A 71,105-nucleotide genomic window follows, 5' to 3' on the forward strand; every position below is an offset into this window, starting at 1 on the left:
CAGAGGTATGTGGTATGTTAAGAGAGTCATGGGAGCATGACCCGAGCGCTGGGCGAAGGGATGCGGTGAGCCAGGGGGCCTGTAGATGGGGCACATGGGACGCCTGGGGTCCTGCGGACAAGGCATACTCGTCCTCATCCGGGCTCCTGGGTTCCGCCTGTGCGGAAAGAGAGGAGGAGGTCAGGGGAAGGAGTGGCGGGCATAGCCTGGGTGTGCGTGCGGGGCAAGGCGAGTGTCTATGTTTCGGATCACCGGCTAGTAAATTTGTATCTACACGTCTCGCATGTATGATGTGCTCGGAGGATACAATGATTTATACTGATTCGGATAGAATGTCCCTACGTTCAGTCTGCTGCTGCTCGTGTTACCGGCACTGGTTTGTAGTAGGAGTTATAAACGAGCGAGAGAGTGAGAAGTTCCCAAGTCTTTGGTGAAAAGATCGAATAGAGTTGAGTCTTGCTGAGCTTGTTCAGTCGTGTGCTCGTTAGCTGTCTCCCTCCCAGTTGTGTGCTCCTGCTTCTCCTTTTATAGGTGAAGAGGAAGGCGCAGGTTATAGAGAGAGAGAAAAGGAGAAAAGAGAGGGAGAAGAAGGCCTCCAGGTCCGCCACATCCTTCTTCTCCTACACACGGGGTCTCACCGACGCTGTAGATGGTGACATGGATGGCTCTATGTTGGGCTCCTATTCACCACTGGTGCCATGCCTCGACGTCATTAGCTGGTCGTGGCGTCCCATCCCGTCCCGACGGATGGCGCGGTGAACCGACGTGCCCGTCAGTGGCCGTACGGGGAGTAGGCAGCACAACGACCACGCACCTATCACTGTTGGCTATGTGAACGCCGGGGCGTGGCCAGACGTGGCCATGGGTCACGTCGAGACGTGTCTGCTTCTCGCCCGGTGTTAGAAGTTTGACCCTGGGCTCGTATCTTCTGACGTTGGAGGCGGTATGGGTCCCCGTCGGGCGAGATGTAGCCTGTGCCCCAGGGGTCGGGTGAGACGGGGCCCATGCCCTTAGGGTCGGGTGAGATAGCTCCTGTACCCTTGGGGTCGGGCGACACAGGGCCCATGCTTGGCTTGGACGAGACGGAGCTCATGCCCGTGGGGTTGGGCGACACGGGGCCCGTGTCCCTCAGGGTCGAGTGAGATAGCTCCTGTACCCTTGGGGTCGAGCGACATGGGGCCTGTGCCCAAGGGGTCAGGCGAGACGGAGCCCGTGCCCTCGGGGTCGGGCGACACGGGCCCGTGCCCTCAGGGTCGGGCGAGATGGCTCCCATACCCTCGGGGTCAGTCGAGACTAAAATATGTCCTTGATTGTCTAGGCGAGTTGTCATCCGCGGTCCTCAGATCCCTTCTTTGGGTATCCCTAATACTGATACCCAACAGCGAGGCAAACGGGGGTGGGGCGAGGCAGACGGGGGACGAACGTGCACCTGCAGCGGCAATACGGCGCAGCAGTAGGCACGGATGGACGAGCTAGGGCAGCAGCATGCGCAGGTCATCTGGACACGCTCATCTGCTTTGGATGTTTGGGCGCTAATAAGCCCCTCAAAAAAATCTCCTTAAGCTCTATGTAACACCCTCGGTGTTACCCCGTTAATCATCTACTAAAACATGTCATGAGCATCATACTTGTGTGTTAATGCATGTGGTGAAGTGAGTAGATAATGCATTGCAACTAAAATGATCAACAAAAATACTAAAAGAAAGTTGCTCCATGATTTGTACAGTTAACAAGTAGGGGTGTAAACTAATTTTTATTGAACAAAAATGCTATAGAATATGTATGTGACACTTAAATGAAAGTTTGAAATGTGAACTTTATAGATGACAATGAAATACTTGATATTGAAAAAGAATATTGCTAAGTAATATTTTTAGTAGCTTAGAAATACAATCTGAAATTAAGATTAGCTCAAACACTTAGAAAATTTCTAAGCTTGTGGACAACTAGACGTTGCTATGTTTAGCAATTTATTTGGAGAGATTGGGTTGAGGAGTGGTGTAGTTATATGATTCGATTTAGTAGTTCCATATGCCATCTTCAGTGTAGTGAAGCCGGTTTAGATTTAGGAGCAATGGTTTGGTCGTGATCAGCGCTTTAAAATTCGTGCACGTCACAGTTTTGTGCTGTCTGGCGCAGTGCGCGTGGTCACCACGCGTGGCCGACCCGTGTCGTCGTGCGGTTGTGCCATGCGCATGTGGCCACGTACCGGTTTGTCGTGGTCGCCATGGCCTTGCCATGGCTTGGTCGCTCTAGCCGCACCGCTAGGTCGTCTTGCCATTGATGGCACTGCGGTGCGCAAGCCACGCCGGTCACGATTGTGCGTGTTTGTCGGCTAGTGTCTGGCCACGGGCTATGCCGATCATGCCAACCGTGTCCTGCTAAGGCACACCCTTGCGGAGTCGCTGTCTGCCCCTCCCCCACCACTCCCTCGCTCTCTCTCTCTGTTCTCGTCCCCCTGTCGCCGTCGAATCGCACCGGCGTCGCAGCTACGAGGGGTCACCTCTAATCAACCCCTCTTGTTCGCGCCTCCACCCTCGCGTCCCATCTCCTGCCAACCCCACCCTGCTTTGATTGCGGCTCAGTCGAGCCTCAACTTTGGAGCTTCACCCCGTCGTTAAGACCCGTCACCGCCCGCGCCATGGCTAGCCCCCAGCACTTCATCCCCGAGCAAATTCCTCTTCATCACTATCTTGCCTTGGCTCCCTCTCCACTGTGCCCACTCTAGTGGGAGCGCTACTGCCTCCCTGCCACCGCAGACGTGGTCGTGTCCATCGTGGCTCGTCGCCATGCTCATTGCGCGCACGTGGCCAGCCCTGCTCAGGTAGTCACCGGTCGAACCATCACTTCGGCCGGGTTTGTAGTGTGCCCCTGGTGCTTATTGTAACACCCTTAGTATTACGAGCTCGTTTAAAACCGCGATTTAGGCCTAAGTAAAATTTCTAAAACGAGTTTCTCGGGTTTTTAATTTAAAACGTACTTGAGGCGATAAGCGAATCATGTGTGACTTAGTTTCGTGGACTCAAATAAACGTTCAAGTTAAATTACTCAGTGCGTAAAGATATTTAGGGATGTCGAACGATGATTCTAGCGAAATGTTTGTTATATTAGATTAAGCATGAAAAGCAACTATTATACATAAAATAAAATCCATTAATAAATAAAACGATATATATATATATACTACTATGTAGCTGGCTACAAAATAACTTATTCTATAGCTACTTTGAGTTACGATAATTACTATGTTAATTTACAAGATTATAGTAACTCTATACTAAGTGGTTTACTATAACGTTATGGTAAATATCTCTATATGCTATAGTAACCTAACTATCGTAAATATGTATTGATACTATCGTAAATTAGTATATAAAATTATCGTAAATGGAGGTGGCTACAGAATAACTTATTTTGTAGCTGGCTACTAAATATACTCTCCATATATATATATATATGCTCACATGTTTATTTTGATAAGCACGCTCAGTTGAAAAGTTTTGGTCTAGCGACATATTTATGTTTTTACGTATAGACTCATTTTAGTTCCTATGTTAAATTGGTAATGTACCCGTGACGTAGCTGTCCGTCTGGCCGCTTCATAAATTCATATGAGTGGTGTGAAAGCACGTAGTAGACGAGAGGTAGCGTAGCAGCTCTGCATGCTTCATTTACTTTTCTAACGCGGCGTGCAGCGTACTCGCCTGTCATTGCTATTGATCACTGCCTCGTTCTCGTCGTGGCGCTGCATTTCTCTGCCGTGCAAAGCCTCCCATCCAATCGCATCTGAACTGGCCCACTGTGCTGGGCGTCTGAAATTGGTGCACGTGGTTCTACCCCTGCCACCCAAGGTCCTTTCACTTCCCTATGCAAGCGCAGGTGCGCTGCTGCCGGCTACGCTACGCCGTCCGATCCTGCCTCTACATCGATGCTCTGGCATGTGTACAACGTGTCCCTCCCTCGTGTTGTTGTCCCCTTCTTTGTTCTATTTCTGCTGCCGTACTCCTGCCCACCATCGTCGGCTTCCCCCCCATCTCGCGCGAGCACGCGCAAGCTCTCAGCGCCGCCCCTCCCTTTCCCCGCTCTCTATTTCTCTGCTGGTCCCCTATGCTAGAATGTCGTTGCCGCGTCTCCCTCCATCGTTGCGTGTGCGCGCGAGCGCGCATGCCCCATAGTCGCGCTGGGCCTTCGTCTCCTCGGCGTTGCCCCATTTCTGAGCGCCTCCTCCGTGGTCCATGCATTGCGGCTGTGCCGGTGCTCCATCGTCTCCGCACCGCATTTCTATCCGGCCGCGCTCATGGCCGCTGCTCTGGCCCTTCCCTGCGCACGAGCCACGGTCCGCTCTGGACCGTTGTTCCTCCCGTGCGCCCGTGCCATAGTTGTCGCCGCTCCTCCTATAGCGCCCGCTATGGCCACGTGCCGCCGCCTGTGCCGCAGCGCCCGACCAGACCGTGACCTACCGTTGCCCCGCAGCGCCATGGCCGTTTCCACCGCCCCAACCGCGCGCGAGCGCGCCAGGCCGCCAGAGCCGTGGAGCCATCTCGCCTCGCCGCACCTCCCCGCGGTCGGGCCACTGGGCGCCGTCCCCATCGTGGCCGCGTCACCGCAGCCACCCCCAGTGCACCATATCCACCCGTGCCGAGGAGTTTGCCTCGCCAGTTGTCGTGCCCCATAGCCACACGAGCCTGCGTTGTCAGTGCCGCTGCTCCTGCCGTCATTCATGCAGGGAGCAGCTGTGCCGTGTGATGAGGACATGACACCCATACATATGACCATGTTTGGCACATGGTATGGAAGGGTAGGAGGCCAGCAAGGGTGTCTAAGTCAAGAAGGAGGCCCAAGGCTAATTCGGTTCGAGTCCCCGAGGTGGAGGCCCAAAGCAACTCAAGTTCGAGTCTGCCTCGGCCTCCAGGACCAGTCTACCTTAAACTAGTCATCCAGGACGCATCCGAACTCCATTTTCGACGATTCACATATGGTTGGAAAGCTAATTTGATAAGGAAGAAAATCCAAGTGGCCTAACATCAAAAAACCTTCAGAATCAACAGGAATCATCGAAACAAGTCAGCGTCCAGAATCTGCCAGGGTGCTGCGACACCGTCTTTTGGTCCATTGGACCGTGTATCGTGTTTGGGCCCATTAGGGGGCGCGTCTAGGGTAGGTGACAACCCTAAGACCTTTATAATCATATGCCACCACCGCCATTAGGTTTTGGGTTTTGCTTAGATTAATCTGTCAAGAACAGTTTTGCCGTTCATCGGTTTATGAGACCCCAACTTTGTGAGATTAATCATTCATCTGCAATTTGGTTGCTTTCTTTCTTGTTCTTGCTTGTGTTCTTTGTTGCGTAGGCAGAGATTAGCCTTCTTGGCGAGATCAACCGGATCTGTGTCTCGGTTGATAACCAGAGGAGTTGTGGTGCTAAGATTGCAAGGTTTGATCTTTTGATCTGAAACTGGATCGATGTGTCATTCTCCGCCACAACGACAGTTACTTGTACCTGACGAAACATCAGGATCCCCGTCCCCATTATTAGGTACTCAATGTAAATTTTGTAGCACCTGAATAATTAGTTTACTAGAGTAGTTAAGGATGCCCTATTTTGAATAAAGATTAAATCGATAGAATGAAATAAAGAAACCACTTCGAATTGTATAACTAAAACAATTGTTGGGAAATAACACCTTATTCGACAACATGGATATTTAGCCTAAGTACGGTCGTAGTTAGAACTAGCTCGTTAACTTGAAAGGCGTAAATCGCATTTTTATGAGTCACGATTGTAGTTGATTAAATACATCTTTGCATTGCATCGCATTGCATATCATAATAGGGACGTCGATGGATCATGGAGTCATCAGGAGTTGCTGGAAAAATGGTGCAATTGGAAATCGTGTCGCCATGATGGAAAGCTAACTTCTGATTAAATCTTACCCAGGTAAGCCCGTGTGCATAACCCCTACTTTCTGTAGTTTAAATTATATTTGTGCATTAAGTTTTAAGGAGTTGAATGAAACCCACTTGCATAGATATATCTTTATCCTATGAGTCTTACTAGTATGACATGATCGTGTAGAATGCTATGCTACAGGACTCCAGTAGAAGTCGAGTGATTGCATGTCACTCGCGAGAGATAGAAAATATGTTACTGTATTATTATCACTTGGAAAATATAAATGGTGGAAAGGAAAAATGGTGACCAGATAGGGATATGGTTTGGGTATTGGTGGGTGTAAGAGGTTGTGTCACCGCGGACGTAGGGCATAGCTTGGTTACACTGCTTTCCCTATTTGTGTCGGTTAAGGACCGACCTGCTTGAAAGTAGCACATGTGCTTACATAGAATGGTTAGTTAATGAACTAATGCACTACTAATAAAAATCGAATATAAGGACACACTTTTAGTAATGCTCCTGCAGATGCAATAAACCCACAAGTCAGATAGCCTTGTATATCCTTGGAGTCTTTTCTTTCCTCCTGTCGGGTAAGTCTTGCTGGTTCAATTGAGTACTCAGGGTTTTATTTCCCCCTGTTGCAGGTGACATGTGGATGCTAGAGATGACTCTTGTGTGTGGATTCCTCTTGGTGGGCTCAGAGGGGATTCCTTTACGCTGCGATCATAGTTTTATTTATAACTCTTACTAAATTTTTTTATAAATGAAAGTTTATAATCTGTTGTCCTAGTTTATTTATCAATGCTTCATCGTGTCATGAATAGATATTTATTTACGCTATAATTCTGATCACATGTTTATATTCCGCTGTTAACTTAAATTGTCTATAACTCTGATAACATGTTCATACTCCGCTATTATAAATAATAAATATTATACTCTGATGTACATGGAAAGTCATGTAAGAAATGGTTAATAATGTCATAAGCTTCATTCTCTCATTTGTGATCCTGATGGAAAAATATGGATTTTCGGGTTCTCTCCTGGGGTGTGCCCGACGGACCGTGTAATTTGGTGTTCCCCTTTAGTGCTTAGTGTCTAATGGAAGACAAAAACTCCTAAGAGGCATTAGATTAGGTGGTTCTGCCATAGTAACTCTAGTGGATTGCTCATGTCATTGAGTTACCTCACTTGTGGGTAGGTTCTTGTGGTGTCCATTTGTTGGACAAGGTTCATGCAACACATCTTAGCCGCCGAACCTCCAAGTGTTGATCAACACAACGTGGACTAGCGTGCCGACAATCACGGGAAACTCGGAAGAAAAATCATGTCATTCTTGTGATTGGATTTTTTCCAGTGATTGGTTGTCTTAATATTGTGATTGGTTCATTCCTTGATACGATGGTATAATCATCCTACTCACCTCTTTATATTTTTTCCAAGCTAGTTGCTAAGCTCTTTAGTGTAGTTAGTCTTTGAGAGATTGTTAGTTTGGTTAGTGTGGCTCTTTAGTTAGTCTCTGAGAGCACAATAGCTTAGTGAGTAGTGATTTAGCTCTTGTGTGTGCCTAGTGATCATAGCAACAATAATTGTTGGGATAGGTGGCTTGTAACCCTTGTAGAGCTAGAGTAAAATTGCATTACGCCGTTTGTTGTACTAATCAATTGCTCTAGTGCTTTGTAGAGTTTTTAAATAGGCTATTCACCCCCTCTAGCCATATTAGGACCTTTCAACGTATGAAACACTTGTAAAAACACATGAAAACCATTATAAACATACACAGCATCCAGATAAAATACTTGCAACATATTTATGAAACATATGCAACATCTAGATAAACACACTTGCAACATGCATCTGAAAAAACAGATGAAATATTAGAAACAGAAGCTTGCAACATACATGTACAACCATTGCAATATATGCAACATCCCGATCTACGTTCACAACATCCATATGAAATATTTGTAACATACCTATGGAACATGTGAAACACTTGAAATATACTCTTGAAACATGTGGTGTTCGCCCTTCTTCTTCCAGACGATGCAAAGTAGATGGGGGGAACGGCTGGTTTTGGCTAGTCGGCGGCTGAGGATGGTGGCGTGACCTGGCAGCGGGCAGCTGCGCCTGCACCTAGCCTGGGCCCGGTCAACGACGGCCCCTCTCCTAGCCGCTTGGCCACATGCGGCGGCCGGCACCGGCGCCAGCACAGCGCTCAGTGAGCGCGGTGGAGAAGGACTGAAGAAGGAAGGCGACCGCTGGTGCTCGGATGCGGTGGGGATGGAGGGGGGCTGGGGGAGGTGTAGAGTACGGCGTCTACGAGCGGCGTGGAGAGAAGCAGGGTTCGGTGGACGGTGCGGACATCGCGGCGCGGCTAGCGACTAAGGCGAGGAGGAAGAAAACTACGTTCGTTATTTTTAGATGGATCGTGAGAGGAGCAGGCCGGGCTGGTCCATAGGTTTAGGGAGTCGATGTCCGAGCGGGCAGACGCCCTAACTCTAGCATTACCGATGAAAAAAGGCCCGAGGAACAAACATGTAGACAGTCGAAAGAAAAACTACTTTGTCGAATTGGATAGTGGACTGCTAAAATTTGGTTGCTATTGATGCTGATTTGTTGTGAGAGTAAAACACCGTTTCTTCGCTGAAAAGGACCACTGAGCTGAAAAAAATAGGACAATCGTCGATGTGCGTGGGAGGTGAGTAACCTAGAGCCAGAGGACAGAGACTGCAGGACCGTTTGGAAGCTCCAGGCCATGGTTTGTGGTCTCAGTCTCTGAGCAGAGTAGGCCGTAGTTCTTCTGGCCATTTTACCATCTAGACACGGCGGGCATGATCCACGGATCAACCCATGAACCTCGGGGGCCAGGTCCCCTAGTCCAACTATCGGGGACCTAATACTAGGGTACCCCAGAAGGTGGAACCAATAACCACCGAACGTGAAAAACTTCTGGACGCATAAGGGCGCCGTGTCATCCCTTGTTCGAGTGACAGGAGTTCGGTTCCGCTTCGTCCGACACCTTTGGGATGGGCTCGGTCTCGCCCGAGGACCGAGGGATAAACTCCGTCTCGCCCAACGCCTTTAGGGCGGGCTCGGTCTCGCCCAAGGGCTGAGGGATGGATTTCGCCTCGCCCGATCCTAGAGGGGCGGGGTCAGCCTCACCCGACGCCTTTGTGGGATAACCCTGCCTCGCCCAAAGGCTCAAGGTTAAACTCCGTCTCGCCCGACGCCTTTAGGGCGGGCTCGGTCTCGCCCGAGGGCTGAGGGATGGATTCCACCTCGCCCGATCCCGGAGGGGCGGGGTTAGTCTCGCCCAAGAGATAGGGATTGGTCTCCGTCTCACCCGACGGCCAAGAACGAGCCTCACCCTGATCAATATCTATCCCTCATGATGATGGGTACAGGACGAGACAAGACGTTCGGGTCAACCATGGCTCCAAGGACCATACCCTGCGCCCTGGCAGGAAAAGGACTGCCAGGGAACGACAGGACTAATGCTTTAGACCCTTCCGGGCGCCGCAGAACCCAAAAGACAATACAGGTGCATGCACCTCACCCTGTAGAGTTGTAGGCGCCGCCTTCAGCTCTGGGACATAGAACCCGACGAAGATATACGACAACCGCTACGCTCTAGGAAGGGATTTGCTATCTCCACGAACGATGGATATTCCGTCACCACGCTGTGGACCCGAGGGAGCGGCGCCCGCTTCCCGACCCCTCAGGTCCACCCAGTCAGAAGGCCTTAGCCACGGCGCTACACCGGACCCCGACCCCACGTTCCTCCAACGAGGACTCATAGGAACCAGAAGGTGTGCGGAGCAAGGCTGGGGGAGGCTCGTAAGTCAAAACCACGATACTATAGCCCATACCCTACGTAGGGCAGCATTCTGTGACTAACTTGACATCCTACAGAGACATCGACAACATTGTAAGCACTTATCTTCCTTCGCACTCATCAGAATGAAGGACCTGACCGGGTAGACGTGAGCCACAAGACTAAATAGAGTACGCGTCCTAGAGCCATCACCCTTGTAAAGCCAGCCCCTTCATCTATAAAAGGGGATGCGCTTCCTCCATCAGGGGGGACCGAAAAATAAGACCGAACAAGAAAACGCACTCATACACACAGTCAAGCGGCTACGAAGCTCTTGACCACCTTTCAACCCTTCCATCAGAGACTTGGGACTAGTACCTCTCTCGATCGTTTGTACCCCTTACTACAGACCGTTCACGGTGCTAATAACACAAGCAGCAGCAAACTGGACGTAGGGACGTTTCGCCCGAACCAGTATAAATCTTATGTCCTTTAGCGCACCATCCGAGCCTAACGCGCATTACTATAAATTTACTTGCCGGTGCTTGTACGAAACACCGACAGTTGGCACGCCAGGTAGGGGCTTGCGCGTTCCAAATCAGGCCTCGGATGGCCACCCATGCAATCACCTGGGCCCCGGGCACACACGTGCGTTTCGGCGACCTAGATTTCATCATCACACTAGGAGGAGAGCTGGCGCTGACTCACTCAGCCGCCCCATCTCCCCCTTCCATCAACCTCAGCCGTCTCAGGCTTGAGGGCCCGCCGGGCAACTCCCGGGGAGTCCCGTCACCCAAGGAGGCCTCTCACAGCGCCACCCTGTGTCCGGAAGGGTTCGTACGGAGCGCCCCGACAGCGTTTCTGTTCGGTCTCCGCAATGCTGCGGCGACCGCTGGCCGCCTTCTGGCGCTATGTATGGTTCAATCACCCACGGACATTGAGTTCGTGGGGGCGATTGAGCGGGATACGGAGACCCTCCACGAGCTCCTCAACGAGGAGCCAGTATCGCTCTCCAGCTCGGATTCTAGTAGGGGGAGCCACCACCCTTCCCGAGAATGCTTCATGATGCAGACCCCCGAGGGTCACATCGGAAGCGCCTCCAGGGAAGAGGCCACCCCTACAAACAATCCTAACAGCAGATCCGGGGAAGAGATGACAGCCCCATCGCACCTAAGGATGGAGCAGCTAAGGGCTCGTCAGCAAGAGATCGATGAGGCCGGGCAAGGGCTCGCCCGGGAATACGCGGACATCAATCGCGAGATTGAACGCCGCAAAGATGGGGGGCGCGCGCGCCACGGCCCGCACCGTACATCAAAGGATCCTCACCGACGATGGGGCCTTTCCTCACTTTGCCCGAGCTAGCCAGAACATCGCCGCAGCAACCGCCTTGCTGCATGGCCTTCCGGAGGCCGTGACGTCCGAGGATCGCCGTGCTCGCCGGGAGATTCGCACGTTGCTCGAGCGTGCAGCGGCGCAGCAGGCGGAAAGTTCGTTGTCTCGACGACGCGAACCTGGCACCAGCCAACGCGCGCCCTCAGTGCGTCCCACCAAGGACGCATCCGTACACCAAACACCGCCAGCCGGCGGGCAGCCCTTCGTCGTCCTAGTACATCAACGCCTCGGCCATGGCCGCGACGTACGCAGCATCATCGACGCTCGGAGACATGCCCATGGCGACGATGGAGAAGCAGCACGCCGCGGCTATCATCCCCGACGTGGTGGGCGCTACGACAGCAACGAGGACCGAAGCCCAAGCCCCGACCTGCCAGGCCCTCAGGCCTTCGCCCGACACATCCTCAACGCTGCGTTCCCCCTAAGGTATCGACCGCCTACCAACATCCCTAAATATTCTGGCGAAACAAATCCCGGGCTTTGGCTCGAAGACTATCGGCTTGCATGTCAGGCCGGTGGTGCGAGTGGTGACAACTTCATTATTCGCAATCTCCCGCTGTTCTTGGCCGACTCGGCGCGAGCATGGCTGGAGCACCTACTGTCCAATGCTATTCAGAGTTGGGCGGATCTGACGGAGATCTTCGTGGGTAACTTCCAGGGCACGTACAAACGCCCTGGAAACCCATGGGACCTCAAAAACTGCCGCCAGAAGGCCGATGAAACCCTTCGCGGGTACATTCGGCGCTTCTCTCGACAGTGCAATGAGCTCCCTAACGTCGCCAACGCCGACGTGATAGGAGCCTTTCTGTCTGGAACAACCTATGAATCCCTGGTCCACAAGTTAGGACGCAGGGGCCTGCAAACTACCAAGGAACTCCTGGACATCGCCACCAGTCTCGCCTCTAGAGAGGAGGCGGTCGGAGCCATATTTGATCGCTCCGATAGAAAGATGAGGCGGGACGAGGACGCCGGCGAAGGCGCCTCTAACCATCCCGCCAAAAAGAAAAATAAGAAGCAACGGCGCGACAACCCGCTCGTGTCCGCCGCCGACCGCAAAGGTGGCCGGAAGCCTGCGGAAGGCACTCTGAACCACTTCGAGAAAATGCTCGAGGGGCCATGCCCAAACCATGCCTTCCTGACCAAGCACCTATACAAGGAATGTGGCCTTATGCGCAAATACTTGGCTGGGGGCCTTAATAAGGAGGAGCAGGGGAAGGAGCCTGTTCCCACCACTAACGACACGGAGGAGAAGGACGACACCTTCCCAACGCACGTTGAACAAGTTTGGCGCACGTTGGCTCGTTGAGCTCCCGGCTGTGCTCTGGAGTCTAAGGATGACTCCTAGCTGGGCCACCGGCTACACACCTTTTTTCATGGTCTACGGTTCAGAGGCCGTTCTCCCGACGGACCTCGACTACGGAGCACCAAGAATCAGAGCATATGACGAACAGGGAGTCGAGGCATCTCACCAAGATGCCATGGACCAACTGGATGAAGCCCGCGACATTGCCCTCCTCCGTTCAGCCAAGTACCAGCAAGCGTTGCGATGGTACCACAGCCGACGGGTGCGGGGTCGAGCCTTCAACGTCGGAGACCTTGTCCTCCGTCTTGTGCAGAGCAACAAGGATCGCCACAAACTCTCCCCGCCCTGGGAAGGACCCTACGTCGTCGCGGAAATACTTTGCCCAGGCGCCTATCGGTTGAAAACCATCAAAGGCGAGGTCTTCACCAACGCCTAGAACATTGAGCAGCTACGTCGTTTCTATCCTTAAAATAAGCTTACACTTTTCTTTATCAGTTTTTGTCTTAACAGAACCCCGATCCTTAGTGACTTTCGACCCCTGCAAATCACGAGGGGTCAGACCTCACTCAGGGGCTAGCATGTGATCGTAACATACGACATGTGTAATACAAGTATTACGCTTGCAAAAAATTCCTGTGTTATACTTACAAACATTCTCTAAGTTTTCCATTCGCCTCATAAACGAGTCTCGAGGGCTAAGATCTTGGGAACCAATTCTGAATACAACTAGTAGGACTACGAGACACCCACGCCCCAGCGGCTGCGACCCCTTTGCTCACCAGTTCAATCAGAATTAGTTCGCCCACGTTCCTAGCTTCCTATGACTTAGACCATGAGAAGGGTCGGAAAGCGCTAAAGTTATTCCTACAGAAGGAAGAAAGATAAAAAATTGCTTGCCATAGGCAAAGGATGTAATTTTGTTCATTTTTTGCACAAATTCATCACTTACAAAGCGATTTCATTACAAAAAGGAACAATATACTTATAAATTCAGAGGACTGTTTACTCGGGGGGCTTCCCCACAAGGTTATTTCATTACAGTCTCTGCTCAGCTCTACCACAAGTGCTACAGCGGTCGCCGCGCCACGCTCTCCATCGGCGACATCCCGATATCCCGCCGCTTCGCTGGATCCTCGAAGGCGCCACCATCTACGACGCCTCCGCCGGAGCGTCCGGGGACTACGCCATCGTCGTCAGCCGCAACCTCGACAGCGACGCCACCGCCATGGCATCCAGGGACTATGCCATCATCCCCAGCCATAACCCTGACAACAGCGTATGAGCAGGAAACGCCTCCCGCCAAAGGAGGAGCACAGCAGACGACGGCGCAGTCGACGACGTACGATGCCCACCGGTGCCTCTTCTCCTTCGACAACAGCGACTCCTCAGCAAGGGCAGCACGCACCATCTCATCTACGTTGGATAACCTCCGGCTCGACATCACACACCAGACTCGTGAGCAAATTTGTGAGTTTTCTCTCTCTCTAGCATTACTCTTCCTCACTCAGGAAGTGCCACGACGCACGGACGCGTTCGGCGGAAAGGAAGAAGAAGGAGAGATAGCAGCTCGGAGGTAGAAGACGAGGACCACAGATGACCCGATGATAGGACCTTTCAGATCTCCTAGGCCGGCCGTTCGGCCTAGAAGACACGACGAACGAACGTCCAAAGAAAGATAAGCATCTCAGCTTTCTTACTTTATGCATTAAAATTAATTCATGAGCTTCTGACCCCGTCAAACGGTGGGGACACGAACATCACTCGGGGGATGCCGAGGATGTCAACCAGTCTAGACATCCCCCTCACCCGACCCCTCCGTACGCTTGAAACTAAGGGCACGACATACAGGCACAAAGCGTTGAGTAAAACTGGACGAACTAGCAAACCCTACGCCCCGATAGCTACGGTGTTTCTGTTCACCAGAAAAATCATACTCAACACCTCCCGCGTCTCTAGTTTCGACATCTGCCTTCTCAAAAAAGGGATCGGAGGGGTCCGCCTACAGAATCTCCCCCAAAGGAGAAGCTGTCAGGTTGCCCAAATTAATCGAACGGCTCGGATCGTCACCGAGACACGAAAACAAAGAATAGCAATTCTTATGCAGGTTATTCCAACCTCGTCACAAACGTCAGGGCCCGACCCCATCTGGTAGGAGCTTTTCCGCCACTCGTACCACCAAGGTAACGTTACCGACCCCGCCTTTATTTCGATTAAATTTTGCATTCAAAACATTACATATGCAAAACATTGCATCCCAATGATTCGTGTCGCACCACGAAACGGCTGTCGCCTCATTCGATATAGGCGACCACAGGCCAAGGTTTGAAGGTCGGCCCGCGAAGGGCTCGAGGCCGCCTCACGCCGAACAGAGCCAGGGAGAGATAACCGAGACAAGCCCCAGCGGCCCTGCCTGACCCCACTCAAAAGCGAACAGGGACGTCTCGACCTTCTCTCGTTCGATTCTAACCCCAAGCCAAACCCACAGAATCTCCATCGAGGAGAGGCCATCGGGCCCCCTGAGCTTATCAAACGACTCAGGCATCTGCCGGGAGGAGGGTTAAGAAGTTGTGGAGTGCCACCAGAGGGCTCTGCCGACCCCATCAGCAAATGATGGACCCGGATTCCACACGAATGTACCCGTTAGTGAGCTTGTTGAGCGTGACACTCGAGCCGTCGAGGTAAGTGTCGTTCACTCAGCCCCTCCAATTGTGAAAACCGAGGATGGGGTAACACGCAAACAACGGCTGACCCCTATTAGACCCTAACAAGGCTCAGGGGCTTGAGCCAAACAATACAGGGACATAGGTTCAAAGGCCCCACCTTGCCGAGCCCATAGAGTCCCCAGTTGGGGATTTCTGTTGGAAGACAGGGCGAGGAATATTGCGATGACATCCATGGACTTCGTCAACCCTGTCACCAAAACCATAGTTCCGATCTCCAGTAACCCCCGACCCCAGCAAATGCAGGGGGTCGGACCTTACTCGGGGGCTGGTTAAGGTACGGCTACCTCCTTTCTTTCTTTCGGAACAGTCTCCTCGCATTATAACTAGCGGTATAATTCAGGGGAACAGATTGGTAAGATCGTAAAAAATTCAAACAACATGAAATTACGACGCAAAATCACGAAAAGCGTCCAGACTCGAAAAATACTGACATTTGTCTACATATTACATATAAGTTGTTCTCAAAATCGTTCGACTAATTACTCCCACGGAGGGAGAACCATCTCTTTCAGATTGTCTGCCAGGTTCTTCGCAAGGGGAGCGACCATCTTCTCCATTTCCTCCAGCTCTTCATCCTCGTAGGTGGACGAAAAGCCTTCGCTCATCATCTTCAGGTTTATTTCCTTCTTGTAATGGGCGTGGGCGATGGTGAAGGCCTGGGTAATCCCGGCGTGAAAGGCACTCTCCTCAAGTTGGCCCACCCGAGCCGTGATACCTGTGACACGAGCCGCGAGCGGGCTGGTCTCCACCGGCTCCGTCACATTCAGGGCATTAAGGACCACCCCGACCGCAACTTGTAGAAGATCGTGCTCATCGCTCTCAACCTGAAGGGCCCTTCGCGTATAGGCAGCCTCTTTCTCCAGCTTGATGGAGACGTTCTCAGCACTCAACCTTCCTTTCACCGTGTCACCAAGCTCCGCCCGGAGAGAACGGACCACCTCGACGTCCTCGTCCACCTTCTGCTGAAGGGCCGCGGCCCTACTCTTGGCCTTCCACCGGAGGTCCCGCTCCATCTCTAGCTCCTTCAGGACTTCGCCGGCCTTCTCATTGGCCGCGGCATTCCTCTGCAGCAGCTCGTCTCGCTCCTTTTGGAGCCTGACAATCTCCTCCCCGTCCAGCTTGGACCTCGCCGACAAATCCTCGAACATCCCGTGGGCCTCCTCCGCGTCCTGACGCGCCTGGGCCTCCCGCTCCTGGGCGGTAGCAAGCTAGGCGGCCATGTCTGCTCGCAGCCGGGCCTCCTCAGAGAGGCGATCCCACTCCGCCTTCTGCTCGCGGAGGAATTGGGATTTATTCCGGCTACGAGCAACAAGAACCTGAAGAGGAAGAAGACTGGCATTAGAAATGCGAAAACACAAAAACATACGAAGAAAGAAGAAAGCCCAGAAAATACCTGAGTGGTAGGGATAACGATCTCACGGAGGGCTCCTCTGGCCTGGTCTAGGGCGTTCAGCATGGTCGAGATCCCGATGTCAAGACCCTCCCGCTCCATGCTCTCAGAATGATCATCGAGCGAATAAAGAGCCGACGTCGGGTCCTGAGCGGCCATCCACTGGAGCGGCGGCTCCCCCCGCGCAGGGGAGCGGCTTCCTCCCGACAAAGGGGCCGATGGCGGCTCCCTCCTGACCCTGTGCGGCACCACCGCCGCACTCGAGGACCCTCTGGCTGGACCCTCCTTCGTCTGGGCCGCTTCGAGCGTCACGGGTGGATCCACCTGGGCCCCTGGTGGCGCGGATTGCACTACGCCCTCGGGCGCCACCATGACCGCGCCCGGCTGATCCTGGCTTGGCGCGGTCATGACCACCTCCACCGGCGGTATGCGGCCCTCGACCGGCTGTTCCACATCCGCCACGGAGAAAGCCGCTCGCTCAGTAACCTCCGCGGGCGTGGGAGCCACCATGGGCGCCGTCGGTTCGGCCAACGTGGCCCCGACGTCGGCACCACTCCTGCCCAAAACAGGGGTGACTCCAGGCGACGCCGTCTATCCCGCTTGAAGGGCGAGACTCTTCTTGGGCGCCAGCCCCAGGGGGTGACCCGTCCGCAAGAACCTGCACAAAGGTAATAACCATTAAGTCAAAATAAAAATGGAAAAAGGATGAAAACAGAGGAATCAACAGCTTACGTTGACGTCCTCGGCCGGCGGAAGCATTTTGGGGATGGATCCCCAGATCCCTGCCCTAACTCATCTGGGCGGGACCGTTTCATGCCCGCCCCCTGCTCCGGGGCAGGGGGGTTCATCTCGTCGGGCGCGGCACCAGAGCCATCCCCCTCCATCGTCTCACGGGGTGCGGCACCAGAGCTGCTCCTCTCCATCGCCGCTTCGGGGATGGCGGCGGCAGGCCCACCCTCCCCCATCCATCGGTCCTCGACCGGCACGCCGTGTGAAGCGGCGGACTCGCCGGCCTCCACTGACCTCATCGATCTACTTCCCTCTGCGTGGAAAGGGAAGGGCCCCTGCACGGATGGGTGGCCACTCGTCAGCATGTCCTCGTCCTCCAGGACGCCCCAATCCACGCCGACGGCTACCTCGTCGTCGTCGTCATCATCATCGTCATCGTCGTCGTCCTCACTGCTCACGTCCTCTCCCCGATCCCGTGCCTCCTGCTTCAGTCGTTTCGCCTTCTTCATCTCTTCCCTTGCTTGCTTGTCCCGCTCGGCCGTGAGTCGATTCGCCGCTGCCACGACCTTGTCCTTCGGCAGTGGAACCGGGCTGTCCTTAAAGACCAGCACCCTCGGCTGGTCCTAACGTCATAAAGCAAGTGTTAAAAAAATGGAGATCCAGGAAAAAAGAAAAGAGCATGGGAGAGGAGGGCTTACGAATTCAAAGAACCCAGGCTCTGGCCACATTGGGGGGTGTCCGGGCACCGGATACACAATGTCGAGGACTCTGCCCGCAGAATCCTTCATCGGCTCCATCGCCTCCTTGATGCGCTACGCCACTTCCGAGTAAGGGAGCGCCTCATCAACAAGCACCGTCCCCTCGAACAATATCCCAGGCATCATCCGATGCAAGGGAAGCACACGCGCCATTAGGGGCGCCACCCTCCTAGCATGGTAGGCACCGATGATCCCTGTCCCCTTTACACCCCGGCCCTTCAGGGCTTGGAGGGTGGAAAGAAGGTCGGTGATGTGTTTCTTGTCTTTGGACTAGACGCCCCAGCCCCATGACTCCGGAACGTCCACAATAAGACGCCCAGTATACTTCGGTAGGGTGGCACTCGCATCATCCCTAACATAAAACCACTGCGAGTGCCATCCCTTGTTGGATGTCGCCAGACGCATGTATGGGTAACCCTTCGACCGGGTATGGCGTAGATGAATACTGGCACATCCCATCGGTGCGTTCACATCCTTCCCCCCAATCTTCCTCTTTGACAGACTAATGTTAAAGAAATACCGCCACAGATCAAAATGGGGATCGATCCCCAGGAAACCCTCGCACAGGGCAACAAACGCTGCCATATGCTGAATCCCATTGGGAGTTAGATGCTGCAGCTCTACCTCATAGTAATCTAACAGCCCCCGAAGGAATCTATGCGCGGGTACCCCGAATCCCCGCTCATGGAAGATAGCAAAAGAGACGACATACCCTTCAGGTGGCACCGGCTCACCCTCGTCGCCAGGAAGCAACCACTCCTGGATGGCGGACAGTGGGCGGAGAAGGCCACGGTGGACGAGGCCCTCCAGACGCCGGGAGGTGATGCTTGATCTGCCCCACAACTCCATTAAAGCAGTAGGGGGGAAGGGTAGGCGCGAGCTTGATGGCGGCTAGAACACGAACGCAGGCCGGTCGACGGTGGCGATGCGGGCGCGAGAGGCTGGGACGATTGGTGGCGGATGTTTCAGAATGCAAGGGCAGGGGAGCGAAATACGGAACCTTGGGGGCGAACCCCGTGGTTTTATAGGGGGTGACGGACGCGAGAAGGGCAACCGTCTGCCTCGATCTCTGGGCCTGCCACGCGCGCCACCACGTCACGTCGCGGGACACGCGCCCGTAGTCTCTATCCTCTCACCCCAAAAAATCTCGGCGGACGGTTCGCCTTCCCCAAGCAAATCCGGACTCTCTACCCACCGGGGAAACGCAAGCCACAAAGGCCTGTTCTTTTCTCTTTGGCCCACCTAGGGCCCAGAAGCTCGCCGGCCGGCCCAACTAAGAAGGGATCCACGAACGATCCAAAATCAAGGGCAGAAGCACCAGTTAGGTTAGCCCCGAATCAGTTCCCAGTGAACGGGATGCCACGACCCACTCGGAAAAACATCCAGCTAATAAAAAACTAAGTCCTTCAGCCTTACCCGTGAAGGGGCCGATACAACCCCCTGGGCGACTCTACTCGAATCACCCGAGGGCTCGGGGGCTACACCCATCGGGTGCGCTCGCGCGCACCCTTCGACAAAGTAACTTCGACGAAGTCAAAAACACCCTCCAGGCGGTTCTACTCGAATCACCTAGAGGCTCGGGGGCTACTGTCAGGGACCTAATACCAGGGTACCCCAGAAGGTGGAACCAATAACCACCGAACGTGAAAAACTTCTGGACGCATAAGGGCACCGTGTCATCCCTTGTTCGAGTGACAGGAGTTCGGTTCCGCTTCGCCCGACACCTTTGGGACGGGCTCGGTCTCGCTCGAGGGCCGAGGGATAAACTCCATCTCGCCCGACACCTTTAGGGTGGGCTCGGTCTCGCTCGAGGGCTGAGGGATGGATTCTGCCTCGCCCGATCCTAGAGGGGCGGGGTCAGCCTCACCCGACGCCTTTGTGGGATAACCCTGCCTCGCCCAAAGGCTCAAGGTTAAACTCCGTCTCGCCCGACGCCTTTAGGGCGGGCTCGGTCTTGCCCGAGGGCTGAGGGATGGATTCCGCCTCGCTCGATCCCGGAGGGGCGGGGTTAGTCTCGCCCAAGAGATAGGGATTGGTCTCCGTCTCACCCGATGGCCAAGAACGAGCCTCGCCCTGATCAATATCTATCCCTCATGATGATGGGTACAGGACGAGACAAGACGTTCGGGTCAACCATAGCTCCAAGGACCATACCCTGCGCCCTGGCAGGAAAAGGACTGCCAGGGAACGACAGGACTGATGCTTTAGACCCTTCTGAGCGCCGCAGAACCCAAAAGGCATTACAGGTGCGTGCACCTCGCCCTGTAGAGTTGTAGGCGCCGCCTTTAGCTCTGGGACATGGAACCCGACGAAGATATACGACAACCGCTACGCTCCAGGAAGGGATTTGCTATCTCCACGAACGACGGATATTCCGTCACCACGCTGTGGACCCGAGGGAGCGGCGCCCGCTTCCCGACCCCTTAGGTCCACCCAGTCAGAAGGCCTTAGCCATGGCGCTACACCGGACCCCGACCCCGCGTTCCTCCAACAAGGACTCATAGGAACCAGAAGGCGTGCGGAGCAAGGCTGGGGGAGGCTCGTAAGTCCAAACCACTGTACTACAGCCCATACCCTGCGTAGGGCAGAATTCTGTGACTAACCTGACATCCTACAGAGACATCGACAACATTGTAAGCACTTATCTTCCTTCACACTCATCAGAATGAAGGACCTGACCGGGTAGACGTGAGCCACAAGACTAAATAGAGTACGCGTCCTAGAGCCCTCACCCTTGTAAAGCCAGCCCCTTCATCTATAAAAGGGGATGCGCTTCCTCCATCAGGGGGACCGAAAAATAAGACCGAACAAGAAAACGCACTCATACACACAGTCAAGCGGCTACGAAGCTCTTGACCACCTTTCAACCCTTCCATCAGAGACTTGGGACCAGTCCCTCTCTCGATCGTTTGTACCCCTTACTACAGACCGTTCACGGTGCTAATAACACAAGCAGCAGCAAACTGGACGTAGGGACGTTCCGCCCGAACCAGTATAAATCTTGTGTCCTTTAGCGCACCATCCGAGCCTAACGCGCATTACTATAAATTTACTTGCCGGTGCTTGTACGAAACACCGACACCAAGCTACAGGCTATACGACCTACACTACAGGTTAGTCCTCGACCGGCAGCCACCAACCCCCAACGGAAGACACCGACCGGACCGAATTTTTTACATTTTAGCCATTTTTTTGAAAGTTTCTCACAAATAGACCCCTGACAGAAAGAATTCAGAAAAAGGACCCTTAGCTCGGCGCCATTTGTGCTAGCACCGAGCTAACACGTCTTAGCACCAGCGTCTCTGGCGCCGAGCTCCTGGGCACGGTAGATGACATGGCAGTGAGCTCGGCGCCGTAGATCTTGGCGCCGAGCTCGGCGACAGAGTGACTAGCGCCGAGCCTTTAATACCTATGCACCCCGCGCCTCTCTTCCTCTCTTCCTCTCCCTCTCTCGCCCTAGCATAGCCGAGCTCCGCTGCCACCGCCCACACCCTTGCCTCCACCGGCTGCCTTCGCTCGCGCCGCACCGCGCCACGCCCTCGCCCGCGCCTGTGCCACCGCGCCTCGAGCCCCGCGACCACCCCGAGGCCGCCCCGCGCCGTGCCCCAGCAGACAGCCCATGCCCCGCCTTGCCACCCTCCACCGCCGGCCTCGCCCCGCCTTGCCGCCCTCCACCACCATCCTCAGTCGCGGCCGTCGTGCCTCCCACGCCCATCGAGCCGTACTCGCTGCGCGGAGCCTCGAGCATCCCGCGCTCGCCGCGCGCCACCGCTGTCGTCGGTCGCGCCACCGCTGACCCCACCACCTGCAGCGCCCGGTCGTGCCACCACCGGCCCTAATCGTCGGCCTGACCCACGCCATTCATCCGCTGTGACTCCGTCGACGTCCGCGGATCAGTCGTTGGAAAGGTAAAAATTATGAATATGCAATGTACCTACTTAGTTGGCATTTGTTATTTACTAGTTAATGTGATGACTCAGGTAGTTGATTTAGTTAGTGATCTAGTGAAATATATATGTCGATAGATAGAAAAATAGATACATAGGTACATAGATATAGTTAGATAGCTACTTACATATTTAGTTACATATTTAGTTAACTACATATGATCTAGCTATTTAGTGAGTACACTGTATATATATACGTAGTTATTATCTTATTTACTTAGTTTATAGTTAGAAAGTACTTGTTAGGTACTATCTATCGTCTAATTTGGACTAAATCACACGTGTTTCGTTACGTGTTTGAACTAGATGGACAATCTAGTTATCATATATCATGGAGGCACCGTTGAAAGCGATCGCTATGGATATGTTGAGTTTGTTGACATACAAAGCGTGCCTGTGCTATTTAATGATAGGCCTTCATTTAGTGAGATGGTTGCAAGGGCTCGGGAGGAGCTGCATTTCCTTGGAGATGATGGCATTGCAGTTGATGGTGTACTGCACCTAGGTTCTCCTCCCAACATATTCAGGCGAATGATCTCAATTGATTGTGCGGATCAGTAAGAGAACTATGTGAGATCGGCTATGAAGAGCCACTGCAATGTTTGGACGTGGTTGTGCGTCGGGTGTTAGTCGATCCCATCCCTCATGGGTTTACCCCAGTAATGGATCATTAGGCACACATCGACCCTCCCATTCGGGAACCTTATCTGCATGTGCAGATTGCACCTACGGTTCCCGATGCTCAATCTGCCCCCAATGCGGTAGTTGGAGATGGTTGTCAGACTCATGTTTCCATGGTAGATCCTCCTTATGAGATCCCTTTGACATAGAATCATCCGAGTAAGTGTCTTAACTGCATGGTTTTTGGGAGCTTACCCTGTTTCTTATATCTATTTCTTTTATTCTTTCCTTATTTCTCTACTAATGTTGCAGGAGACATTCCTAAGAATGTGGATGTGCCCCCTGTTGCTGCGCAAGTGCACTTTGAAGATGGATTCCGTGGCTCTAATAGTGTTGAAATTATGCATGATTCAGAGCCATATGAGATGGCTAGGGCTCTTGATTCTAATGATGATCCTTGGCCGAAGAAAACTATGGGTTCAGTAGCTGGGTCGATCCTCGACCTATTTATTCGCATGCGGAGTACATCTACTACCTATAGGACCGTATCTTCGATCTAGAAAGGGAAGTTAGCAGCGGTTACAAGGACGACGGACAGGACGACAACAACAATGGTGCCGATTCACAGGAGGCACTCTGTAATGATCCATATTGCACCTGCCCTAACCACAAGAACAAGGGACCTCCCCCATCAACCCTGTCACCATCAACAACAACAACGGGAGGCTACTATGGAGAAGGTGCAACATAATTTGCTATGTGGCCATACTACTAGGATGACTTTATCTTTTTCACATGCCACATCTATATGTTTATTGTTTGCTTTAATTACCTAAGACATGTTAGGTTTAGTCGAAGAAAACTCTGTACCCAGGTTCGGTACATGTTCTCACATACCATTTCATGTGTTTCATGTGTTGAATTATATAATGTCGTACGTCGTTAGGTTTTATTTGCAGCACGTGTTCACATTTCAATACGTCCGTAACATTAAGCGGAATATTGAGACCATAAATAATGAAAACAACCACATAATGAAAAGTTCAATACTATGCCACATTAAACAACATAATAATACTAGAAGTACGTGCCGACAATACACATAGGGGCAAATACACTTCTAAATCCTCAGTCTGAAACATACTGAGTAAGCAACTCATCATCCAAGTACCAGTCCTCTACTATAACCCTGTTACCGTGGCTAGGCTCACCTGCGTTGCTTTGACCTGCCTATCGCCTGTAGTAAGCGGCCTCCGCTTCATCTGTGGCCGCTGCACCCTGAGTGAAGAATGCGTCGTCATCCTCCTCCGCCTGTAAGCCCATCTCTGCTAGAGCTCACTCAGTCTGCTAGTGTCTTCCTCAGCCTCCTCTACCTGTAAGCCCGCCTCTGCTAGAGCGATGAGCTCGCTCAATCTGCCAGTATCGTCCTCAGCCTCCTGTGCCTGTAAGCCCGCCTCTGCTAGAGCAATGAGCTCACTCAGTCTGCTAGTGTCGTTCTCATTCTCGTCCCCCTCATCAGACAACACAATCGGTGATAGAATGGTGCGATCAACTAGCGATCTATGCTCATCTAACTTCTTCTCCTCATACCTTGCACGAGCCAGCTCTGCGGCATGTTCCTCGCTGCAACCAATCCCTTCATGTATGAAATGCAATCAGTTAGCAACGCGATTATATTATATTTAAAATCAGGCAACGAAAAAAATACTTTCAAGCACTCACTGGCACATAATGCAACAACATGCTTGTTCAAGACTTGCATTTGTACTCTTGTCTCCTCTCTTGTCTCATTCCTTGCCCTCTCCTCCTCTAACGTCATCCGTCTCTCCAATCCCCATTTGTTAAGCTCAACATCGATCGGATTACAAATACCGCGTTGTCTAGCAAACTCACGCATCTTTTATTTGTGATGTTTAACGAATAGATTGACGTAGTCAGGTCCATATCCCCTCTTTCGTGCAATTACTTGCATCTTCTTCAGTTCATCCAAGAACTTAGCTTGACCATCATAACATTCCCACCTGCATTTCCTATTGCTCTATTCAAACAGAAAATTCTATCATATATGTCTTAGCAAAAGAAACAAAATACGATTTTATGTTTACCACAAAAATAACCAACTTCATCATACTCAACCATATGGCCGCAATAATGGCCTATTCCAAGCTCCGAAGGGACTAGATCATAGTTGGATTTAACACCACATTCGCACATGACAGGAGGTGCTTTGTAAATTACCCTTTATTTCTTCTTTTCCTTAACCTTTCGCGGTTCTTCCGATCATTAGTTCTTAGGACCATACAACCACTCCTTGAAACGACACTTCGCCATCGAAAACACCTAAATAAGTAGACATTAGTACATGAACACATATAGCTTAACATTTCAACACATACATTTTGCACTTACTTCATGCTTGTTTGGACATACAAACGCTTGTTTGGACATACAAACTCCAACGTATTCTCAAGGTTTATCATAGCTCGATCTCTACAATCATACAGAGGAGGTTCCTCGAGTCGTCTAACTGCGGCTAGGTGCTTCTCCTTAGCCGTCATTGGTGGAGGGTTAGGGGGGTGGAACCCACCGCTTGAAGTGCTCACGTGGATGTCTCCCTCTAAACCAATCGTCGAAAAAGAGGTACCTAGGATCAAACTTGTCTGCACCATCGACCCACTGAAAGAAAAAGCACCTCTCATGGTCCTACACAACGAGATTCCAACATAATATTAGTAGCATACTTATACAAATAAAGAAAAATGATAGTGGAAACAATTTCTTATATTAAAACGACTGCACGTGTAGAAGCAACGCGCCGCTGTGTTCAGATATTTCGATTGAAAATATGAGCCGGAAAACCACAGTCATAATTAGGGACAGAGAGGTCAGGAGGGACGAGGGCATCTTTGCTAGACGCGTCGGGGTATAATTCTCGAGGACGACCCTGTTTTCGCCAAAACTCCTCGTGAAATATTTCTTGCATCTAACAAAACAGATGTAATTTAACAAACATAAATCAAAACATCACAAATAAATGTCAATGAAAACCATAACTACAATACAACAAATTTTGTTCTAAGAACCCAAAGCAATTAACATTAAATCATAAACCTATGGTTTTTCATTTGATGCACAACAATGAACCCATAACAGAACTACATGCGCCTAGGTTTACTAGCTTTTCCATGCCTTGGCATCATTCTACGGTTATATAATACATATATTGATGGATACAATGAAACCCTAAGTGATGACGATTATTACGTTCAAAAATCCGACTAATACATATCGAATCGATGTGAAAAAAACTAAGAGGGGAGCGGGAATACCTTGCTCTCGAAGATCTACGGATCAAATCAAAGTTTCCAAGGTCCAATATACCGATTCGTGAGGTAGGGTGAAGTGGGAAGAGAAAAAACCCGAGAGGAAGAAAAAAGAAGAGGAAGAACGCTCGAACAGGAAAGTTGCCCGAGGTTAAATGACAGTGAGCTCGGCCCCCAGAGTGACTGGCGCCGAGCTTGACACCAGAGTGACTGGCGCCGAGCTCGGCACCAAGATCTACGACGCCGAGATCGGCGCCAATCACTCTGGCGTCGAGCTCACTGCCATGTCATCTATCGTGCCCAGGAGCTTGGCACCAGAGACGCTGGCGTAGAGATGTGTGAGCTCGGCGCCAGCACCAATAACGCTGAGCTAAGAGTTCATTTTCTAAATTCTTTTTATTGTAAGTCTATTTGTGAAACTAAAAAAAAAAGACTAAAATATAAAAAATTGGGCCGACCGGACCGCCGCGCCACCCACCCGTTCCCCACCTCGTCAGTTTCGTCAGCGGGCACGGGTGAAAACTGAAAACTGCTGTTGTTTCGAGTTTTTATTATCCGCGCATCCACCGGCACCAGCAGGCAGCACAGCCTTTTCGTCCCGCTCCAGGGGAGAGTGCGCACCTAGGCTCGTCGTCACCAAGCAGGCGAGACGAGTAGTGCTACTTTCTTTTACGTCTCCCCGCCAACGCCGCGCCGCGCTAAAGCGGACGCACACGCACCCCACCCCACTCCGGCATCCGCACGCTGCCGCTACGGACAGCGAGAGCCGAAAACCCGCAGCAGCGCTCACGGTCCCGGGCAGGACAGGACGGGACGCTCATCCCATTGCCCTTGCCCCGCTCGCCGCTCCCCACACCCCACTCCGCTACACTCATCAGCCAGCGCTCCTCGGACGGCCGCGATGGCGGAAGTGGCGGCGCATCGCGCCGTCGGCGGCGTCCCAGCAGGGGGCGGCGAGCAGGCGAACCTTGCGGCGGCGGCGGCAATGCGGGGGCGCGGCGAGGTGGACACGGCGTCGCCGTTCCAGTCCGTGCGCCAGGCCGTCGACCTGTTCGGCGGCGGGGCGGCCGCCGTCTCCCAGTGGCGCCACCCGCAGGCGCCGCCGCCCGTCCACCTCCGCCCAGAGGTCAGTCAGTCAACCGGAGCCCGCGCCCCGGGTACCTTTTGCTTGCGGCTTTAGTTTATGCAAAGCGCGGCAGTGGCCTTTCGCTTTTCAAAGCGCAGGCGCAGCGCAGGAGGGTGGCGGCGGCATGCTTGCCATCGCGCCGCTTTCTCAGCTAGTGCCCTTTTTCAACGCGCCTTCGCATTTCTTGATCAATTTAGTTTGAGATCGGCTGGATTTGAAGGATAGCAATTCATAAACGCGAGGGTTTTACTTCCAATTTGCTTTCTACTAGTAGCAATGCTGTTCGTATTAGGTTTCTGGTTTTAATTTGGGGGAGGGCTGCGCAGACGACATCCGAACTACGGAGTAGTACGCAGCATTCTTTTCGGGTTTCGGCGAAGTGGTTGGCGTCATTGCTGTGGGTGATTGTGACGGGCCACTGTGGCTGTGGGACTTTGGTATCAATCTGGAGCCGAAAGGAGCCAAATGCATGATGGCATTTACTACTACTAGCTAGCAGTTTTCAATTTTGATATTGCAAAAATTTCGGCCACCACCGCTCCTAGCTAGCAGTTAGTAGTAAGCTGGGTGTCCTATTCGGTCCGACATTGCGAGGAATAGAGGTCCACTATTAGATCTTGATGTTGTTGGGTTATGAATTATGAGCAGTCGCCAGCAGTTACCAGCCTCTGTATGACTGTATCCTGAAAGAGATGAAATATAGTGCGGCTTAACAGGATGTAAAGGTAGTAGTACAGCATTACAGCTGACTAGCAAAGATGAATTGCTACAGTTCATTACAAATTCAAGCAATTTGACCAAGGGCAATAACTTAGCCGGTGTTTTGTCCAATATACAAATACAACCTCATATAGTTCTTATTATTGCCTTTTCCAAATATACTTGCTCTCAAGACAGGACTAATTTGCTTGGGGTCCTGGTTTGTCACCACTTGGAGGAAGTTTTGCTTTTAATGTCTTATTACTCCAGGAGACAACTAAGTAAACTATTGGCATTATTTCTAGGCATGTGAATACTACTGTTAATCTGGCATTTGATACAGGTCCTAGTGTGGAAGTGCTTAGGCCAGAGTACAGGAAGCGATGCCGACAATTTTGGCATTAGCCGAACATGTGAGGCATCCAATGATAAACTTAGTAGCATTGAATAATCGTATTTTAATGTTTCTTTGAAAGCCTTTCAGTGTAGGCTCCGTTCGCTGGTCTGAAACTAGCTGAAAAACACCGTTCCGGCTAAATTGTTGTGAGAGAAAAACATTGTTCCGGCTGAAAAAAGAAGCCGAACAAACCGAATATGGGGTAAGCCGAACAGGTCCGTAGTATGTTTCTCCCTCCGTCCCAAATTATAAGTCGTTTTGACTTTTTTGATACATAGAATTTACTGTGTATCTAGACATATATTATATTTAAATGTATAGCAAAATGAATGTACAAAAAAAAAATCAAAGCGACTTATAATTTGGAACGGAGAGAGTACCAATGCTTTTCAATATTTCTTTTTTTTTTCTCGAACACGTAGGAGAGCTGTGTATCATTATATTAAGAAGAAAAAACAGGGGCTTAGAAACCCCTTACAACACCAAACACACCCCAACACACTTCACAAGGCACAAACCGTCTCTCTCTAGACAAAGACCTGACCCTTGACCACTAGTAGGAGCAGAACTCACCCATTGGCTGGCTCTAGAGCAAGGAGATGGGAAACTCCTCGAGCTCCGGCCAGACTCCAGAGGTGTAGTTCGTCCTTAACTGCAGCTAAAATCCTATTAAGACTAGGCTGAATCCCATCAAACACACATATGTTACGGTGGTTCCAAATAGACCATGCTCCTAGAATGATGAGAGAATTCAGACCCTTTCTCGCCTGACCATCGATTCCACTGTTCATGCCTGCCCACCAGTCATCAAAGGAGATGTCTTCGGGCTGGGGAGAAAGGTCCTGCAGGCCGACCCTCTGAAGAATATTGAACCACACTTGGCGGGAGAATACACATGATACTAGCAGGTGGTTAATTCTCCCAAGTATATTTCTTATGAATTGAATGGTGAGGACTGATGAAGTAACCCATGGAAATTTAAGTTGGAATTACAGGTTGTCATTGTTGCCAATTTTTTTTGTATCTTCTATTTGATGTTTGGTTGAAGGGCGGGCCTGGTGCAAGCGGTAGAGTCTTACCGCCTGTGACCGGAAGGTCCCGGGTTCGAGTCGCGGTCTCCTCGCATTGCACAGGCGAGGGTAAGGCTTGCCACTGACACCCTTCCCCAGACCCCGCACAGAGCGGGAGCTCTCTGCACTGGGTACGCCCTTTTTCTATTTGATGTTTGGTTGGCTATTGATCGCCATGTTATTCAGAATATATAAGGAGGTTTCAGTGAGAACTTTATTCTTCACTTTCGCATTAGATGTCCAATTTTGTAGACATTTGGAACATATCTCTTCAAAGAAAGTGTTCCCCCTCTGTGAATTTGTCTGTGTACACTGTACAGTTCATTTCTGTCCTTCATAAATAAAATCTGTATTCTTACTCTGTTCATGGACATCATTTATTTCAGGAAGAAGAACTTATGAAAGTTGAGGAACAAACAGTGAAGCTGGAGATGGAACTTTTTGTTAAGGAAAAGGAAACATTTAAGGTCTTGAAAGAACTACAGGAAACAAAGCAGGTTATAGATGGCTTGAAAGTACAAATAGAGAAGGTAACAGCGGAGGACACAAATGCTGCAAAAGGCCATTCTGATACGGAGAAGGTACATCCACTTCCTGCTGTCGAACAAAAATCCAGTAGCCATACCGAGCCACCAATCCAGAGCACAAAAGGTACACAGTGCCCACTAACCACACTGATCAAGCTGAATCAGGCAAAAGCTTTCCTTAACACAGACACTGCCAACATGTTGAGGAGCCAGATAGAGAAGGAGAAAAGGTCACTTGAGAAAACCCGTGAAAGGTTACAATTCAACCTGGGGAAGTCTTCATCATTAGAAGCAGATTTGACCAAAACAGTTGCACAGCTGCAAGCGGTAAAAACTCCACAACCTGTCCTTGAGCCTTCTGAAATCTGGTTGCAGATGAAGCACTTGAATGCTGAGAAAGCAAAGCACAAGAAGGTGTCAGACGATTTGCGGAACGGGATTTGCGAATTGACAGCTGCAATCGAGCATACAAGGTCTAAGACAAAGACTCTGCAGTTCAGAATCGTCATGGCTGAGAAACTGAAGGAGGCTTCCCAACGAGGAGAATCTATTGCTCTTGCAGAGACGAAAAAACTGAGCAACGGATGGGACCTGAACTCCACTACTTCTGATGTCACACTTTCTGTCGAGGAGCACTCTACGTTTGTGCTCAAAGCACAAGAAGCTGACGGTGCCGCTAGGAAGAAAATTGACGCAGCAATGCAAGAGCTCGATCAAGCAAACCAGTGTAAGCTAGAACTCTTGGAAAGAGTGGAGGAAGCAATGGCAGCTGTCGAGACGAGCAGGAAGGCTCTGGAGGAGGCGCAGAAGAGGGAGGAATCTGAAAACAAAGCCAAGCTAGCAGCTGAAGAGACGCTCCGAAAACTGCGGTCGGACCAAATAATCCAGAACTGGCGCCCGATCAGCAACAGTTCTGTAAAATTCAAGAACACGGCACTGGCAACACCCCGGAGAGCAGCAGGCTCTGGGATATATGATGTGAACGGCCTGAGCCTGGTGACCACGGGTCCAAACAACGTGAAGACAGTGTCCATCGGACAGATCTTGAGCATGAAGCTGGACCGCGAGCTTGAGATGACGAAGACCGCGAACACGAGGAAGAAGGTTTCTCTCGGGCAGATCCTGAGCCAGAAGTACGAAATGTTCTCTCCGTTGAGGATAGACCACGACTGCGCTTCTCGCAAGCAGTTCCGGCCGAGGAGGAAGAGGATGGGGTTCGTCGTGTATGCGCTGCTGCTCGCGAAGCAGAGGCATAGGAGGAGGAAGGCCTGCACTCATGGTGGCTTCAGCTAGTTTAGTTTGGATGGTCAGAGCTCAGCCGCGCTTTAGTCGTTTATATATTTTATTATAAGAGATGGGAATAATCGTTACATTTGTAATTAGTTAGATCTATGAACAAAGTTGGTATTTTTAGCAGCTACTCCCTCTTCTGGCCACACTTGCTATTGAAGGGTCAGACGTAGTAAATGGTTTCGTAGTGTGGTCAGGAAGTACGTTAATACATACCTGGCGTGTTGTCTCGAGTTGGCGAATTGCCACAGCGCTCTCTTTGTGAATATTCCGAGCCTATGCGGGCGCTCATCATTGTCTGCGTGCATGCCGTTCAACAACTCATTCACCGCCCGGCAAGTAATACACATCACTGTGAATCCGGCGTTAGACGCGACCTCGCGAGGCATCATGCGCGGCGGCCGGCGGTGGAGGGCGTGCGCCGGCTCTGAACAAGGAGGGGAACGCGGGGCCATCGCAACCTAGCCGCACTCCTTACTGGGCCAAATGTTACCAGTGCTCGCCGATGGGCTCGCGCATCCTCTGCCTCTGCCAACATTTTCTTTTTCTCACAGTGGGCCTCAACTACGGCCTCTCTTTCTCTAAATGTCGCGCATGTGATACTGTGATCGGGGCCTGTTCGCTCGGAGAAATTTGGAAGTGAGAGAGTGAACAGTGTTTTCCATCCACAAACAGTGTTTGCCGGCTGAATTTCAGGGCAGCCGAACGCCCCACCAAAAGCCCATGGACCACGGAATCTGCTGATGATGAGCCCGCGTCATCCAAGAGCCCAAGGAGCCGCTGCCCCTGCGCCCCCAGTCCGCGTACCGGAGCGCGCGAAAACCACATCTTCCCGCCACACCGCGCGCCAACTCCCGCCAAAACGCGCCGCCTTCATCCCCACCCTCTACCCTCAAATCCAAACCCGCCCGCCCGCCGCAGCCCCCATTCCCGCGCCGCGGACCCTTCCTCAGCCCCGCTTGCTCTCTTCCGGCCTCGCGTTCCGTATCCGAAGCCGCAGGCAGCCATGGACGTCAACGAGGAGGCCATGGCGGCGCACAAGCGCGCCTTCCTCGACTTCCTCGATCAAGACGTAAGTCCCCTCCCTGTCCCTAGCGCCGCCGCCGCCGCCGCCGCCGGTTCGCTGGGTCCTCGGCTGACGCTCTTGCCTCCCACCGCAGGTCGGGAAGGGGGTTTACATGCAGGCCGTCCGCGACATGGTCCAGAACAAGCGCCACCGCCTCATCATCGGCATGGACGACCTCCGCAACCACAACCTCGATCTCGCCCGCAGGTGCCCCGCCGCTGCCTCCTCTCGCTTCTCGCGCGTTTCTGTTGTTGTTCTGTTGGGTAAGTTCCTGCCTTCCTGGCTGATGCGGTCTGCCCTTGCGTGTGAATAGGGTGATTCGGAGCCCCGGGGAGTATATGCAGCCGGCGTCGGACGCGGTGTCGGAGGTGGCGAGAAATCTGGATCCCAAGTTTTTGAAGGAAGGGGAGCGCGTGATGGTGGGCTTCTCGGGGCCGTTCGGGTTCCACAGGGTCACGCCAAGGGATCTCATGTCCTCCTTCATCGGCACCATGGTCTGCGTTGAGGGCATCGTCACCAAATGTAATGGCTCACTTCTCCCTTTCAGCAGATGGATCACATTGTTGTTATGCTCTGGTTCCAGTCATACTGCTTGTTGAATGCACTTTGTTTACATGGTACTAGATTGTGTTGTCAGGGTCTTTTGAACAAGTTCCAATTAAACTCTATGATTCTTCTTGCTGGTGGATAGAAGTTTTGTGGTAGTTCAATTGGTACCTTTGTGGTAAAGGGAAACTGCAAAACAGAATGGGTAAAATTGTCCTTGTTAGCTGTGTCAGTAAAAACTGAACATGAATGACAATGTCAGAATGACTGAGCTACTCGAATTTATAATGAAACTTTAGAAAAGACTTCTGTTAATTCATCACTAATGCTGTGCATATAGCATGCTAATTTGATGCTAACTACTTTGTCTATCAAATTATTACTCCGTGCCCAGCAATTTACTAATACTTAAGCATAGATAGACAGCAGATTCCTAGTGAAGTACCTATACACCTTTGAGTGCTAATCTTACTTTCCTCCTGAAAAAAACAGGCTCGTTGGTAAGGCCAAAAGTTGTTAAGAGTGTTCACTTCTGCCCTGTGACTGGGGCTTTCCTCTCGCGTGAATACAGGGACATCACTTCATTTGTAGGCTTGCCTACTGGCTCTGTTTATCCAACAAGGGTATGCTCCTATAGTCCTATTTGCTCTCTGCAATTTCATTCAACCAACCCCTTTGGTACTGTAGTTGTAATGCTGCTCAATCTGGAATGGCTAGGATGAGAATGGTAACTTGTTGGTCACCGAGTATGGAATGTGTGAATACAAGGATCACCAGACATTGTCCATGCAAGAAGTGCCTGAAAATTCTGCACCTGGACAGCTCCCAAGAACTGTCGATGTTATTGTAGAAGATGATCTTGTAGATTGTTGCAAACCTGGCGACCGTGTCTCAATTGTCGGTGTATACAAGGCTCTACCAGGGAAAAGCAAGGGAAGTGTTAGTGGTGTGTTCAGGTTAGTTCAGCTATGACTATGACCCTCACCAAAGCTGGCTTCAATTTACCTATTTCTGAAGTATGATGTGGTTTTGTATTACTATGTCTGTAGAACTGTCCTTATCGCAAATAATGTGTCGCTTCTTAACAAAGAGGCAAATGCGCCTGTCTATACTCGGGAAGATCTGAAGCGGATGAAAGAAATATCAAGGAGAAATGAAACCTTTGACGTGCTGGGAAACTCACTTGCTCCATCCATATATGGTCATCTATGGATAAAGAAGGCAGTAATACTATTGATGCTTGGTGGCGTTGAGAAGAATCTAAAAAATGGAACTCACTTGAGAGGGTAAGTGATGTTTCAGATCATTACTGACACATGATTTCATTGATTGTGCTTTATTTATTTATTTCTATATTTTGGCATACAGAGATATAAACATGATGATGGTGGGAGATCCTTCAGTTGCCAAGTCCCAGCTCCTAAGAGCTGTCATGAACATTGCCCCTTTGGCTATCTCAACAACTGGCAGGGGTTCATCTGGTGTTGGTTTGACTGCTGCTGTGACTTCTGATCAAGAGACTGGTAAATTAAGCAACTCTACTTAGTGCATTGGTATTCATTTCCTGTAAAGCCACATGACAAATTTCTGTTCAGGGGAAAGAAGGCTTGAAGCTGGTGCCATGGTTCTTGCGGATCGTGGTGTTGTCTGCATTGATGAGTTTGATAAAATGAATGATCAAGACCGAGTTGCTATTCATGAAGTCATGGAACAGCAAACTGTAACCATTGCAAAGGCAGGAATACATGCCTCGCTAAATGCGAGATGTAGTGTAATTGCTGCAGCAAATCCAATATATGGAACTGTAAGCTCTTATCATTTCTTTCCCTAGCTCCATAAGCGTGTCCATTTGATTGTTTGCTGTTTCTGACAATACTTTCTGGCCTTATGACAGTATGATCGATCATTGACGCCAACAAAGAATATTGGGCTTCCCGATTCACTGCTTTCCCGTTTTGATTTACTTTTTATTGTTCTTGATCAAATGGATCCTGAGATTGACCGGCAAATTTCGGAACACGTTGCTCGAATGCATAGATATTGCACTGATGATGGAGGTAGCTTTGCTATTTTACAGTCAAATAGATTTGTTCAGTTCTTCAATTCTTTTCATTTGCTTAATAAAAGACAAACCTCATAAACTGCAGGAGCAAGGTCTCTTGATAAAGATGAATGTGCTGAAGAAGACGATGGTGATGCTATTTTTGTTAAGTATGATAGGATGCTCCATGGTCAGGATAGAAGAAGAGGAAAGAAAGCTAAGCAGGATAGGCTAACTGTCAAATTTGTGAAGAAATATATTCATTATGCGAAGAACCTTATTCAACCAAAGCTCACTGACGAGGTAACATTTTCCTCTATTGTGCATTAATATACCATGTTTTCCTCACACCAAGGTGAGGGCTTGGATGTGCACTGAAATTCGAGCTCAACATGAGATAACACTCTGTACGACATGGATCTCACTGCACATCTGCACATACAGTGACACTGCATATGTGTGTGCCTCACCTTTGGGGGTGAGAAAAGTGTCTTGAGTGTTTATGGAAGAGCTACAGGTCTGATCCATGCAGAATTTAGAGTTTGTATGATATCAAATTCCCTCAATCTGCCAACAGTTCTAAATCCATGAATTTCTGGACCAAGTGATGACCACAGCTCCAAAAAATTCTTGGAGCTGGAACTCTGCCAAGCAGGCCTTTATTTTTCATTGCAATGTGACCTTGTGTGGGCTGCTTTCTTTTTCCTTCCTCTTCAATACACTTCCTGTATTTCAATATTTTTTTATTGTATTCTCAATTCTTCAAGAGATGAAGAGAATCTCTTACAAAATACAAAGGTCTCCCTTCAGATATAGCATTGAAATTCTTCTGCTGCAGGCATCTGATCATATTGCAACTTCATATGCTGAGCTCAGGGATGGTAGTGCTAATGCAAAGGTTTGATTCAAGCATGGCTGTCTGCTGTCTTGTTAATGGTATATGTTTGTAGCTCTCATTTGTTCACCTTTGTGTTTTACAGTCCGGTGGAGGTACACTTCCAATTACAGCAAGGACACTGGAAACCATAATCCGTCTATCCACAGCTCATGCCAAGATGAAACTGAGACATGAGGTATTTTGTTAATTCCACTCGCAACCTACCCACATCAAGAACTCTCTGGATGAATCACAGTTCCTATTTGTTTGCTCATAATTTTCCTGAAACTTCACCAAGAAATGAAGCAATTTATCCATTTTACAAACAGTTTAATTTTTTGGAAGGTTAAGTGCCATTTGTCCTTGAGAAGATCACATCATGGCAATGTCTTGTGTTGCAGGTTCTGAAATCCGATGTTGAGGCTGCATTGCAAGTTCTAAATTTTGCAATATACCACAAGGAATTGACTGAGATGGAAGAGCGTGAACAGAGAGAAATGGAGATGAAACAGCAAGCTGATCATGATGCAGGTGCAACTGGTGGCACTGAGGATGGGCATGGAAGGTGATTTTAATATTTTGTAACTTCGTCCATATACCCACTTGTCTGAACTTTTTTAAGAACTAAGTAGCTTATTTGCAGTATGTTTCCCATCCCAGCCTTTTGTTCCTTACCTACTTGGCTACTCCCCATTCTTGTATCTAAACCTACTTGGCTACTCCCCATTCTTGTATCTAAAAATATCTCTACTCTTCACAGCTCTAGAAACGATCCAATGGATGTGGATGTAGGAAACACTTCAAATGATCAGAATGTTCCTTCAGAGAGGTCACTACATAACCTGTAAATCTGGACATTCAGCTTTGTTTTGTTTTGTTTATGCCTGATCCTTTGCTGCCCTTGTTTTTGCATAACCTGCAGAATTAAAGCTTTCGAAGCAATTCTGGGTCAGCATGTGTTGGCAAACCATATAGATCAAATGTCAATTGATGAAATTGAGCAGGTGGTTAATAGGGAGTCAACTGCACCTTACACCAGAAGCCAAGTAGAGTTTATTTTGGAGGTATGGAAAAACAAGCTGGTTTTATTTCAGGTTTGTAACATATAACTAAGCATGTCGATTGCGTTAAAATTTTATTTCCTTGTGCTCTCAGAGGATGCAAGACAAAAACAGGATAATGATACGAGATGGTGTTGTTCGAATCATATAACTACCAGTCTACCAGGACGTTTGCCCGTGGATCTCCTGGACATGCTGTGTCATGCTGCCTCTCTGTCTGTAACCAACTTATTTGTTAAAGTATTTATTTCTTAATGTTTGTTAACAAAGGATCGAGACAATCATTTGTCCCCTTGGTTAGTTCATGTAATGTATTTCTTACCTGACCTAGTGATATTTAGTACCTAGTAATGTCTGGTTGTGTTCGAGTTAATTTGCAATTGCAGTTCATTCTGAAAATTCGCACTTGCTGAGTTGCTGGCAGTGTAGGCTTTTCTATACCGATGGGGGGGGGGGGGTCCTGAAAGCCAAAGTAGGGTGAGAAGTCTTGAATTCCGTTCTCAATTAAAGGTCGGTGCCGCAGTGGGGTGATATCAACCCTGAATCCCTGATCTTATGCGGTTCCGCTGCTTTCACTAAGGTAACTGCAATCCTCAGAACAGTTACCACGGTCCACGGACTCAGTAATGACTGGCTTCCCAGCTATAACCAGCCACTTGTGATCTTCTAAAATTCGAAAAGCATCAATTGTATTATTGCCCTGGTTAATTGAATTCTTTTGGCAGTGATCATATTGAAAATGCCAGATATAGCACCTTTGTACAAACAGGCTTTTCATTTTCAACGAAAAATGAAAAACGAATAAAAATGGGAGCCAGAAAGGCAGCATTGCCACTAACAATGTGGACCTTTATGAGTTTTACAGTAGATTGCTAGTCTAAAAAGGACAATCAATCGGCCAAGAGCCAAGAGCCCAAGACTCAGCAAACTCTGCTTTTGCCTTTCGAAAGGCATTTGCAGCTCCTATGACTGCTGTGGTGGAAATGGTGACAGTGGTGGAAGTGGCGACTGCTGCTGCTGCTGTTCTGCTTGTCTAAGTATACGTGTCTGTTGCTGATCACCTTGCCATGCCCAAACAATATTCTTAAGTGATGGCCTAATGTCATCTTTCATCATCTTCTGGTACTCCAATGTGTCACCATTGGTCTTCTTTAACTCGACTAGTAGGAAAGAAGGAGCAATCTCAAATATCTCAGCATCAAGCTCAAGCATGCCCTTTCTTCCTTCCTTGGTTGTGGCCAAATTCAACACACCATTGTCTTTCTTTGTAAATTTAAGCTTCAAACGTCTGGCCAGTTCGTTCAGCATCGCAAAGACAGCTGCTGCTGGCTCCTTGGAAGTAAATCGTGCCTCCCTTTGGCCATGTTTCTCATCAAATAAGGCGGATAGATCAAGTCCTGTAGAGAAAGAAATGATGTCGAATGCATTCAAGTTTGTCAGGCTCAATGATGCTTGATTTTTCTCGGAATCAACATCACCTGTCAAGCCAAAGGTCTTGTCAGAAGTTACATTTTTCAGTGCTGCCATCCCAATGGGCTTCCTGTACCAAGGACTTTTCTTTATCCTTGAGGTGGACATCCTGATATTGGGATCTGGATCAAGGATTCCATGAAGGAGCTCCTTCAACGCCACAGAAAAATAACGAGGACATCTGTACTCGGCTTTTGAAATTTTCTTATACATCTCTATGAGATTTTTATCATGGAAAGGAAGATAATTGGCCACAAGCACAAACAAAATTACTCCGCAAGACCACACATCTGCCTTTGCACCACTGTAGCCTTTCCTGCTGAGCACTTCAGGAGCAACATAAGCCGGAGTACCACATGCAGTGTGGAGTAGACCATCTTGTCTGTTCGACTCAGCTAAGGCACTTAAACCAAAATCAGAGACCTTGAGGGTTTCATTCTCATCCAGCAGCAGGTTCTCAGGCTTCAAGTCACGATGATAAACACCTCGGCTATGGCAATAGTCAACAGCACTGATCAACTGTTGAAAATACTTCCTTGCAGCCTCCTCGGTAAGCTTACCCTTCGCTATCTTGTTGAAAAGCTCACCACCTTTGGCATACTCCAGAACAAAGTAAATCTTGTTCTTGGTAGCCATTACCTCGAAAAGCTGCAGAACGTTCGGATGCCTTACCATCCTCATTATCGATATCTCCCTCTTTATCTGATCCATGAGACCAGTCCTCACAATCTTGTCCTTATCGATCATTTTTATGGCAACGGTCTGACCAGTAGCAAGATTACGGGCATAATATACCTTTGCAAAGGTCCCTTGCCCTAAGAGTCTCCCAATTTCATACCGTTCCATTAAAACACTCCTGTCTTCCATTATGTAAACACCTGCACAAATTTCACAAGCACCACAATTGACTGGTGACACCAAACCACAGTCAAATATGACTTGAGCCCCACGATCTCATGAAGACTCAGCAGAACTGATTCAGATGAAAGGAAATGATCTTGTTGAACTTAGATGACTGCTTCTTGCAATACAACATGTTTCTGCATTCCTAGGTGAACCAGCTTCAGCTGTGAGCAAAATGGTATCTGCAAAATCAACACGTCAGATCACACCTTCATAGGCTCATAGCTCATGAAAAGGCAAATGTAGTGCACAAAAGATACAGTACAGAACAAGCTGCCAAAGGTAGTATTGCACGCAAAACACCAGAGTATATAGTTTTTCCCCCATTTCTTTAAATAACGCTGAGCAATTAGCAATGAGTACTACACCGTATATAACATGAGTACATGACCAATTTCGGAGCAAGAGAGGCTGCTAAATCCTACAAGTAGCGCGAAAATTAACTGATCCTCAGGTCCAACGATTCAAAAACGCTTTGCCTCCGGAGGAGATTAAACCAACATTTTCCTCGAAAAAAAAATCCCTAATCCGCGTCAGGTCCAATCTTGGGGTGGGGTTGGGGGGAGGGGGCAGAGCATCGCAGGCCAAGGAAAAACGCACCTGCTGGCTGATGAGGAGTCGCGGCTGAATGGAAGAGGGAGAAGAAGAGGCCGATTCAGCTTGGCCCTGGCAATCGATGGCACTCTTGGACCTCCCACATTTCACCGCGGCGGCAAGGAGGGGACGCCGGGCTTCCTTGGTGTGTCCGTCTCGTACGCGTCGCCGGCTGCAGTCCACACGGGGCGGCGGCAGGGCCGCAGGCCAGGGGGCGCGGCGATCTGGAGACGGCGCGGGTGATCTGTTTCGCTGCAGCCCCTCCGATTTGTTGGGATTTTTGTGGGGATCCCCGAGTGGAGGACTGGAGAAGTGGAGATCGGTGCTCCGCGCCATGCGTTGCGTGGCGTGAGAGATTCTTATCAGTTCTCGGCCTAAACCGGCCCAACCCAACCCAACGACGGCGTCCAGCTTTGAAATATATATAAAATAAAAAGGCCACTGCTCTTATCCCTTTTAAATATAAAGTTTTTTTTATTAAAAGGCAATTGATCTCAAGTTATCTTCCAAGGAACAATTTTGTTGCACCATCCGTAGCTCATTTAACACCTTTTTGGAAGTACGGGCGCATAAACAAGAGCCATGTCTTATATTGACTGTGTTTGGGACGGCGTTGGCGTCGCTATTGAGTGAAAAAAGCAGAATAATCCCACGAACGCACCGTGACAAACACGTGTCTGGCAGTCGTCCACGGCATGGAACGTGAGAAAATAAACTACGGTGTATGATTCCTAAAACACAGCTTTGGAGCCGCGTTCACTGTCGCGGCGCACGATTAAACATCGCCGAAACGGGCCATTGTTTCACGTGCTGAACTCCTTAGAGCAAGTATTATAAGGCTGAATCAGCCGGCTGGCACGTAGGAAAAAAGGCATGATCTGGCACGGAGAGAGAAAACGGGCCGGCGCTCTACTCTACTCTTCGCCGGGTTGAATCTGACGACACAGCCCGCATCCAGCCAGCTGCGGGCGAAAAGAAGGCGCTTCCCGTGCGAACCCCCTCCGTCTCGCTCGACCGCGCGCGCTCCCGCCGCCGGCGCTCTTGCGGCCGCAAGAAAGCATACTAGCACTGACTGTAGGACGGGGACGCGACTCGGCGTTCTTCTACGGCGGCGTGAGGCTGCGGAGCAAGAGTACATGAAGCCGGGGAGCAGGATGAGTGGATGACGCGCTGCCGAGGCTCGCTCGGCGGCCGCCCACCGGCTGCTCCAGGTTCTAGCTGCTCCTCTTTCTTTCCTATTTTCTTTGGAGGCTTCCTGTCAGCTCCATACCTGATGCCTGATGGATGGTGTCGGGAACCATAAAAAGGGTCCCCTAAATGAAAACCGAAAAAATCGTTTAGACCCTGTCCAAATCAAAGCCAAGAGACAACTATAGGCTAACCCCCGGCCTTGTTCGAGGCTACCGACTCTCCGCCTCGCACGAGAGGCCTCGGACGGCCTACCGACTCTCCGCCCCGCTCGAGGCCTCGCACGAAAGGCCTTGGACGGCCTACCAAATCTTCGCCTCGCTCGAGGCCTCACACGAAAGGACTCGGACGAGGAACCGATTCTCCGTCTCGCTCGAGGCCCCGCGCGTAAAGCCTCAGACGAAGTACCGATTCTCCGCCTCGCTCGAGGCCGGCTCGGCAACAACCCCGTCGCCTCCGCCTCGGCCGATCTCCCTGACAGAACGTCACGTCTAATTAATGCGACCAACCACTCCCGCGCCATCAGCCGGACGACGGCTCGACACAGCATAGCGGCCGACGAGACGGGAAGTCGCATCAACATCATGCCGTCCGGGACAGGACAGGGCAGGGGTTACCGGTCGCTGTGCTCGGTACTGTGCCCACGACCGACGCCCGCACTGCACTGTGCTACCTAACCCCTGCTCCAGGAACAACGCAGCGTGGGGAGTCAAGTCCGGGCCACAATAGCCTCGGAATCAGTGTACAGGACCAACTGCACCCTCCAAGCCTCGGCAATCCACTTCAGGGTCTCGGCAGCCTCGGGATTCGTGCCCACCGAGCCCTCCACGATGCCTCGGCCTCGGCACCAACTGAGTCTCGGCTCTTTACGCGGTCAACACTCAGCGACCGGCACGTCGTCCGCCATGCCCTGCGTCAAGTTATCACTGGAGCTCCCACGTCGCATAGGATCGGGTGTGACCGGCGCGTCGCTCCAGTGCATCAAGGACAGAGGCCGCTCCGTCGACCATGCCGCCACAGTGACAAGCTACAGGGCTCGGAAACACCACGTCCGCTCACAGGACGCCGCGTAGCGAATGCATGTATCACCCCTGTCCCCCCTTCAACTATAAAAGGGAGGGACCGGGGCCGTTTCTAGGACGAGCTCACGAGATAGACAAACACACGTTCGACACTCTGTAACGCGCACGCTTCCCCGCTGCCTGAGATCAACATCTCAAGCAATCCACACCGCTTCACGCAGAGACCTAGGACTAGCTCCCTCGCTTGCCCTGCTTGTAACCCCCTACTACGAGCATTTCGGTGCAAGGAATACAAGATCGATCTCTCAGACTGGACGTAGGGCACCTATTGCCTGAACCAGTATAAACCTTGTGTCTCTTTGCATCACCATCCGGGATTAGGGGCACGCAGTATATTTTCACTAGTTGGTTGAGGGTCCGTCGGTCCAAAACACCGACAGTTGGCATGCCAGGTAGGGGCTCTACTGCGTGCCAGCTTCGTCGTCCCAACAAGTTCCAGATGGCAGACCCCGTACGACCACTGCGTCTCGGCACGGTGATCTGGTTCGGGAGCCTAGAGTTATGTCTCTAGGATGTGAGTACGATATGGTACTCCTCACACCCAGAGCCCCACCGACCGAGGATGACACCGCGCACCGATAGCCCAGGTGCAGGTGGCGCCTGGGCCGCCGCTCTCACCGTGCTCACCAGGCACAGCGCGAGCAGGACCACCCCGACACCACGCAAGCTTAGGGCGACGCACCGTGCTCCACTGGCACCCCATGCCTAGCTGTTGGCACAAGGTCCCTGGTTGGGGACCTGTCTAGCCTGAGCCTGGATAGGGGAAAGGCGCCGGTGGCGCACAACGACGCCCCGTCATCAAGCTCTGCCTCGCCACCTCCTGAGGAGTCGACTTCGGCGGAGCAAAGCCTGGCAATGGCACCATCCCCGTACCCCTTCGGGCTGAGGAACGCCGCCGCCGCCTATGCTTCCGTCTACGCTTCCACACACGCGGAGCCCTCAGGACGCCACCAACGCTTTGCCCTCGACCTCGACTCCACAACCTCGACTCACACCCACGCTAGCTCCTCGGAGCAGACTTTTCTGGGCTTCGTGACCCTGAAGCTATGCGTCACTTCTTGGCCGCGAGCGACTACTGCTTTGGTTACTCTGACTCCGACAACGAAGACACTTACGACCCCATTCGTGAGTGTTTCCACATCGGGCTTGGGATGCCGAGAGCAAGCGATGAGGACGAGGGGGCAGGCAACCGTTCCCCGCTTCACCAGGGGGCAGGCGACGCCACACCTCCACGCGTTGTCCCACCGGCAGCGAGGAACGAGAACCTTGCCCCCGGACAACTTCAACGCCCAGACCTGGAGCAGCTTCGTGAGCTTCAGGCCAAGGTCAAATAAGACCGACTCCTTCTGCAGTAGCTTCGAGACACTCTCGAGTAGGAGCAGCGATGTCGCAGTGATGGCGGAGGAGCCCGACGGAGGGCCCGCGACGTCCACCGCCGCATCAACGACGACGAAGGGGGTGAGCAACCCCCAATCTTCAATCGCGCTAGCCAGAACGTCGCGGCAGTGGCGATGCTAGTCTGAACGATGCCCGAGCCCTCTACCACGGAGGGGCGATGGGTCCGCAGTGAGCTCTGGGATCTCCTCGAGACCGCCGCGGTACAGCAGGCTGAAAGCTCCACCTCTAGATGTCGCGGGGCGCTTCGGAACTACTCGCGGCATCGCCTCGGCAGGATAGAGAGGCCTTAGTTCGTCCCAAGCCCGCTCGGGCGCCAACAGCCAATAGGCCCCCCTCGGTGCATGACCGACTCGGCGGCCGGCGTGAGGCGCAAGGCGACCATGATGTGGCCAGCAGGCGACATCGCCATGACAATGAGGGGCCTGCCCAAGGCTACCATCCGCACCGAGGTGGTCGCTACGACAGTGGGGAGGACCACAGTCCTTCTCCTGAGCTGCCTGGCCCTCGAGTTTTTAGCAGAGCTATCCACGCTGCTCATTTCCTGGCCCGGTTTCGGCAACCGGCCAACCTCACGAAGTACAGCGGCGAGACCAATCCTGAACTTTGGCTGGCCAATTACCGCCTGGCTTGTCAGCTAGGCGGCGTGGATGATGACCAGCTCATCATCCGCAACCTCCCGTTGTTCCTGTCAGACTCGGCACGAGCCTGACTCGAACACCTCCCTCCCTCACAGATCCACGACTGGCCCGACTTGGTAAGGGTCTTCATCGGGAACTTTCAGGGCACATACGTGCGCCCTAGGAACTCCTGGGACCTCAAGAGTTGTCGCCATGGGCCGGACGAGTCTCTCCGAGACTTCATTCGGTGCTTCTCCAAGAAATGCACCGAGTTGCCAAGCGTCGACAACTCGGAAATTGTCCAAGCTTTCCTCTTCGGCACCACCTGCCGAGACCTAGTCTAAGAGTTGGGCCAGAATGTGCCAACCTCGGTGGCCACGCTCCTCGATATCGCCACCAACTTCGCCTCGGGCGAAGAGGCCGTTGGGGCCATCTTCCCCGACAACGACGCCAAGGGGAAGCGGAGGGACGAGGCCCCCGAGGCCTTTGCTCCCCACCTCCCCAAGAAAAAGAAGAAGGGTCGCCAAGGGAAGCAAGAAGTCCTCGAGGCCGGCCTAGCCGTGGCCGCAGAGCGTAAGAATCCCCGAGGCCCCAGAGGCCCCGGGCTCTTCGACGATATGCTTAAGAAACCCTGCCCTTACCACCAAGGCCCGGTGAAGCACTCCCTCGAGGAGTGCACATGCTCCGGCGTTACTACGCCAAGCTCGGGCTCCTCGACGACGATGCCAAGAAGAGGGGTGCCGGCGACAGGGACGACGGGTTCCTCGAGGTGCACAACGCCTTCATGATCTTTGGCGGGCCTTCAGCGTGCCTCACGGCACGCTAGCGGAAGAGGGAGCGCCGGGAGGTCTTCTCAGTGAAGGTGGCCGCTCCCTAGTACCTCAACTGGTCTCGAGAGGCGATCACCTTCGATCAGGATGACCACCCTGATTATGTCCCGAACCCCGGGCAGTACCCACTCGTCGTCGACCCCATCATCGGCAACACCCGGCTTACAAAGGTGTTGATGGACAGAGGCAGCGGCCTCAACATCCTCTACGCCAACACCCTGGAGCTCCTAGAGCTCAACCAGTCGCAGCTCCGGGGTGACACCGCGCCTTTCCACGGCATTGTGCTGGGGAAATGCACATGGCCCCTCGAGCGCATCGACCTGCCCATCTGTTTCGGTACTCCCTCCAACTACCGCAAGGAGGTCCTCACCTTTGAGGTGGTTGGGTTCAAGGGAACCTACCACGCCATCCTGGGGCGGCCATGCTACGCCAAGTTCATGGCGGTCCCCAACTACACCTACCTTAATCTCAAGATGCCGGGCCCCAACGGCATCATCACTGTCGAGTCCACGTACGAGCATGCATACGACTACGACGTCGAGTGCATCGAGTACGCCGAGGCTCTCGTAGAGGCCGAGACCCTCATCATCAACCTCGACCGACTCGGTAGCGAGGTGCCCGACTCCAAGCGTCGCGCCGGGACCTTCGAGCCCGCGGAGGCCGTCAAGCTCGTCCCGGTCGACCCCAACGGCTCCAACGACCGAGCGCTGAGGATCAGTGCCACCCTCGACATCAAATAGGAAGCCGTGCTCATCAACTTTCTTCGCACGAATGCCGATGTATTCACGTGGAGTCCCTCGGACATGCCAAGCATACCGAGGGAGGTCGCCGAGCATGCCTTGGACATCCGGGCTGGCTCCAGACCGGTGAGGCAGCGCCTGCGCCGATTCAATGAGGAAAAGCGCAGGGCCATCGGCGAGGAGGTGCAGAAGCTCTTGGCGGCCGGATTCATCAAAGAAGTGTCCCATCCGGAGTGGTTAACTAATCCTGTATTAGTTAAGAAGAAAAATGGGAAGTGGAGAATGTGTGTAGACTACACCGGTCTGAATAAAGCATGTCCAAAAGTCCCTTTCCTATTACCTTGAATCGACCAAATCATTGACTCCACTGCGGGATGTGAAACCCTATCCTTCCTTGATGCATATTCCGGTTACCATCAGATCAAGATGAAAGAGTCCGACCAGCTCACGACTTCTTTCATCACACCATTTGGCATGTACTGCTATGTGACTATGCCGTTCGGCCTCAGAAACGCAGGGGCCACATACCAGCGGTGCATGACCCAGGTCTTTGGTGAGCACATCGGGCGAACCATCGAGGCCTATGTGGACGACATCGTGGTCAATTCCAAAAAGGCCAGTGATCTCGTCAGCGACTTGGAAATAGCCTTCAAATGCCTCAGAGAGAAGGGCATCAAGCTCAACCCCAAGAAGTGTGTTTTCGGGGTCCCCCGAGGCATGCTCTTAGGATTCATAGTCTCGGAACGCGGCATCGAGGCCAACCCGGAGAAGGTTTTGGCCATGACCAACATGGGGCCAATCCAAGACCTCAAGAGAGTACAGAGGGTTATGGGATGCCTTGTAGCCCTGAGCCGCTTCATCTCGTGCCTTGGTGAAAAAGGCTTGCCTCTGTACCGCCTCTTGAGGAAATCGGAACGCTTTTCTTTGACCCCCGAGGCCGAAGAAGCCCTCACCAAGCTCAAGGCATTGCTCACCAATCCTCCCGTCCTAGTACCACCAGCCAAGGGTGAGGCCCTCTTACTCTACGTCGCCGCAACAACCTAGGTGGTCAGTGCAGCCGTGGTGGTTGAGAGGCAGGAAGAAGGGCATGCCCTACCCGTCCAACAACCTGTTTACTTCATCAGTGAAGTGCTCTTCGAGACCAAGATGCGCTACCCCCACATCCAGAAGCTGATCTACACCATAGTGTTGGCTCGACGCAAGCTGCATCACTACTTTGAGTCCCACCCGGTGACCGTGGTGTCGTCTTTCCCCCTAGGAGAGATAATCCATAACCGGGAGGCCTCGGGTCGGATAGCCAAGTGGGCCGTTGAACTCATGGGGGAAGCCCTATCTTTTGCACCTTGGAAAGCAATCAAATCTCAAGTCTTGGCCAATTTCATGGCCGAATGGACCGACACCCAACTACCACCTACCCAAGTCCAGGCGGAATGCTGGACCATGTACTTCGATGGGTCCTTGATGAAGACCGGGGCAGGCGACACCCAACTACCACCTGCTCTTCATCTCACCCCTCGGAGTGCACATCCGCTATATGATTCGGCTCCACTTCGCCACCTCCAACAACGCAGCCGAGTACGAAGCCCTCGTCAATGGCTTGCAGATCGCCATCGAACTTGGAGTACGACGTCTTGACGTACGGGGCGATTCACAGCTCGTTGTCGATCAAGTGATGAAGGAGTCAAACTGCCATGACCCCAAAATGGAGGGGTACTGCAAGCTGGTATGTCGCCTTGAAGACAAGTTCGACGGTCTTGAACTCAACCACATCGTGCGCAAATTCAACGAGGCCACGGACGAACTGGCAAAGATGGCATCGGCACGGGCCCCGCTCCCCCCGAACGTCTTTGCCAGAGACCTCCACAAGTCTTCCATTGACTACGCCTCGGTAGCAGAAGAGGGCCCACCGGTTGAGCCCACCATAGGGCTCGAGGCCCCCTCTATCACCAAGACCCCTTCGGCCGAGCCCGAGGTCATGGAAGTCAACACGGAGCCTCCCGAGGCCAACCAGGGCATGGACTGGCGAGTCTCGTTCCTTGATTGCCTCGTCCGAGGAGAGCTTCCCGTAGACAAGACCGAAGCCCGATGGCTTGCTCGGCGAGCCAAGACATACATCCTCAGCAACGGCGAGTTGTACAGATGAAGCCCATCTGGCGTCCTCCAACGATGCATCACCACCAAGGCAGGTCAAGCCCTACTTTGGGACTTGCACGCGGGAGCCTGTGGGCACCATGCAGCACCTCAGACGCTCGTTGGAAACGCTTTCTGCCAAGGGTTCTACTGGCCAACAGTAGTTGCTAACGCCACCAAGCTCGTACGCTCCTGCGAGGGATGCCAGTACTACACACGGCAGACGCATCTCCCGGCCCAAGCCCTCCAAACCATCCCCATCACATGGTCGTTTGCCATGTGGGGGCTCGACATGGTTGGGCCTCTGCAGAAGGCCCCTAGGGGCTACACCCACCTGCTGGTAGCAATCGATAAGTTCTCCAAGTGGATCGAGGCTCGTCCGATCAATCGAATCAAGTCCGAGCAAGCGGTGCTGTTCTTCACTGATATCATCCACAGGTTCGGGGTTCCAAACACCATCATCACTGATAATGGGACACAGTTCACTGGCCACAAGTTCCTGATGTTCTGCAATGACCACCACATCCATGTGGCCTGGTCAGCCATAGGACATCCTAGGACAAACGACCAAGTAGAGCATGCCAACGGCATGATCCTACAAGGCCACAAGCCAAGAATATACAACCGATTGAAGAAATTTGGCAAGAAATAGCTTGCCGAACTCCCGTCGGTCATCTGGAGCCTGAGGAACACCCTGAGCTAAGCCATGGGGTTTTCACCATTCTTCATGGTCTATGGAGCCGAGGCCATCCTCCCCACTGACTTGGAGTACGGTTCCCCGAGGCTATAGGCCTACAACGAGCAAAGCAACTGCACTGCCCGCGAGGACGCCCTCGACCAACTGGAGGAAGCCCAAGATGTCGCGCTATTACATTTGGCCAAGTACTAGCAAGCCTTACGACGCTATCAAGCCTGGCACATTCGAAGCTGAGACGTAAAGGTGGGTGACCTGGTGCTGAGACAGAGGCAGAACAACAAGGGCCGCCACAAACTGACCCCGCCATGCGAAGGGCCGTACATTGTTGCCCAAGTGCTAAAGCCCGGGACCTACAAGCTAGCCAATGAGAAGGGCGAAATCCTCACCAACGCTTGGAACATAGAACAGCTACATCGCTTTTACCCTTAAATTTCCAAGCATTGTATATATTGTTTCTCGAAATACAATAAAGAAGTGTTCTTTAATTGTTCTAATTTTTTAGAAACCCCCCGAGCCCGTCATGGGCCTCAGCGTTACAATAACACCATAAGGGAGACTCGGCTCCGCCTCTGCAGAGGTCCCCACTGTAGGGCTCAAACGAGACACGGCTCTGCCTCTGCAGAACTGAGCCTCCCTCGGGGGCTAGAAGGGGGGACTCCCCACCTAAGTCCCATGTACCATTTTTTAGTCGTTTTTCAAAAAAAATTCTACGCCAAACTCTCTAGCACGCTCTGACAAATCAATTGTAAAAGACCTAAGGACCGAAAGTCTATCTCAGGGCCAAAAGGCCAGCCGAGTCACGAGACGGCCTATGCCTCCGGGCTATGGCACTCCCTCACCACCTTTTGCCCTAGGGACATCTTAGGCTCCGAGGAAGTTTTTGCAAGTGATATGTTCAGAAACGAGACAGAGGGCAGAGGCTCGGAAATACCATAAAAAGAAACGATTAGAAAGCGTAGACGCATAAGTACTTCAAAAAAGGCCTCGATGGCCACAAACGTCATGATAATAATCCTAATTTATTTACATGGCCTCTTTGGCCCATGTCAAGGCTCAGGATCTCCTGCGTCGGCGGACGATGTGGGAGGAACCACCTCCTCTTCAAACAACTTGGCCAATGCCGCGCTGGGGCCCTCAGTCGCCTCCATCAGCTTCATTACCTCCTCATCGGCCTCCTCGTCATCTTCGGCCAAGACGTAGCCGTCACTAACGGCCTCGAGGTCGACGCCGACGTAGTGCAAGGCGATGATGGCTAGGGCGTGCTTGACGCTTGTGTGCAGCGCTCCTTGGAGTCGCTCGTGCACTTGGCCGCTCAACGCGGTCAAGTGGCTCCTAAGGGAGCTGCCCGACTCGACCCCCTCAACCTCCAAGGCCTCACAGACAGTACGGGCGGCGCTCTGTAGCGCATCGTGCTCCCCAATCTCATCCTCGAGCACTGCCTGCACTGCGACAGAGGCCTCAGCCGCCCGGGAGACCTCCTTCTCCAACCCTACGCCAAAACAAGCAGGATGGTGTTAAGCGCAAAAGAAAACAAGCCAAACAGGGGCGAAGGCCTATGGGACTCACCCTCGGCTTTCTCTTTCTAGCACTGGACCTCGACCAGGGAGGTCTCGGCTTTCTCCTTCTAGCCCTGGACTTCGACCCGAGAAGCCTTGGCCACCCTAGAAACCTCCTTCTCTAGCTCTGCATCACACCAGGGAGTTAGGGGTCGAACACAAGGAAATAAGTAAAACGAGGGGAATAGGACTCACCCTCAGCCTTTCCCTTCTAGACTAGAGCCTCGGTCCGGGACACCTTGGCCACCTTGAGGGCCTCTGCTAGGGCGCCTTTCATTAGCAGGAGCGCACCCTACTCCACCCCCAGCTGCCCAGCGAGGGCCTTGGCAGAGGCCGTCGCTTCTTCAGCCCAGGACCTGAAGGTGTCCCGATCACTAGCCGCCCGGGTCAGCTCCTCCTCCAACTCCTTGATCCGTGCCACCAAAGGGGCGGCCTGCTCCCGAGCCATGGCTGCCTTGGCCATCATATTGGCACAGCGAAGGCAGAGTTCCTCCACCTCCATGCTCCACGCCGATAGAAGCTCGTTGGCATTGGCAAGCAGGTCTTTCTGCTGCCGAAGCTGGTCCCAGACATCCCTCTCCCGCCGGAGGAACAATGACTTCCCGAGGGATCGGGCCTCGAGCTCCTGATAAGAAGAACGAACATCAAGCGTTGCGAGAAAACTCAGGAAAAAGGTGACACCGCACGAGAAAAGAAGGTGCGTACCTAGGCGACCCTGGGCAGATCGTCAGCCACGACGGACAGCGCTGTCCGCAGCGACCGCTCCGCCAGACAGCGGTATTGCTTGAAGGTGTCCCAACGCCCCCCTCGGCCACGTCCTCGAGGGCGAACAGAGGCTCCCCCTCAGGGTCGTCCTAGCTCCGCCACAAGACATGTGGGTGGTCCCACCCGTGGGGCTCGGGTTGTACCCGCACGAGGGCCGAGCTTCCCTCGCCAGAGGCCGGAGCCGGCTGCTCCATGGTGCCGGCCGCCACGGGCATCGGCCACCTCCTTCGCTCGAGAAGTATCATTGGAGGAGATCAAATGGACCTCCACTTTCGGGCGCTCTCCTGCAACGGCGGCGGGCCTTGGACCAGTGGCGGTATTAATCTTGCCCCGTCTCCATCTCCACTTCCTGGGCCGCCGGCTTTGCCGTACTCATGCCGGCCCCTGGCCACCCTAGCCTCGGTGGTCTCAGGGGCTCTGGTCCCCGCCACTTCAGCCTTGGTAGTCCTGGGCGCCTCGGCCTCCATCGCCTCAGCCTCGGAAGTCCGGGGGCCTCGGCCTTGCCCTCGGTGGCCTCGGCAACTGAGGGTGCCTCAGCCCATCTGACTCGTGGGCCTCGGCCCCATGGGGCATAGACTCCTCCTCCCCCGCTCGCCTCATGGCCACCTCCGTAGCCTCTCCCTAGGCGACCGGCTCCTTCGGGTCGGTCCTCGCCGTCGCCCGCGCCATGTTGTATGGTGGCTTGCGCCTCCACCACCCGTTGGGCAATGGAGCTGGTGCTCACCTTGAGCGCCTTACGCGGTGCCAAGATGGGCACTTCCGCCTGAGGCTTCCGGTTGAAAGCAAAACTCCGACAAGGTCAGCATACGACCAAGGAACGAATGGGAGATGCTGCCAACTCCGCCGAAAAAACACTCACCTCGAACGGGGACGCAACCGCTTCGGCACTGCAACCCTCCTCTGCAACGACAATGGCGGTGGCGGTGGCACGGCCTCTGTATCCGCCGATGCCGGCCGGCCCTCACCGGACTCCGACGCCCCCTCGATCCTCTGCAGGGGCAGTTGCGTCGCTCCCGCCGCCACCTGCTCCACCTCTGCCGTCGAGCCCACCGGGCTGATGGTGCGCTTCCCTAACGCCCGTGCCTCGGGCATGTCAGCCTCGGCCTCGGGGCGGGCGATCATCGGCCCCGAAGCGTCCTCTCCTCCTCCTCCTGGAAGCGCCGGGCTGCTCGTCGATGCCCCGAGCGCTGTCCCTCCGACGTTGGGGAGATGGTCTAGGGGACCCCGCCCCACCTCGCTCTCGTCCTCCTCGCCCAAAGAGTCCGTCGACAGCAACGGCAATGGAGACGCCTCCACCTAGAGACTGTCCTGCCTCTGATGTCGGCGGCGCTTCTCTAGCTCCTCATGCTCAAGGATTTTCCTCTTGCGCTTTGCCTCCTCGGCGTCCTTCCACTTCTTCTGTGCCTCGGCGTGCGCCTGGTTCACCGCCCGCCACTCTGCGTCCTCGGGAATGGGCGGCGGGGAGGCTCGCACATCCCTCATCCCCTGTAAGAATGGTAAACACAAATAAGGGAATGGGAAATGGTGAGGAACGAGGAGGCCTCGGGTGCTGCAGCAGCGTGTGACTAACCAGAGAGAGGTACCCCCGCAATGGGCGCATCGCGAACGGGGTTAGACCACCGATCCTCAGTCGCCCCTCCACCGTCTCTCTCACTCGACGAAGAATCTCCTCATCAGAGAGGGCGGCGGCGGACATCCGGATGCCCTCAATCGGCTCATCCGGTCTCATGTCGAACAGGCGCCGCCGCCGAGCCATCAGCGGCAGCACCCTCCGGCGGTGGAAGGCCACCACGACCACAGCCGCCGTAAGGCTACGGTTGCGTAGCCTCTCTAGCCCCTCCAGGAGCGGCTGCAGCTTGGGCTGATCGGCCAGCGGGATGCCGTACCTCCACTTCTCCAGCTGGCTCTCCACGATCCGCCTGGTGTAGGGGGGAAGTCTGTCGTCGTCGTTGCGGAGGTAGAACCAGCTGGTGTACCAGCAGCGATTGGATGACGCGAGCTAGGCTGGGATGTAAAGGTGCTGCTGGTCTTGGCGCACTTGGAGAGTGCAGCCGCCAGCCCTCATTGCCTTCCTCATACCCGTCGTGCCATTGGCTTGGTGGTATGCCCCGCCCAGAAGAGGTGGAGCCACAGCTCCCAATGGGGGGCAATGCCCAAGTACCCTTCGCAGACGGCGACAAGATGGCCGCCTGCGCGATGGAGTTGGGGTTGAAGTTGTGAAGCTCCACGCCGTAGTAATGCGGGAGCGCCCGCATGATCGGGTCCGCCAGCAGGCCGAGACCACGCTCGTGGAAAGACACAAAGCTCACGATGTACCCGTCGCGTGGCCTTAGCTCCGGCTCGCCCGACGGAGCAATCCACTCTGGCCTATTGGGGTCGGTAATCGAGCGGAGAAGGCCGTCGTCGACGAGCGACTGCAGCGTCTCCACGGACATGTCGGATGGACCCCAAGGATCCACCGGGAGGATGATAGGGCCGCCGGCCATTGCACGGTGGAGAATGCGGCTACGGCGGTAAACCTCGCTCTGTCTCTCTCTCTCTCTCTCTCCCTCGCCCTTCTACCTTCTTCTCCCCGGTGCTCTCTATTCCTAGCAACGGCTCCAGGGTAGCAAAGGCAAATGCAGGCAAGGTAAGGAGGGGAGGGGCGAGGCTCGTTGCGTATTTATGTAGGAAGGGGATGAAGCGGACGGGCGACAAAATCGGGGAAGTTTCCCTCAAATCTGATACAGTTAATCCAGATCCGATTTTACCGCCCACGTACCCACCTTTTCCTTATTAATCGCATGAACAGTTATGTCCTATCCACTGACACAATGCGTCGTCCGACCAGCAGCAGTGGCAGGCGCCGTTTCGCCTCCCCGAGAAAACCGCCTCAAAAGGCGCACCTGCCGTTGTCAGCCAATGGGGGGGAATATCCCCCACCCGATTCCTTTCAGACGAAGGAACTGGGCACCGAGCCCGTTACGGTCCAGGGGTTCAAAGGCTGGGCCCCCGAGGGTTTCGACAGCCGCCCTAGGGCAACAGAGTCAGGGACAACTATGGGCGAGCCCGATACATGGCGAGGCCCGAGCAAGCGATCGCTCGGGACGCCCTAAGTCGTGTCCGAGACCGGCAGGGAGGTCTTCCGAATGGGATCCCACCGTAGGGAGGCATCGAGCCACCGGGGCCCATTGAACGGCCCTAGGACCCACTAGAGAAGCCCTCTGGTACTTTTGGAGTGCAGTCTCTAGACCGCTAGTTGACCCCTATTGAATGGGGCATGGGCCTCCACTCGGACTTACCCGATAACAGCTCACCAGAAGTGTCACCGCTCGCGCCCACCGAGGGTAGCCTGGCATATTCCACCCCTCCTTCCAAACGAAAAGGATGCACGAGGGTCGCACAAAAAGCCAGGGGAACTCCTGACCACCCTCTCGCTCCATGCAGAGGCTAGGGGGCTCTTCCTGCAACCTTGTCGAGACCCAGCGACCCAGGCTCGCACTCGAGGGCTCAGCAAACAACCCCTCCTTCTGAACAAAAGGAAGTGCGAGGGTCGCACAAAAAGCCAGGGGAACTCCTGACCGCCCTCTCGCTCTGTGCAGAGGCTAGGGGGCTCTTCCTACAACCTTGTCGAGACCCTGTGACCCAGGCTCGCACTCGAGGGCTCAGCAAACAACCCCTCCTTCCAACGAAAAGGATGCGTGAGGGTCGCACAAAAAGCCAGGGGAACTCCTGACCGCCCTCTCGCTCCGTGTAGAGGCTAGGGGGCTCTTCATGCAACCTTGCCGAGACCCAGCGACCTAGGCTTGCACTCGAGGGCTCGGCAAACAACCCCTCCTTCCGAACAAAAAGGATGCGCGAGGGTCGCACAAAAAGCCAGGGGAACTCCTGACCACCGTCTCGCTCCATGCAGAGGCTAGGGGGCTCTTCCTACAACCTTGCCGAGACCCAGCGACCCAAGCTCGCACTCGAGGGCTCATCAAACAACCCCTCCTTCCGAACGAAAAGGATGTGCAAGGGTCACACAAAAAGTCAGGGGAACTCCTGACCGCCCTCTCGCTCCGTGTAGAGGCTAGGGGGCTCTTCCTGCAACCAGGTCGAAGACAAGCAACCCGAACTCGCAGGAAAAAATGCGATAAAGGGCACCGAGCCTGTTACAGTACAGGGGTTCGAAGGCTAGGCCCTCGAGGGTTTCGACAGCTGCCCCAGGGCAACAGAGTCAGGGACAACTATGGGCGAGCCCGTACATGGCCGAGGCCCGAGCAAGCGATCGCTCGGGATGCCCTAAGTCATGTCCGAGACCGGCAGGGAGGTCTTCGAATGGGATCCCACCGTAGGGAGGCATCGAGCCCCCGGGGCCCATCGAACGGCCCTGGGACCTACTAGAGAAGCCCTCTGGTACTTTTGGAGTACGTCTCTAGACCACTAGCCGACCCCTATCGAATGGGGCATGGGCCTCCACTCGGACTTACCCAATAACAACTCACCGGAGGTGTCACTGCTCACGCCCACCGAGGGTAGCACGACATCCTCCACCCCTCCTTCCGAACGAAAAGGATGCGTGAGGGCCGCACAAAAAAGATAGAGAAACTCCAAATCACCCTCTTACTCCGAGCAGAGGCTCGGGGGATCTTCCTGCAACCAAACCGAGGCCCAGCGACCCGAACTCGCACTCATGGGCTCGGCAAAACACAATAAAACCCCTCGCACGACATGCGAAAAGCCCCTGAAAGAATAAATCCACCCCTCCAGGGCCTCGGGGGCTACACCCGGTGGGTACGCTCATGCGCACCCACTGAGGCCTCGAGTACAAAGCACCATCCCGCCAGAAGCTGCCTCTAGCCGAGTCTCCTCAAAACCTTAGGAAGAGCGCTAACACTCTCCCTAAGGCTTGGGGGCTACTGTCGGGAACCATAAAAAGGGGTCCCCTAAACGAAAACTGAAAAAATCGCTTAGACCCTGTCCAAATCAAAGCCAAGAGACAACTATAGGCTAACCCCTGGCCTTGTCCGAGGCTACCGACTCTCCGCCTCGTTCGAGGCCTCGCACGAGAGGCCTCGGACGGCCTACCGACTCTCCGCCCCGCTCGAGGCCTCGCACGAAAGGCCTCGGATGGCCTACCAAATCTCCGCCTCGCTCGAGGCCTCACACGAAAGGCCTCGGACGAGGAACTGATTCTCCGTCTCGCTCGAGGCTCCGCGCGTAAAGCCTCGGATGAAGTACCGATTCTCCGCCTCGCTCGAGGCTGGCTCGGCAACAACCCCGTCGCCTCCACCTCGGTCGATCTCCCTGACAGAACATCACGTCCAATTAATGCGACCAACCACTCCCACGCCATCAGCTGGACGACGGCTCGACACAACAGATCGGCCAACGAGATGGGAAGTTGCATCAACATCATGCCGTCCGGGACAGGACAGGGCAGGGGTTACCGGCCGCTGTGCTCAGTACTGTGCCCATGACCGATGCCTGCACTGCACTGTGCTACCTAACCCCTGCTCCAGGAACAACGTGGCGTGGGGAGTCAAGTCCGGGCCACTATAGCTTCGGAATCAGTGTACAGGACCAACTGCTCCCTCCAAGCCTCGGCAATCCACTTTAGGGTCTCGGCAGCCTCGGGATTCGCGCCCACCGAGCCCTCCACGATGGCTTGGCCTCGGCACCAACTGAGTCTCAGCTCTTTACACGGTCAACACACAGCTACCGGCACGTCGTCCGCCATGCCCTACGTCAAGTTATCACTGGAGCTCCCACGTCGCACAGGATCGGGTGTGACCGGCGTGTCACTCTAGTGCATCAAGGACAGAGGCCGCTCCGTCGACCATGCCGCCATAGTGACAAGCTACAGGGCTCGAAAACACCACGTCCGCTCACAGGACGCCACGTAGCGAACGCATGTATCACCCATGTCCCCCCTTCAACTATGAAAGGGAGGGATCGACGCCGTTTCTAGGACGAGCTCATGAGATAGACGAACACACGCTCGACACTCTGTAACGCGCAAGCTTCCCCGCTGCCTGAGATCAACATCTCAAGCAATCCACACCGCTTCACGCAGAGACTTGGGACTAGCTCCCTCTCTCGCCCTACTTGTAACCCCCTACTACGAGCATTTCGGTGCAAGGAATACAAGATCGATCTCTCAGACTGGACGTAGGGCACTTATTGCCCGAACCAGTATAAACCTTGTGTCTCTTTGCATCACCATCCAGGATTAGGGGCATGCAGTATATTTTCACTAGTTGGTTGAGGGCCCACCGGTCTAAAACACCGACAGATGGGCAAATAGCCACAAGATTATTCGCTTCCCAAATGCTAGATTTGAAAAGCTTTCTTAGGGTGATATAAATATTTCGTTGTGCTACTATTATGGTGTTTTGGTATGCTCACGTGGTATATGTATGTTGTTCACATGTTTGATGAAATGGCCACAAAGATGTAACCACAACAGACGATATGCACCTATAAAGTATCAAATAGTTAAATCTTTTAAAAAACATGTTAAACGCCAGCTTATCAGTCAGCCTATTATACGAGTGTTTTCTTGAGATGGCTATAGGTGACATGGCAGTAGCATACAGCCCGCTGCTGGCTGGGTTATTAACCATGCTCTTAGCTGGGAGAGCTCGGTTGGTTGCCTCGCGTCATCCCACGCATTTTTTCCTTCACGCAACCAAGAGGAGTGCTTGATCCTTTCAAAAAGAAAAGGAGTGCTGAGATAGTGCAGTAGTGCGGCTGTGCTGGCAAACCTTAAGGAATTTCCGGCGTTGTCAAAACTAAAAATTTTGGGAGCTGCAGCAGCAGCAATGGTCTTTCAGTCCGATATTTCAAGGGCTTTCGAACGCTCTCTCACAGAGAAATTGAGAGAGGTAAAACTAAAAAATAGCTTATTCAAGCCTCATCTAACATAGGTGGGCTCCTATGGACCTAAACGACTGCATGTACCCCTCTCTCTAGGAAGCAGCATAGGGAGCAGCAGCAGACCTCATGGCCGGAGCGCATCTCGCCGTTGCATGGCCACCGAGGGTGCGGCCCGCCTGGGCAGGGGCGCGGCTGCCAGGGGAGACGCGGGGTGGTGCGGACGGCGCTGCCGCCAAGCATGGGCACAGCCGCGGGGAGCGGAGCCATTGGGGGAGCGGGACCGGGGCGCCATTGCCGGGGTTGCAGGCTGGGCCTCCATCGTCTGGGGTGCACGGCCGGGGCGCAGGGTTCGACCGCTGCTGTCGGACGCACAAGGGCCGAGGATACGTAGGTCAGGGTGCGGTGTCGAGGACGACGTCGTCGGGGGCACGAGAGCGAGGAATAAGATATGAAAGAATACGAAACGGAAAGAAAGGTTAAGTGCATTAGGCTCATTTTTTTCATTTGGTGCACCAATGTAAGTGAAGCTGGTGCCAAACGGGATCCAGAAAACAGCTCAGCTTCATCAAGAAAGCTGTTTGTCGTGAAGCTAAAACACACAAAATAAATAGCTTAACCGGTGAAGCTAAGCTGTGCCAAACAGGGTCTAAACCTTACTATTCACTTCTCTACGCACCTTTGTCTGGCAAAAGCAAAATCTATGCCTATATCTTTTGTCCTTGGGCTTTGCTTTCATCCTTCTCCATCTTTGCATTCCAACTCCATCTTCATCACTTGTTGAGCTTTTCACCAATCACCACATGTGCATGCCATCTTCGACCATGGCGTGGACTAACCTAGCTTAATCATCTCACATAGAAAGTGTTAGCCCATTAATGTTGTTATTACTTAGTTACCAAAACGAAATAGAGTCTTTCAAACAGCTCGATTCAAATGGAATTGACAGGTTCCTTAAAAACTTGGCCCGATAGTCATTGAAGTGAACTAGATCGGTGTAGTCTCTCATTATGGTTTTTAACTGTCTAATCATCGGTCCGATCCGGTGCTTATAACTATGTCGTCAATTGATATTTTTATTGCCAATGTTAATTTAGATGGGGGTATATTGTTAGGCCCCGTTTGGATACTGTAGGGCTAAAGTTTAGCCCCATCACGTAAGATGTTTGGATGCTAATTAGAAATATTAAACATAGATTAATTATAAAATTAATTATATAAATGAGGGCTAATTCACAAGATGAATCTATTAAGCCTAATTAGTCCATGATTTGACATGTGCTAATTATAGATTAATTAGGCTTAATAAATTCGTCTCGCAAATCAGCCATGGCTTATGCAATTAGTTTTATAATTAGCTCATGTTTAATCCTCTTAGTTAGCATTCAAATATCCGATGTGACAAGTGCTAAACTTTAGCAAGATCAAAACACCTCCTAGTTTTGCGTTTTAGCCGCCAAATATTTTTGAAAAAGGAAAAAAGTATATATACAAATAAAAACTAATAACTTACGCCTCTCTATAATATAAGCTCCAAAAAAGCAGGCCCTGAGCGCGTCGGAGGGGTACAGGATGGTGAAGACGAAGAAGCTGGCATGCACGTCCGAGGGGTACGGGATCCTGACGGCGAAGAAGGAGGCATTGGTTGCTGTTCATCTCTTGCGTTTCAACCGTGCCCCGGAGGGCAGTGATATCTGGATGGATCACTGGCGGGAGAAGGCCAAGGCGGCGGCGGAGGCGACCAGGCCCATGAAGAAGAGGAAGAGGGTGGTCAATCAGAGGTTGCCCAAGGCGCTCATCGATCTCATGGTGGCTAGGCCATTCAGAATCGTCGAAGACCTTGATAGAACTGAAAGAACTTCTAGGCGTAGATCAGTGGGAAATGCTTAGCTTAGATAGGCTTGGTGATGTATCTCGCCCTAGGGCAGTTGCGGCCATGGCTTCGTAGCCACGTGGCCGCCGGTGTCGTAGCAGTGCAGGCGCGGTGCAGTGACGGTGGTCGAAGGTGATGGCGCTTTCTGTCGCTCACAACGCCCCTTTAGATCGGACTAGGGTTAGAAACTTCGAGGTGGGACTGGCGGCTACCAGTGAACCTCGTTCCTTGTGCCCCAGCCCCCACCGTCCTTTTATAGCGCCGCGCGACGGGGGCCCATCAGCCAGTAGAAAAGCTGAGCGCCCCCAATCAGGACGCGGATCAAGGGCCCAATTGGTGGAGATCAACCTAACAATCTTCCCCTTGATCTCACCTTATGACTTAAACTTGACTTCCTTTTTCTTTTTCCATTCCATCACAGATCAGTGCATAGAGCGTGCCTCATCGTCACGGTCAGTTACCATTAGATTTAACAGCTACAATGCAACTCTCTATTTTGAAACAGATATTCAACTATGCCCTTAGTATCTAGAAATCATAGGCTTTCCCATAAACCCATGTCGACTGTGTGTTCTCTGAACGCACTGGGTGGTTAGCCTTTGGTAAGCGGATCCGCAAGTACTTGCTTGGTACTTATATGCACAATGCTTTTAAAATGATTCTAGATTTTCTCCTTTACAACATATAACTTAGTGTCAATGTGTTTGGCAGCACACTTGACCTATTGTCTTAGGAGTTAACTTACTTTAAATGCTTATTGCTATTGTCTACCATTGTCAAATCCGGGCACTAATTCCCTTAACCTCCTTTTGCCTGTTCCTTAAGCCTCATGTCAAGCTATACTATGGTATGCATCACTGATGACACCACAACTATTTTTTTGGAGTTTTTCCACAATAATACTCCAACTGCGAGTGTTAGCAACTACTGTGGATTTCACTATACATCTCTCCATGACTTAACATTTGTACCCTCAACTATTTGAGAGTACTTATTCTTTCTTACTCAGCAAGAGGCCTATGATACTTTGCAAAATTGCAAGACATTCTCAACTCTATTCCAGTGATCTATATCTGAAATGGACTTCTGCCAAAATATTCTAGATACATAAACTACGTCAGGGTAAGTTCTTACTTGTACTTGTACACACATCAAGCTTCCAACAGCTGAAGCATATGGAACCATATTCATTTGATCGATCTCATATCGGTTCCTAGAACACTTAAAGTTCCCAAATCTATTACCCTTGACTATAGGAGCAGGCGTAGGTTTACTCGCATGCATAGTTTATTTCTCTAGAATCTTTTCTAAGTATGCCATTGCGATAGTCCTAATACCCCATTTTCTTCTATCTCGGTGAATTTCAATTCCTAGAACCAATGACGCTTCACCAAGATCATTCACATTGAAACTTGAGGACAAAACTTCTTCTTCTCCAATGACAGATTAACATCACTATTAGTGAGTAGAATGTCATCTATTCACATGATGTGGAAAATGAATTTTCCATTCTTGATCTTTGCATAAGGCTATTGTCCTTCTTATTTTTTTTAAAATCCGAACTTTCTCATTGTTTCATCAGCTTCAAATACTACTGTCTAGAGACTTACTTTTAACCCATAAATGGATCTTTACAGGCGGTATCACATATGTTCTTTTCTTCCATGACAAAACCTTTTGGGTTGTGCCATGTAAATGTTTTCATATAAATCCCCGTTCAGGAATGTCGTCTTTACATCCATCTGATGTAACTCTAAATCGTAATGTGTCATTAACACTATTATAATTCTAAAAGAATCCTTGCATAAGACTGGAGAGAAAACTCGCATTATAATCTATTCATCCTCTTTGCGTAAAGCCTTTTACTACAAGTCATGCTTTATATCTTTCTGCATTCCCTTTGGAGTCATGTTTTATGTTGTAGACCCTTTTTACAGTCTACTATTTTGGCTCCATTAGGAATTTCTTCTAAGTCCCAAACATCGTTGGTATTCATCGAATTCATTTTAACTTCCATAGCTTCTTGCCATTTAAACGAGTAAACGCTTCTCATGGCTTCTTCAAATGAGGTGGGATCACCCTCTATTTGAATTTCTTTACTAACATAGACTTCATAGTCATTAGAATAACTGGTTTACTAATTCTTTGAGATCTTCTGGGGCCTTAGCAACTGGCACTTTCATATGAGGCTATTGTTGCGCTTCATTGCCAAGAGACAATTGATTCTACAGGCTCCTGTATTACAAGATCTTTGTTTATATTATTTATCTTTTTCGAAGAGCTAACAACAGGTGTTGTATTAGTCATACAACATCAACAGGTATTGAGAAACTTATTGCTCCTAAGTCACTGGAGTGGGCACGCAGTCTCTCTTCTCTTTAAGTCTTAGGTCTCTACATACCTCTACATACCATGCTCCCCCAGATCATCCCATCTTTTCTAAAGATGGTGTATCTTCAAATATCTTATTTTGGGTTTAATCTGTTAAAACCTCATACGGCACTTTAAGCACCACCTTTATATCTTTGAGGCTGACTACGCTATTTTCCTGTCAAAACTTTAAAAGTTCTAGGAATTTAGCTATTTCTCTGCTTAGGGGTATCATTGTTGAGACCATTGTACTACTCCAACGGTCGCATTCATCTTAATTAATCTTTATCTCACTCTTAATGAAGAGTATATTTCTTAATCGACCTTAATATTCTCTCCCTCGAAATATGGCATGAACTTTACTGCCATAATTTCAAGAACTAATCAGAAAACCTGTGAACGAGGAGACATATATAACTTACTTCATTCACATGATTATATCATGCGAACATAGTTATTTCTTGATTCGTATAGAAGTACACTTTTCTTATTTCACTTCGAGAACTCAACGAGATCTTTCATTAGCAGTGTTTTTGCAAGTCACACTTGCATCTTTTCTTATCTTTTGGTTAGTATTGACCATGATGATGTATTTCCATTGTGTCAAGGTCAATACTAGGACAGCATAAGAGCTACCCAAAATTCTCTTGCTATGCAGGATACAAAACATGTGAATCATCATAAAACTTCTCCCGCCATGCAAGGTTGACTAGCATAAGTACTATACCAAAACTTTTCCCCATGCGGGATACATCTATACAAAAACTTAGTTATGACGACTAAAATATTCACTCATATTTCATTTTCCAATTAAATATTTCCGTTGGTTTCAATTTAATCAGAAAATTAGTAAACTAGCAAAAAAATGTCCTGAACTGACTTGAATCAAGCCTTTTCATTCACATGCCCCAGCATTACAGCCCGTTGGCATACAGCCGAGTGATCTCGTCAGTTAAAATAAAACATACAATATGCTTCTGCATTAATTCTACATCACCATTGGGCAGAAAATAGAATTAATGCATAAAAACTCATAAATCAACTTGAAATACATACAACTACTCTTCAAAATTAAATTTTCCCGTTGGTTCGAATTTAATTAGAAGATAATCAACTTCATTGTAGCGGAAATATGTTAATAAAATACATTCTATTAGTTCAGAAGCATTTTTTGATCCTTATCTACTCTTTAAGAAATTGACCACGTTGGAGTAAAATTTATCAGATATTTAAACTTCAAACGTAAATTCATTATAATATTGTCATTATCAACGTTGGTCAGAAAATGACAATACCATAATCTTACTTAAACAAAAAATAGACTACTACTCTAATTTAAATTTTCTCGTTGGTTCCAATTTAATTAGAGGATAAGCATAATTATAATTTACTAAATATAACTGCTCTTCAAATTAAATTCTCCCGTTGGATCGAATTTAATTAGAAGATAATCAGCATTAAACTTTGCAGCGGAAACATGAAAAAAATTCTTTATCTACTTTTCAAAAGTATTTTACTGTACTCTTCTATTCTCTGGAAAAATTATTCCGTTGGTTTAAATTTTGACAGAGATTTAAACTAGACAAAAATCATCAAAATTTGCTTCTAAAAATAATAAAACAATTCGTAAATTTCACAGTGCATTTTGGGCCAAAATCCTCTCGCGCGTTGCGCGCTGTCGCGGCCCAGCAGCGAAATGCGGCCTAGTCAGTCGCGCGCATCGCGCTGTTCCCGCGCCTAGGCCGCAACCTGGGCCTAGGCTGGGGTTCCCCAAACCCGTCAGGGCCGAATCCGGTCCGATCTCTGCCGACTGTCGGATCTCATCGGACGGTGCACCACGTGTTTTGTCCAACCAAAATCGTGCCGCGGCCGCTCCGGTGGAAACCCTAGGCCCATTCGTCACCCTCCTCTCCTCTCTCTTCGCCGCAGACGGCTCTCTCTCCCTACGTCGCGCTGGCTCTCTTTCCCTTCTCACCCAAAACATGGCGGTCGGAGATGGCGCCGTCGCCGCCAGTCCCCTCACCGGTGCGCGCGCCCACCGTAGGGTGAGCGCGCCGCCATCGAGCGGTCTAGCGGCGTTGCCCTTGACCTCGCGCGGCTCCACTCCCCGAACCCTAACTCACTCCTCTCGCCTCATTCTCTCTCTGAGCGGCTCAACACCGAGCGAGTGAGCGTAGAGAGCCTCCTGAGCGAGCCCACGACGGAGGGATGGTGGCGCCATCACTGGCCCTCTCGTCGGCACGCGTGCTCCCCAGCGGGTGAGCGCACAGCCATCGAGCGGCCTAGCCGCGATGCCCTAGCACGGCCGCAGTACACCGGCGCGGAGGCCCTTCCTGGGGTGATCCGGTGAGTGGAGGCCGGCGAGGTAAGCCGCCCTCCCTAGCCCTTCCCCTTTCTGCTTGATTCTCTCTGTTTAGATCTTCTTTTCTCTTCTTTCCGGAGCAAGTCCGATCTAGGGTTAGGGTTAGGTTAGGGTTCAGGTTACTTCACTGTTCTTCTTTCCCGACGGGTTAGGGTTCGGTTGAACCCTCTGCATCTCTGTTTCTTCCCCCGATTAGGGTTAGGGTTTCAATCCGAACCGGATCGAACCCTCTGCTTCTCTATCTCTTCGGTTTCTTTTCAATTTTCTACCCCACACCCGATTTACACACTAGCAACCATGGCTCTGGTACCATTGATAGAACTGAAAGAACTTCTAGGCGTAAATCAGTGGGTAATGCTTAGCTTAGATGGGCTTGGTGATGTACCTCGCCCTAGGGCAGTTGAGGCCATGGCTTCGCAGCGACGTGGCCGCCGGTGTCATAGCAGTGCAGGCACGGTGTGGTAACGGCGGTCGAAGGTGATGGCGCTTTCTGTCGCTCACAATGCCCCTTTAGATCGGACTAGAGTTAGAAACTTCGGGGTGGGACTGGCGACTACCGGTGAACCTCGTTCCTTGTGCCCCAGCCCCCACCGTCCTTTTATGGCGCTGCGCGACGGGAGCTCATCAGCCAGTAGAAAAACTGAGAGCCCCCGATCAGGACGCGGATCAAAGGCCCAATTAACCGTTAAGTCAATTGATGGAGATCAACCTAACAGACCGCACTCCCGTTCGGCTGGCAAAGCATTCCCGTGAATTCCGTCGGTTCTATGCGCTCACAACTTTTGTCGATGACAAGCTCCGTGACTACGAGCAGGCCCTCATCGGTCAGTGCAACGCCGAGGGCTATGCGGAGGACGAAAGTGAGGTCCCTGGCAGCGAGTAGGATGCCACGGCGGTGAAGAACTAGGGAACCAAGCAAGCAAAAAATGTGTCTGCGTCTCTCTGTGTGTATGAGAGGATCGGAGATCCGATCCAGCTACCCTGAGTTGGAGTACTGTGATGTAGATGTAGTCATCATCCTGGCGTTATTGACATACCTTAATAATTTGCTAGTGGTTTGTTTCTGCTGATTGAGTGTTATTCAATTATCGTCTTATGTACTGTCGCATCTTGCCACTGGGGTACTGGTGATTGTATTCTCGTGTTATTTAACCAGCTACTAGTTTAGCAATCGCTTTGGAAACAATTGATGTGTTTCTATGCTACCTCGTGAACCGCCGGATTGGGATATATTGTTGCTGATTAGAACATTACTAGTCTTACTTTATTTATGGTCTTACATACTCCACCTAACCCCAAATCCATTCCTGCCATAAGCTGCTTTGTTTCTGTAGGTTCAATTTCTTCGGAGCTGCTGCAATCGTTACTCAGTTCTCAGCTTGTGTTAACCAATTCGGCATTACCGTATAAGTTGTTAAATAACTGATCTTCTTTTTATCCATTTATTTTTAAGCATGTATTGATTGTTGTGTCTCAAAGACCATCACAATGCTTGTTTGATTCCATTACTGCATATTTGTTGTCTTGTAAATAAGATGCATGTTTCCATGGCTTGAACCAGCATCAACATTTTTCCTTTTGATGAAAAATGACCTGATAACGTTAGTGTTCTATACCTGTATCAACAAATTTTATTTTATCCTTGAAAAGTTATTTTCAAAACTAACACCTTGAACAAAAAGTTCTCATAAGTAGGCAAACTGTCAAACATGGAGCATATATCTTAGGATATGGTGGCATAACGGCATTTTTTTTTCAAACGGCCGGCATGAATTGGTTCTCTTGTTTTTCATGATCAGACAAGTCATAGGACATTGTCTGCAACTTGGTGAGAGTGAGAATCAGCAAGGACGAGCTAAAGACCAAGAGCAAGATGAAGGAAGCCCCGTCCTCTGCCATACCCAAAATTGGATCAGCTACATGCCTAATTCTTTGTTTGTCTTACCTATGTCTTGATCTTGACTCTTGCTGCGCTTCTGTTCCTTCATCAATAGTAATATATCAGCTGTAAGAGTACTTCTTTTGTTTACAATATTGGACTAGTTAGTGGCATTGAAATTCACGGAAATGTTCTTCATCCAGAAAAAAAGTTTTAGGATTGGAAACTGAACCCTATATTACGTTGAAGATACCAATGTCATGAAACAAACCTCCATCTTCACTTGAATGTTGTCACCTAAACGTGTAGGTTTTCTATATTCAATGCATTTTTCTGAATCTGAAGACTGAAAGAAAACTACAGAAGATTAGAAATTCCTCAAATTTGAAAAAAAGGTGAGGAAGAAATCCTTCAGGTCAAAATCTGTCAGTCCATCCTAGATGTTGACATTTAGGTAGGATTTTGTGTAGAAGAATATAATCAACTAAATTCAAGATGTCCATCTGTAATTTCAATCCTGCTTAATATTTCCAGGGAGGGAGCTGGGAATCAAGGGGATTGGGGTTTAGCAACATAAGTGGATGGGGGTCATTGGTACCTCGACAATATCTTCTATTCTATGCAATTTACTAAAAGTTCAATGGGGTCAGCTGAACCTGTTAAACCAAATTGGCACCTTCCCTGTTTTCTTCAGCACTTGTCAATTTTAAGTACACAATACAGCGTAGTGTTTGATAGTGACAGTGTGGATTTATCTGTTTTGTGATAATGTCCTTCAATCTACATCATACACGATTTCACACTAATTAGAAAATTTTGTATGTGGTTCTAAGATATTAACTTGTTGCGTTAGATTTACCCTTCATATTGGTGTTTTTGATACTGTTCATATGTGCAGCCTCTGGAAATTCTGGAGAAGAAAGAACGTTTCCTTCGGAAGAAAAGTGATCTGTGGAAATAAAAAAGGTTAAGGATTACAAAGTCAAAGAATAAGAATTGTAATCAAGCGTTACTTTAGAGAAGATGCACTTGTTAGTATTACATATTTAGTCATATATAAGAATGTCATACATAATCGTATAAAATTGCATATCACTACTACAGAATTCTTAACCGCGGCGGGCATTTTGGCTTAGCCGAGACGGGCAAGCCAATCGTCTCGGTGCAAAGGTCACGGTTAATCGTGGCCTTAACCGAGGCGGTTAGCCAACCGTCTCGGTTAATACATGTCCTAATGTGCCCGCCTCGATTAAGACTTTAACCGAGACGGTTGGCTAAAGGCGTCCGCCTCCGTTAACCCTTTAACGGAGGCGGTTGTTATTAATTGCCCGCCTCAGATAATTATTTCTAGATTTTTTTAAAAAAACTTTTTTAAATTAGAATTAGAATTTGAATTTTGCTAACGAAAACACAGATAAAGCAGAAAATACTTATTAACCAAGGCGGTTTCGCTACAGTGCCCGCCTCGGTTAAGTATTAATCGAGGCGGTTGCTGGTCTGACTGCCCTGCCTCGAATAACCGAGGTAGGCAACCAGGCCAACCGCCTCGGAGCCTAATTGTGAAACGTTGTGTAAAAGAATTTGTGTAGTAGTGGATGTTCTTTGCTTGCTTATTCATTATTTTTTGAAAACTTTACCACTAAAAGGCTTGTAAAGAACAATTTTTGTTCCCTCATTTTGTTTTGGTCAGAAACCAACCATGGTTTCATGTCTTATACACATAAACCGTGAATGGATGCGCAAATAAAAGAAACACTGCAGATTGGTGCGTGTTGTTAGGAGGAATGGAGCACGATCTATTCTAGGGGCAACAACCCAAATATGTACATGAGCTGGGCATATATGCATATAGGCCCTTACACAAAGAGGAAAACATGCTATACAGACCGACCATATTTACAAGGCCACACTGGCCTCTTTACTGGCCTTGGCTCTACAACATGATGTAGCCCGGACACTGCGATCTATTGGGCCAAACCTGTACCTTCTGCCAGTAAGGAAAAATCATTTTTAATTGGAAAAAGTACATCTGACCTCTCTTAATTATTACATGAGTTTGATTTACCTCCTTCAGTTACAAAACCGCTTTTTAGATTCTTCCAAATCTTGAAACTATCCGATTTACCTCTCAGAACTGTTTTGGAAGCAATTTTGGATGATGTGGCGCCATATCAGTCATCTTACATGGTGCCATGTTAGACACGAGCGAGGTAGCCCCCACCTCACGGAGATTGCAAAGGGCTACTCTAGTGGAATACTCGTTGCTAGTTGGAGTGCTCGTCATATTTGAATTTTTGCGGCATCCGATTGTGGGTCAAGCTTGAGAGGCTTGTTAGCGCGTGAATCATTGAGACTCGCCAATGTGGACGTAGGTTGATAGCAAGCAACTGAACCATGGAAATAAATTTTGTGTCTTCCTCTTGCCCGACTCAGGTTGCTACTCACAGTTGTGTTTAGGGCTAGACAAAAAACTCATGGATCGCTAGCTCGCTTCTAGTTTAGCTCGACTCGGCTCGGCTCGTTTACTTTTTTTTAACGAGCTGAACTAGCATTTTAGCTCGTTAAGTTAATGAACCAGCTCGCGAGCTTAATGAGCCAAGTACTTCATAATCCAACAACCTTCACTAGTAACAATCAGGCTTGGTATTATGTTATATGCATGAGTATGTTATATATTACACTTGTGCTCTTACATTCGTATATTGCTTGTGTGTTGTAGTTGTTAGTAGTTGTGGCTCTCTAGCTTAGTGGTAGCTTATAGTTGAGTAGCTAGTTTAGTTGCTCTTCTTGTTTATCTAGGTACGAGTAGCTTGTTAGTTGCTAACCTTGTGTGGTGAACTGGTAGTAGAATTCATTTGCTGAATCCACTGGGTTTAAGGTCAATTACAGTAAATCAATGATGGTTCCTCTTAATGTAAGTGAGGAAAAGATGAACATTCTTGCAAGTACTTTTGGCTGCTCCATTGGAACACTACCTTCACATATCTTGGTTTACCTCTAAGCCAATTGTGGCTGATTTCTGACCTCTAGTATCTAAATGTGAAAGAAGGTTAGTCACCATTTCATCTTTCTTGAGTGAAGCAGGTAGATTACAAATGACTAATGCTGTCCTTAGTGCCCTACCTACCTATACTATGTGCACCTATCTGCTGCTAAAAATTGTCATCAAGCAAATTGATAAGTATAGGAAGCATTGCTTATGGACAGGTTCTGATGTAAATTCTAAAAAACCTCCAAAAGCAGCTTGGAAACTTGTTTGCAATTCAAAGGAAAATGGTGGCCTTGGAGTTCATAACCTTCAAATTCAGAATGAAAGTTTGCTGCTCAAGCACCTTCACAAGTTTTTTAACAAGTCTGATATACCATGGGTTCAGCTTGTCTGGCATTCTCATTACAATTCTGACAGCTTTGCCTTATATAATAGGATGTGGTCATTTTGGTGGAGAGACATTTTGAAATTACTTGACTCTTACAAGACATTGTCTTCAATCACAGTTGGTGATAGTTCTACTATTCTCTTTTGGTCAGATGCTCGGCATGGTGCTCCTCTGAATGAACATCAGCCACATTTATTTTCTTATGCTCATGATGAACACATTCTAATACAGCAATTCCTAACTGAAGAAGACAAATCTACCTTCTTCCATGTCCCTCTATCACTTGAAGCTTATGAACAGTATCAGGTCATGTTCTCTGAACTTGGCAATGTTCAGCTAACCCAAGGAAATGATACATGGGGTTATATTTGGGGCTCTCCCAACTTTACCTCAAATAAAGCTTACTATAAGTTGTTGGGCTCTATTTCAGTGCCATCAATATATAACTTGGTGTGGAAATCAAATTGTTTACCAAAGAAGTGTTCTTTTGGCTAGTCTTGAAAGATAGGCTAAGCACAAGGGAGATTTTGAGAAGGAAAAATATGGAATTGCAATCTTACAATTGTTTCCTCTGTCATCTGAATATAGAGGAGTCCCAACATCATCTATTTTTAGACTGCCCTTTTGCTATGTGCTATTGAAACTTGTTGGGGTTGGCACATTTAATCCAAGGGGATATCTTTGATACTATCAATCTGTTCAAAGCTCAAATCCAGAAACCTTTCTTCGTGGAAATCATTTTTGCCTTGTTCTAGGCTATTTGGTCAGCTAGGAATGATGCTGTCGGGTTCATAAACCCAGGGTCCCTCTCGGACCGGCTTCCCAACAAAAGCTCGGCCCAAGCAGACAACACGCAACTCATGGGCCGGCCCAAGTAACTGAACAACATGCCAGAAGGGCAATCCAATCACCGACCGGAAGGCCTGGCCAAGGAGGAGCGGCGCCCGTTTTCTGACTCCGGCCCACCTCTCCGACTGGAGCGCTCACTTCGATCTCCAGCCCTCCTCCGGATGGCCTCTCCGACCGAAAGGCCTGGCCAAAGCACTACTTCCGACTTTGACCCCACATCTCCAACCGGGGTACACAAAAACCCTGCTCATAGCTCTTCTCGGACTGGCGCAATCAGAGCCGACTAGGACCAACCGACCGAGGACGCCCGCTCGGTAAGGACCAGGAAACGAGCAGAGAAAGTAAGGCAGGGCGCACAAGTCAAACCACAATACTAGGAACCGTACCCTGTACACCTATAGAAACAGTACTCTACAACCTCCCTGACACAAACAGTGTTGTAGGCGCCGACATTTTCCCTACAGTATTGTGGGTGCCATTAACTCCCATATGGTAAGGCTCCCCCCACATGCCTTTGGGCATCGACAGTGTTGTGGGCGCTGGCATTTACCGTACCGAATGAATATGGTAAAACTTCTCACATGCCTCTGGGCATCAACAGTATAGCAGGTACCAACATCTGCCATACCCGAACAAAACGACGTAGCCTCCCACGTGCATCCAACATCCAACAGTGTTGTGGGCGCCTACCGTCATCCTTGAAAGCATCTAGGCCCCTAGTTGGGTTTCGATGATTAATGACAATACAAGATTACTGTGACTAACGTGTGTTTTATAGATACAATTAAGTTAGGTCATGGTAATGACAATTGATTGGGCAATCATGGTGGTTATGTCCCTATGATGGAAATCGTTTTGATTTTCAATGGATGGACGACAAGGTTAAGGATGGACTAGTTCTAAGTGTCGTTTGGTGTTGAAGAGACACTTAGAGTAGTTTAGGACTTTGTTTTTTCTTTGGCCGTACTATTAAGGGGGTATGGAGGGGTAGC

General features: G+C 50.8%; 3 protein-coding genes across 4 annotated transcripts; 2 read left to right on the forward strand and 1 right to left on the reverse strand.

Annotated features, from left to right (window-relative positions):
• The first annotated feature begins 26,516 nt into the window (after nucleotides 1-26,516).
• On the forward strand, nucleotides 26,517-31,218 carry LOC136516302 (WEB family protein At2g38370-like). Of its 2 annotated transcripts, none has more exons than XM_066509663.1 (2): nucleotides 26,517-27,022; nucleotides 29,575-31,218. In XM_066509663.1, the coding sequence occupies exons 1-2, from the start codon at nucleotides 26,798-26,800 to the stop codon at nucleotides 31,006-31,008; spliced, it is 1,659 nt and encodes a 552-aa protein (XP_066365760.1). In that variant the 5' UTR covers nucleotides 26,517-26,797; the 3' UTR covers nucleotides 31,009-31,218. The 2 variants fall into 2 exon arrangements, with proteins under 2 accessions (XP_066365760.1, XP_066365761.1); XM_066509664.1 differs by lacking the exon at nucleotides 26,517-27,022 and adding an exon at nucleotides 28,555-29,026.
• Nucleotides 31,219-31,917: 699 nt separating this feature from the next.
• Nucleotides 31,918-36,974, forward strand: LOC136516301 (DNA replication licensing factor MCM3 homolog 3-like). The gene is made up of 16 exons (XM_066509662.1): nucleotides 31,918-32,077; nucleotides 32,166-32,278; nucleotides 32,385-32,593; nucleotides 33,110-33,240; nucleotides 33,335-33,573; nucleotides 33,667-33,903; nucleotides 33,986-34,140; nucleotides 34,213-34,421; nucleotides 34,512-34,674; nucleotides 34,765-34,961; nucleotides 35,497-35,556; nucleotides 35,639-35,731; nucleotides 35,937-36,100; nucleotides 36,296-36,364; nucleotides 36,458-36,599; nucleotides 36,691-36,974. Exons 1-16 carry the CDS (start codon nucleotides 32,012-32,014, stop codon nucleotides 36,745-36,747), a joined length of 2,304 nt encoding a protein of 767 aa, XP_066365759.1. The 5' UTR covers nucleotides 31,918-32,011; the 3' UTR covers nucleotides 36,748-36,974.
• A 297-nt stretch (nucleotides 36,975-37,271) lies between these two features.
• LOC136516304 (CBL-interacting protein kinase 28-like) lies at nucleotides 37,272-39,941 on the reverse strand. The gene is made up of 2 exons (XM_066509665.1): nucleotides 39,570-39,941; nucleotides 37,272-39,151 (listed from the first exon to the last, which is right to left on the reverse strand). The coding sequence occupies exon 2, from the start codon at nucleotides 38,931-38,933 to the stop codon at nucleotides 37,560-37,562; it is 1,374 nt and encodes a 457-aa protein (XP_066365762.1). The 5' UTR covers nucleotides 38,934-39,151; nucleotides 39,570-39,941; the 3' UTR covers nucleotides 37,272-37,559.
• Nucleotides 39,942-71,105: the final 31,164 nt, after the last annotated feature.

The sequence above is a fragment of the Miscanthus floridulus genome, chromosome 17 (assembly GCF_019320115.1).
Source record: "Miscanthus floridulus cultivar M001 chromosome 17, ASM1932011v1, whole genome shotgun sequence".
In the NCBI taxonomy this organism is placed as follows: Eukaryota; Viridiplantae; Streptophyta; class Magnoliopsida; order Poales; family Poaceae; genus Miscanthus; species Miscanthus floridulus.

Excerpts from the sequence above, each read along its gene's own strand:
- LOC136516302 (XM_066509663.1), top strand. The coding sequence starts at position 26,798 with ATGGCGGAAGTGGCGGCGCATCGCGCCGTCGGCGGCGTCCCAGCAGGG. Across the intron at positions 27,023-29,574 it reads CCGTCCACCTCCGCCCAGAG|GAAGAAGAACTTATGAAAGT; the intron begins GTCAGTCAGTCA and ends CATTTATTTCAG.
- LOC136516301 (XM_066509662.1), top strand. The coding sequence starts at position 32,012 with ATGGACGTCAACGAGGAGGCCATGGCGGCGCACAAGCGCGCCTTCCTC. Across the intron at positions 33,574-33,666 it reads AGTGTTAGTGGTGTGTTCAG|AACTGTCCTTATCGCAAATA; the intron begins GTTAGTTCAGCT and ends CTATGTCTGTAG. Across the intron at positions 36,365-36,457 it reads CAGAATGTTCCTTCAGAGAG|AATTAAAGCTTTCGAAGCAA; the intron begins GTCACTACATAA and ends CATAACCTGCAG.
- LOC136516304 (XM_066509665.1), bottom strand. The coding sequence starts at position 38,933 with ATGGAAGACAGGAGTGTTTTAATGGAACGGTATGAAATTGGGAGACTC.